General features: G+C 38.1%; 2 protein-coding genes across 2 annotated transcripts; both read left to right on the forward strand.

Moving 5' to 3' along the window:
* Nucleotides 1-25,228: 25,228 nt before the first annotated feature.
* On the forward strand, nucleotides 25,229-39,962 carry LOC111909195 (chromatin structure-remodeling complex protein SYD). The gene is made up of 36 exons (XM_023904979.3): nucleotides 25,229-25,516; nucleotides 25,823-25,942; nucleotides 26,835-26,896; nucleotides 26,980-27,095; nucleotides 27,204-27,356; nucleotides 27,555-27,757; nucleotides 28,445-28,614; nucleotides 28,719-28,783; nucleotides 29,158-29,571; nucleotides 29,647-29,831; nucleotides 29,925-30,022; nucleotides 30,117-30,302; nucleotides 30,437-30,617; nucleotides 30,700-30,876; nucleotides 30,964-31,007; nucleotides 31,173-31,229; nucleotides 31,343-31,439; nucleotides 31,518-31,690; nucleotides 31,762-31,975; nucleotides 32,357-32,482; nucleotides 32,572-32,661; nucleotides 32,758-32,874; nucleotides 33,368-33,448; nucleotides 33,556-33,663; nucleotides 33,752-33,921; nucleotides 34,001-34,079; nucleotides 34,175-34,249; nucleotides 34,354-34,451; nucleotides 34,550-34,657; nucleotides 35,592-35,649; nucleotides 35,762-35,989; nucleotides 36,079-38,559; nucleotides 38,671-38,796; nucleotides 38,907-39,071; nucleotides 39,179-39,331; nucleotides 39,475-39,962. The coding sequence occupies exons 2-36, from the start codon at nucleotides 25,835-25,837 to the stop codon at nucleotides 39,772-39,774; spliced, it is 7,266 nt and encodes a 2,421-aa protein (XP_023760747.1). The 5' UTR covers nucleotides 25,229-25,516; nucleotides 25,823-25,834; the 3' UTR covers nucleotides 39,775-39,962.
* Nucleotides 39,963-45,750: 5,788 nt separating this feature from the next.
* Nucleotides 45,751-46,173, forward strand: LOC111909178 (probable disease resistance protein At4g14610). The gene has a single exon (XM_023904962.1). It carries the CDS (start codon nucleotides 45,751-45,753, stop codon nucleotides 46,171-46,173), a length of 423 nt encoding a protein of 140 aa, XP_023760730.1.
* Nucleotides 46,174-72,089: the final 25,916 nt, after the last annotated feature.

Consider the following 72,089-nt stretch of genomic DNA (forward strand, 5'->3'; position numbering starts at 1 on the left):
GGAGTTAGTTTGATGCCAGTTCCCATTGGAACACGTAATTTTGTGCTATTCGTCAATCCAAACTTTTCGAGAAAATTCTTCGTATACTTTTCTTGATTTATGAATATTCCTTCTCTGTTTTGACGAATGTTTAAACCAAGAAAATAATTAATTTTTCCCATCATGCTCATTTCGAACTTACTTTTCATCAGATCTTCGAATTCTTAAGACAAAGCAGGGTCAGTTGAGCCAAAAATAATATCATCAACATAAATTTGAACAAGCATTAGATGATTCCTAACTTTCTTACGAAATAATGTGGGGTCAACTGATCCTTGTTTAAATTTAGATTGCTTCAAAAATGAAGTAAGAGTAGCATACCAGACTCGTGGTGCTTGTTTCGAACCATAAACTGCCTTATCTAAGATATAAACATAATCAGGATGTTCTTTGTTTACAAAACCTGGAGGTTGTTCCACATAAACTGTTTCTTCGAGTTCTCCATTCAGAAATGCACACTTCACATCCATTTAATACACATCAAAATCTTTGTGAGCTGCATAAGCCAAAAATATACGAACCGCCTCGAGTCTTGCGACAGGGGAAAAAGTTTCTTCGTAATCAATTCCTTCTTGTTGAGAGTACCCTTTAACAACAAGTCTCGCTTTGTTTTGAACAATGTTTCCATCTTTGTCGGTTTTATTTTTGAAAATCCATTTTAATCCGACAATCGAAACATCATTTGGCTTAGGAATTAATCTCCAAACTTTATTTCGTTCAAATTCAGACAATTCAGATTGCATCGCAACAACCCAATCTGAGTGTTCCATTGCAATCTTAACTGTTTTTGGTTCAATTTTAGAGATAAAAACATTGAACATGCAAAATTATTGATGAACATTTAATACCTCATTCTTCGCACAAATTTGAGCTCTTATTAAAACTCCTTCTTGAGGATTACCAATTATTTGCTCCTTCGGATGATCTTTTTGTTGGATTAATGTCTAAGTCCATAACTATAATTGGTAAGACTTGACCCGACCCGGCATGGTCCATTTGGGTTGCATGGCATCGGGATAATTGGATAGACAAAATGAGGAAAAAGGATACTAGTGATTTTATATTAATATATTATAAGTTCTAATATATTAATATATAATCATATTATTTAGTTAGTATTGATCAAGAATTAATTTATAATTAATTAAGTGATCAAAAGGAACTAATTAAATATGGACTCTTAGATATATATGTGTGATAGGCCAAGTTCATTTAAGTTGGGCTAAGCTTTCATGGATAGTCCATGGAGTGTTTAACCCATGGATCATAAGAAATGAAAGGTCATGGGTATTAGGGTTTAACCCTAATCTCCACACTATATAAAGAGGTCCTTGGTTGGTGAAATTGGCACTAGTGTGGGTACACTAAGAGGGCTAGCCGATTTCACTAGAGAGAATCAAAGTATCCTTATTCTCAAGGTTATTCTAAGAGTTCATGGTGTTGTGTGAACCATTTGAGGTGTCACACTTGGGGCACTAGGCACTCAAGCTTCATGAAGACAAGATTACAACAAAGAGGTATGTATTCTAACTTGTTACATTACTATGTATCAATATTTTGGTATGCTAGTTAGGATAATACCTTGGATATTCATAATTGCATGTATAATAGAGAAAACATAGATCCAAGGTATTTAGAGTTGCATGTACACTTAGGAGTGTTAGAATGCTCAAAACCCAACACTTTTGTCCATTTGTCCATTGTTGGATAAGCTGGATCGAAGTCCAAAGGTGCGTCTTCATACAATTCATCATTTTCAGATCCTGCAATTGAAAAAACATCATTAATATCATGATAAATTTCATTATTTTGATTTAACTCCCTCTTAATATTATTATTTAATTGCTCCCCCTCAACATCATCATTTTCTCTCTCATTCTCCCCCTCGAAAGAATGCTCCCCCTCCATCAGAGTGTTCGAATCCAAGTGCTCCCCGTTCACTGGATCATTATGCATACTTTTGCCCAATGCTTGAGGAGATGATGTTGAATCATCAGTTAGCTTCGAAATTTCAGGGATATGATTATCAGGAGCGTTGATTTCTGCATTTTCAGCATAATCTGAATTTCCAAAAATCAAATCATAATCAATATCCAATGATTGTATAGATTCAGATTCATCAGGAATTTCTTGCAAAATAGGATGATTTTCAAAATGTTTTTCAGATTGCTTAATATAATAATCATCAAATGTAAGATTGAATGTTTCTTCCACTTTTCGAGTTCTTTTGTTGAGCACTCGATAGGCAACTAAATTATGCGAATATCCAAGGAAAATCCCTTCATCAGCTTTCGCTTGAAATTTTGAAAGATTGTCCTTAAGATTCATAATAAAGCACCTGCATCCGAAAACATGGAAAAATTTTACATTAGGTTTTCTGTTATTGATTATTTCATATGGAGTAATGTTAAAACGACGATGGATGAAAGATCTATTCTTAGTAAAACATGCAGTGGATATTGCTTCAGCCCAAAGATATTGTGGAAGATTCGCATAGGCCAACATAGTTCTTGCAGCTTCGTATAGAGATCGATTTCTTCGCTCAACAATACCATGTGGTTGTGGTGTATATGGAGATGAAAAATTATGCGAAATGCCTTTATCCACCAAGAATGAATCAAGAACATTGTTCTTGAGCTCAGTTCCATGATCACACTTTATCCTTCGAACCGTCTTCTTCAACATCTTTTCCATTCGCTTGATAAAGTCAATCATAATTTGTGCAACTTCGGATTTAAGCCTGAGAAAATAAACCCACGTGAATTTTGAAAAATCATCAACAATAACTAAGATATATTGTTTATTGTTGAGGGTTGCAACTGTCGAAGGACCACATAAATCAATATGTAAAAGCTCTAGTGGTTCAACAATCTTTGAATCAATTGTGAGGGAATGACATTGTTTATGTTACTTGCCAACTTCACAAGCTGCACATAAAGAATCATTATCATATTTAAGTACAGGTAAACCTCTTACCGAATCTCGCACAACAAGTTTATTGATATTTCGAAAGCTTAGATGTGAAAGTCTTTGATGCCAAAGTCAGCTTAGATCTGATGTAGCTTTCGAAAGAAGACAAACAACAAGTTTACCCACAATAGGATTGATGTCCAAAGTAAACATATCACCCTTCCGTTTGGATTTCAGAAAATTCTTCCAACAGTTAAAACACCAAGAACACAACTAAATTCTTCCAACAGCTTTCACCAGAAAAGTTGGACTCCATTCATGGACTGTGTTGGACAACTTAAACATTTTAGTTTTTAAAACTGTATTAGGTGCAAGTAGTTCAAGTTCTTAGGTCTAAAATGGCTACTTACACATCTCCAGAAGATTTTTCTACAATTTATGGTGATTTTTACAAAACTGTCTATCATTCAAGAACCAATCCGGACCAGTCTATGATTATGGACTTTTTCACACATGTTGGAGATCACTAAAAATCATGGGAAAATTTATGAACAAACTAGACTCAATTTCCAAACTCTCAGAATTTACGGATTTTGATTGGACCTTTGATGATTTTTCTACAAATTTTCTAAGAACAGTAATAGAAAACGTTAACAATAGAAAAATGCTATCAATTTCATTTCACATTGTAACATGTTGAGCAATGTGTATATCTTCATGTGATGATATGTTATTACCATATATGTCATTTTGTCTTGTTATATAGACATACATCAGAAAAAAATGGATTTTTACTATATTAAGTATGGTGAAATAATAATTTGTCATAAACAAAGTTTACGTCCATCACATACAAACATTCGGTAATCTATGACAAGTAAAGTACTAATTGAAATACATGTGGTTGATATTACATATTTATTACCTTAGCTCGAAAGTAGGAATCTTATACAAGGGATTACTACCAATGCAAATAATTGTACTTAGTTATGATAAGTATAAGTAAGTCTATTATGCACCACAAATAAGTATGCTAGACTATAGTAGATCTAGTTAGGTTGCATATACATTACAAACATTACGATAAACTATAATAGGTATAGTTTATGTTACATTACATTTTGAGCTCATTACAAGAGGTTTTCGTTACATATAAATGGGGTACGAATACAAAGTACCAGGTTTTCACGTTAAGCAAGGTACGGCCATATGGTACCAGGTTATACATTAAGCGAGGTACGGCCATACATCACCGGGTTTTCACAAAAGGGGTACAAATACAAAGTACCGGGTTTTCATAAAATGGTTTTTATGATATTAAAACTACGTTATTAGGTTGCAAATACATTACAAACAATAAGATAGACTATAATAGGTATAGTTTATGTTTCATCTACACTACAAACTTATTACAAGAAGGGATTTCACTATCACCACCACTTTTGATAAGCTATAATATGCATAGTTCATGTTCACTACCATTATCGCTATTTGATGAACTATGATATGTATAGTTTATGCTCACCATCACCATCACATTTGATACACTATAATATGCATAGTTCATGTTCACTACCACTATCACTATTCGATGAACTATGATATGTATAGTTTATGTTCACAGCCACTACTACTATTTCATACACTACACTAGGATTTGGTTTCGGCCTTTGGTTTTAAGACTAGATTCTATCTAGAATTGTTAGTTTTCAGCTATAATTTCTAAGTGTATATGCTAGAGTTATATAAAATTTAGTCGTGATCGACTTAGAATTGGTGGGTCCGCTTTATTTCATGTTCCTTGTTTGGTTGTGGGACTAGGGCAGACCCATTACATTCGACAGTTTATTTAAATTTAATTTTATATAACTTATATACACTTGGAGATTATGGAAGGAAATTATTGGGAATTCTAGGATGCACAATTTCATAACACGGAAACTTACAAATCAATTTTCAAGGAAAATATTGGATTTTTCTGGAATCCCTTTTACTGCTTTTACAAGGAAAATAGTTTATTTATCAATTAAAACTCTTATGAACTCACCAACCTTTGTGTTGACACTTTTTCAAACAACTTGTATTCTCAGGAAATCACTAAACAGGTAATCAACTGCTTTCGAGGACGGGACGCTAAGGCGTTAAATTCAAAACTTATTTTGTCATCATGATGTAATTGATTTTGAAACATGTAAACTTACTCTGTGATGTAACTCTTTCAATTATATCGATGATAGTTGTGTTTGCTTTCTTCACTATTATACTCGTTGTTATGATACTATACATGAAGTCATCAACCCCTGAACGTTTCCGCCGTTCTGGTTTGGGGGTGTGACAGATTGGTATCAGAGTATTGTTTTAGTGAACTAATTATATCGAACCATATAAGATATACAAACTATAAATACACTGGGACTGAAAGTCTCTGATCTAACATTTTCCAAATAACTATACTTTTAGAATCAAATAGTTTCTCATTAAAAAGTATGAGCACATGCATACACACTAGGGTCAGTATCATGGTGGGATGGGACAAAAGTGGTGATTGTTGAACAGTACGAGTAGGCTTGGGGATGTATAGTTAGGTCTAGGAATGACATAGCCTGATCAACTATGTCTCACCCAGAAGTGATTAGCAAATGCCCATAGATGGTCGTGGTGTTGCAACAAGTCAAAAAAAAAACTTACCAACTCTATCTACAAAGAAACATCGAGAACATAAGACAAACATTTAAAATACTATAGGAGTATTTTGTGGAACTATAACTAACTTATGTGAAAACTAAAGACCCCTATCAGTAGGTCTAAAATGACTAAGTGCATACGTTAAGGTTATACATAATCAAATATATTATAGACTCAGAATCTATGACTATTGCTCTACTTCCTGTTCCTTGTTTGGTTGTGGATTTAGAGTAGAGTCATTTATTCGAAGGTCTATTTTATCTCATATTATGTATAATTGGTATGCACTATGTGATTATAGATGTGACTAATGAGGATCACCCCCTATAAGTAGTTGTAGGATTAGACGTCTAATAACCATCTCATCTACCCCTATTCTCGCACTAACAACATGACAAGAGCTCAACTACCAGGAGACCCCTATTTACCTAACCGGGAAAATGGTGATTAGAATGGAGAAAATCCTGAAGAGGATCCTGAAGAAATAACGGAGGAAGACCCCAAAGATAGTTAAAAGAGGAATGAGAGGAAGAGAAACCAAAGTAAAACAAAGAAAAGAATAAATAGGAGAAGATTTTGACAAGGAGTCGAGGTCTACAATATACCCTCCAGACTCCACGTCTCGACGAGATTTCCATGGTCCGACACCTCGATAAGTCGTAGATTTAAAGATATGGAATCTGAGGCAAGGAATCACCCTCCCTACAGTATGGAAAGAGGTTTCTACAACCTCAATAAAGGACGATTAGTAGACAAGGCCCTCTTTGTCATAGTATATCGCATCGCTCACCGAAGGATACAAACACGAGCACCAGACAACTGAATCAGAAAGGGTACCACTATCACCGAGATCACCGCAAGGCGCCTTTGTCACCTAGATAGAGGACATGACAGGCCAGGAACCACATCAAGGGCTGTAGATAGAAGTAACCACAACTTGAGCCAAGAATCACAGAGTAATGGGAACGTCAAACAAGCATTAGATAAAATGCGTGATGAAAGCAGAACATCAAATAACAGAAGTCAGGGTGGAGGTTAGGGCAATGCGGACTTTCATGATCCACAAAGCATCACCAGCCACAAGTAGGGTGTACGCCACTGATATATCGGTATAGAATTGGACTACTAGCATGCGTCTAACGACTACCCTTATATATGTATAGAGTCATTCGAATCCTTCAAAATCTAGAGACTATACTATTCAAGGGAATCGTGGCACTGTCAAAATTTTTCCTTACATTAATGTGATGTAGACCTATTATAAGGTCAAGTTTTCCCGAACCCTATACACTAAATTTTATTAAAGAAATTGGCACGTATTAAAATTCATTGGGAATTTTCCGCGTATTCCATAACTCAGCATTACAAACAACTTGCTTATAGTAACCCTAAGATTACTTAATGTATACCTCAAAGTTAGGTGTAATTAAGAAATGATCGGCTTAGAAATGGTGAGTCTGCCTTGGGTCCTGTTCCTTGTTTGGTTGTGGACCTAGGGCAGAATCGTTAAGTTCGACGGCCTATTGGACCTTAATTACACACAACTGGTATATGCCAAGCGATTTTTGGAGTGGAACAGGCATGGAACAAATCACTAGATTTCATTCGAGACACTATCACTAAATTCATAAGTTAATTTAGATGAACTTTCGTTATGAATTGCATACAAGATACTTTTAAGTCGGAATATAATACGGAAAAACTTAGTACAATAACATCCGACTTGTCACTACTATTAGAGACTTACCGTCTGTTCGTCTTTTCAAACTTATGACAGAGCTATGCCGCCAAAGAAAAAGTCCTGACCTTCCAGTAGCGCAACACCACCACCACATCCACCACCACCTCCACAGTTTGATCCTGCAATGTTCCAAGCTGCCGTAACCGCAGCCGTAGCTGCGACAATGTCGCAAATTGGTACGAATGGTACCGGTGGTGCTGGATCTGGTGCCACAAACTCTAACCATGGGGACAGTATGGGGTGTATGAGGGAATTTTCCTATAAGGACTTCATCAATAGAAAACCGGATCCTTTCAATGGAAGCGGGGGCGTTATCACTTTGATACAATGGTTCGAGAAGACAGAATCAGTCTTCGAGGTCTGTGCATTTCCCGAAGCAAGCAAGGTCAAATTTGCAGCTTTCACTTTCTCTGACCGAGCCCTTACTTGGTGGAAAAGCCACGTTAAGTCACTGACGCTTGCAGTGGCTAACTCGTTAAGCTGGGAAGACTTAAAGACGCTGATGCTAAAAGAGTAGTGCCCAAGGGACGAAGTACAAAAACTAGAGCAAGACTTGTGGAATCTCAAGATGACAGGCTCGGACCTTGCAACTTGCACTGACCGATTCTATGATCTAGCACTCCTTTGTCCCGCAATGGTCACTCCTGAGGAAAAGAAGGTGGAACGATACCTCTGGGGATTGTCTCCCCAAATTTAAGATAGCGTGTTGGCTTCAAGACCAACTACCTTTGGCAGTGCCAAGGAATTGGCACAACAACTCATCGACCATAGGGCCAGCCATGGCATTATGACAACCATCCCTAAGCTAGATGGCCAAGGAAACAATAAAAGAAAGTCTTGGGACAACGAGAAGAATCGATCGGCCCAAGACCTCACCAATAAGCAACATATCGTCGTTGTTCATGTTGTCACCACCCATGCCACTCCCACATCCATAAATCGATACACTCGAACCCTTCCGAAATGTAACAAGTGTAGCTTCCATGACACTGGGGCTTACAGGGAATTGCATTGCATGAATTGCAACAGAAAGGGACACACTGCCTGTTTCTGTAAGGCACCGGTACGACCCATCAACCAGTTCCCCGCGGTAGAGCAAGCCCAACTTGTTACGAGTATAGTGAAACAGGACACTTTAAGAGAGACAGTCCAAGGATAAGGAATGTTGGTAACGGTGGAAGGGTACTTATGATCACTGCAGGAGAAACTTCCCCAGAAACCACCCATGAATAATGGTACGCGCTCCTGACCACCACATGTAGGATTTAAATTTTACTAACTAGGGTCAATTTAGGGTCTATCAACCATAAATCTCGCGAACACGATGAACCTGAATAAGTCTTTGTAGTGACAAAAAAACATGGTTTGGCATGCGGAATTAAAGCTTGCACAATTGAACATGGTGATTTGGGTGTTTAAGAGATATATTGAATGTATATGGTGTTACAAAAAATGACTAGATCTAGACTACATAAATAACACACACTTACACACTCACTTTTACATCTCTCAAGCACACATCTACAAGTGGACAAACCCACCTTATATAGAGGTGTTTACATGTTTCTCTCTCACTCTCTATCTCTCATGTATCAAAAGGCTGATACTCCACATGTAAGTGGGTCTACACAAGTCAAACATTTACAAAGTCATGAATGAATAACTTTACACCCCAACATTCTCCCCCTCAAAGTTAGGAATGAATGACCCACTTCAAATCTTCCAAAATCAAGCACTACGCGGTTCGAGCCTCAAAGGTGACACATGTCGAAATGATCTTCAATCTTCAATTCTTCCATGACTCTTCAATTTGGGCTCTAGGATGTGAGACCATACAAACTAAGCAGCAACGAATGATTAATTCCAAATAATCACCCAAAAGTTGCGCATAAAAACACACCCCAAAAATCTTCAATAATTCCAAACCCATTTCGAATACATCACTTCCGAACTTCCAATTGCATCATCTCGTGAGCTTTAAAACTTCAAGATCACTTCGGTCTTCAAATCCGCGTAATATGAAAAATTCAAGTTCGAATTTCCATATAAAACTTCTCCCCCTTTTTATAATCGAAATTTGATTATAAAACTCCAAAGGAAAAAGAACGTGCTCTATTTGGAATTTTTCATGTCAAAACTCCCCCTTAACATGTGGCATAAACATTGTGCTTCAATCCGAAAAATCCAAAAAATATTAAATTTTTAGCTTCGTTCACGGATCGCCTTTGACAAAATTTCTCAAAAATGGGTGGAAATCGTCAATTTCAAAATTCTGCAGTGACTCGTTGCGCCAAAAATAGCCAAATATGCGAAACACACCCCCATTTGCGAAACTGGGTAAAATGTGTAAATTCGCACAAACTGCAGGGACCAGATTTGAAAATTCTGCAATTTCAGCATTTTATGACCCCATTTGCGAAGTTGGGTATAGACTGTCAAAAATGCGAAACTATAAGTACTCGTATTGACAATTTCTGCATGTTCTTCAAATTTGCGAAGTTGGACAACTTGTGTTATTTCTTGAAAAGAGCAGGGACCAAATGCGTGTGTTTCTTCCCCAATTCGCATTTTACTGTAAAAGCTTTCACATGCTTCACATATTCATTCTTACACCCTTCGCATCCCTTCGCATGTTTCACTCACCAAATGCGAATCATTAATAAGATGAATTCGCATTTTGACTCCAAAACAAAACTCCAAATGCGAATGAAACTTCCCAGTAATCATATGCGAACTCATCAAGATCAAATGCAATCTTTGATTTTATTTGCGATTCCAAGTAAGTTCTTTAACCAAATAAACAAATATGCAAACTGTCTTTGATCTCATATGCGAACTCGTCTTTGATAAAAAAAATTATTATTTGCATTTTATCGATCAAACGTGTGAACTGTATTCAATATGCGAAATCGATTTTAATCAGCCCTCTTCCCAAATCATCGATCACTGTGGAACCATTCGCACATCAAGCCTTCGTTATTAAGAACAATCGATTGATTCCAATCATGCGAACATTATTCCTCAATTCCAAAATCGACTCCAAGATCTTTTATCAGTTCATCCTTAATCAATCGATATCCCAAAATCAAAACAAATTCAACTTTGTGATTCAAAATGTTGGCAAACTTTCGTTTTTGAATCAACGTCTCAGCAATGAACTCAAAATCGAAAATCAATTCATTGATTCCAAAATCAAATTCTTCATACATCAACCTGTTAGTTCCTGGACATTTGTACCCTCGACCATCGTCTTCAACTTTTCGTGAATTCCGATTCCAAGAACCTTCGTTCTTTCTCAATCGATTTTTCAAGAACACTAATCTAGCGAACTAGCGACTAACACCAAAATCCTTTTTCTCAAATCGATTTTTGGATTAAACTCACTAATTCAACAAATTCACCCTGTTCGTTCATCAGTTCTTGAAACATCTCGACTGATAAACTCAATAATCAAAATCGATATCGATCAAAATCAACAATTTCCGAGTTTAATCAAATTCTTCAAATCAAGAATCATTAACTTGTCGTTCTGATTTAACGAATAACTTGATCATTATCGATTTTTGTATTCAAACATATCGATTCACAAGTTCATCACAAAAAATCGAAACTCATCAATTATAAGAACAGATAAAATGAAAACGAAGATCAAGAACAAGATTAACAGTAATGTTGATTGCGACTTCCGAGCTTCAAATATATGTTGATAAACATATACAAATCAACAGATTTTGATGAATAAATGGGATCGATTATGAGAATTGTATCGGATCTATTCATTTGGGCTTAAACAAGATTATGAACAGTAAGTTGCATTTTGATTGGGCTTTCATTCGAGCAGTATGAATAGTAACTTAAATATTGATTTTGGGCTTTAAAATCGGATCATATGAACAGTAATGAATTAGCGATTCAAGAAATTTGATCTGAATTTTGATCTTAAAACTCAATTCAAACAAACACTTGTAATTTGAGAATCAATTAGAACAAAAGAATATGAGATTGGATCGGGCTTTGATCAACAAAAAATTATTGGATCACAACAAATGGGTTTTTCAACAAAAAATTAGATCCAACGAGTCAAATGATCATGAATCAAGAACGCAATGCACGAATTCAATGAAATTAAGAGAGATCATAGAGAGAGACTCACCAAAATTGTTCAAGTTGCGACAAAAATTGCCAAACCGAGAATCGTTCTTCAAAAATCACCTTGATCTTGAAGACCCGCTCTGATACCAATTGTAGTGACAAAAAACATGGTTTGGCATGCGGAATTAAAGCTTGCACAATTGAACATGGTGATTTGGGTGTTTAAGAGATATATTGAATGTATATGGTGTTACAAAAAAGGACTAGATCTAGACTACATAAATAACACACACTTACACACTCACTTTTACATCTCTCAAGCACACCTCTACAAGTGGACAAACCCACCTTATATAGAGGTGTTTACATGTCTCTCTTTCACTCTCTATCTCTCATGTATCAAAAGGCTAATACTCCACATGCAAGTGGGTCTACACAAGTCAAACATTTACAAAGTCATGAATGAATAACTTTGCACCCCAATAGTCTTATCACGTATATATAAAAACATAGGGTTTTTACTTTTGAATCTACGATGGCTAGTATAAATGTTATGGCCATATATCATTAAGATTATATGGACTTAGAATGTATAATTCCGCCTTACTTCATGTTCCTTGTTTGGTTGTAGGTTTAAGGCGGAGTCACTCATTCGACTCCCTTGCAATCTTAATGATATACGACTAGTTTACACCAAGCGATTATAAACAAACTGGTAGGACTTGTGCTACAAATTTTGTCATAAAAATTAGCCGGAGCACTCGTCCGACTAGTACTCACTAACTACAGCATTAAACATTCATAGTAGTAATTACGAGAATAAAACTGAGAGTATGAAGCGTACCTAGAATACACTATCATTCCAGAACAATCACTCCTCTAAATCGACTTAGCTCTAATTACACTAAGAAATTCCAAGGTCTACACTTAACATAAGATGGATTGGTCCCTGCCATATTAATTTCTTGTACTCCGAAAAGTACACACCTCTTTCCCCAAAATTCTTGAAGTCCCAGTCAAAACACTAATTTCGGGACGAAATTCCTTCTAACGGGGGGATGATGTGGCAATCGTCAAATTCCGGTCAAGTCAAAGTCAAATGAAGTCAACAAGTCAATCTGGTCAACTCAATTAACCTGTGTATATTAGGGTTTACATTATGTGATCACTGGACAATTCACTATTCTAATGAGAAAACATCATTTGGAAATTTCGTATGTTTGAATTTCCTTAGCCTTAATAGTGCGAGACAATCAACCAAAGCGATAAAACACTATTGCACACTCATCGGGAGTGTGTAGGACACTAAAACATGGCTTAACGGAGTTTACGGACCTTGCGTTGCGAAGCCGAACACTTAAAAAAAAAAGAAGGTCATAAATGGAACCTCTCTAAATCTCTTTCACTCTACCTCTCTCTATTTGAAATCTCTCTCAAAAGTACCCGTAACTTTTTGAAAACATTCGGGTCATCCTGACCCTTAACCGGGTCAAAAACCACTAAAAAAGAGGAGATATCTTGGAAAATAGCCCCTTAGGGCCGAAGCCTCTCTATAGGGGCCAAGTCCTCCTAGAGCAGAGGCCACAAGAACCGAGACCGAGGCCCCCTTGAGTAGCCACAGCCACCGAGCCAAAGCCTCTGAGCCGCAGCCATCTAGCCGCAGCCACCAAACCCGAAACCAAGCCCCGCATCTGAGCCTCGCCTTCGGACCGTAGTCCCTTTCTCTTCGGACCGCAGTCCCCTTCCCCTCGGACCGCAACCAGCAACCAAGCCACTCCGGTGCTTAGGCTGCTGAGACCGAACCCTTGCCCATACTTTGGATTTTTCCATCCTTTTACCCGGTTTTCGACCACGACTCCGTTTTAAGCCCATGTTTAATTATTTTAATATGGGATTTTCACCCAAACTTATATTTTGACATATAAGGTTCCAAATATTCATAAATTCAACATATTTTTAAGGAAATCCTTATTTAAAAATAAAATACATTAAACAAGATTTTGTGGTGGAGTGTTGACTCTTCCATAAGGTTTGACACAAGCAACCACCCCCATACCCACTCCATGACCAGCCATTGTCCTCCCCACCATCCCTAGTCACTTCATAGTCCTTTTCCACTCATTTTTCAGCCATAATCACGTCCAAAGAGCTGAAAGACTCCCTCCCTCCCTCTCTCTCTCTCTCTCTCTCTCTCTCTCTCTCTCTCTTTCTTCATTTCACTCACTTCACTCATCTCCACTAAAGATCAACACACCTTTTTTCTCTCTAATTATCTCACCCAAATTCGAGATTTCCAGGGCATTTTCAACCTTTCCTCCTGTATTTGGTAAGTATCATCACCCTCCTTATGGTTATTACATTTCCTTTTATTCAAATCATTGATTCCTTACACAAACTCCATCAATAAGGTGTTAGACTCTCGAATCTTCAAGCAATCCTCCAAGTGTTCTTGAGTTGAACACTTCTCTCATTCAACATCCATCCATTGAAATCACACAAGGTGAGTTCATACCCCTATATTTTCATGCTTTCTTAAGTTTTAGGGGGGGGGGGGGGGGAATAAAAGTTAAAACACCAAGAACACAACTAAATTCTTCCAACAGCTTTCACCAGAAAAGTTGGACTCGATTCACGGACTGTTTTGGACAACTTAAACATTTTAGTTTTCAAAATTGTATTAGGTGCAAGTAGTTCAAGTTCTTAGCTCTAAAATGGCTACTTGCACATCTCCAGAAGATTTTTCTACAATTTATGGTGATTTTTACAAAACTGTCTATCATTCAAGAACCAATCCGGACCAGTATGTGATTATGGACTTTTTTACACATGTTGGAAATCACTAAAAATCATGGGAAAATTTATGAAAAAACTAGACTCAATTTCCAAACTCTCAGAATTTACGAATTTTGATTTGGACCTTTGATGATTTTTCTACAAATTTTCTAAGAACAGTAACAGAAAACGTTAACAACAGAAAAATGCTATCAATTTCATTTCACCTTGTAACATGTTGAGCAATGTGTATATCTTCATGTGATGATATGTTATTACCATATATGTCATTTTGTCTTGTTATATAGACATACATCAGAAAACAAATGGATTTTTACTATATTAAGTATGGTGAAATAATAAATTGTCATAAACAAAGTTTACGTCCATCACATACAAACATTCGGTAATCTATGACAAGTAAAGTACTAATTAAAATACATGTGGTTGATATTACATATTATTTACCTTAGCTCGAAAGTAAGAATCTTATACAAGGGGTTACTACCAATACAAATAATTATACTTAGTTATGATAAGTATAAGTAAGTCTATTATGCACCACAAATAAGTATGCTAGACTATAGTAGATCTAGTTAGGTTGCATATACATTACAAACATTACGATAAACTATAATAGGTATAGTTTATGTTACATTACATTTTGAGCTCATTACAAGAGGTTTTCATTACATATAAATGGGGTACGAATACAAAGTACCAGGTTTTCACGTTAAGCGAGGTACGACCATACGATACCAGGTTATACATTAAGCAAGGTACGACCATACATCACCGGGTTTTCACAAAAGGGGTACAAATACAAAGTACCGGGTTTTCATAAAATGGTTTTTATGATATTAAAACTACGTTATTAGGTTGCAAATACATTACATACAATAAGATAAACTATAATAGGTATAGTTTATGTTTCATCTACACTACAAACTTATTACAAGAAGGGATTTCACTATCACCACCACTTTTGATAAGCTATAATATGCATAGTTCATATTCACTACCACTATCGCTATTTGATGAACTGTGATATGTATAGTTTATGTTCACCATTACCATCACATTTGATAAACTATAATATGCATAGTTCATGTTCACTACCACTATCACTATTCGGTGAACTATGATATGTATAGTTTATGTTCACAGCCACTACTACTATTTCATACACTACACTAGGATTTGGTTTCGGTCTTTGGTTTTAAGTTTTCAGCTATAATTTCTAAGTGTATATGCTAGAGTTATATAGAATTTAGTCGTGATCGAGTTAGAATTGGTGGGTCCGCTTTATTCATGTTCCTTGTTTGGTTGTAGGCCTAGGGCAGACCCATTACATTTGACGGTTTATTTAACTTTAATTTTATATAACTTATATACACTTGGAGATTATGGAAGGAAATTATTGGGAATTCTAGGATGCACAATTTCATAACACAGAAACATTCAACTCACTTTTCAAGGAAAATATTGGATTTTTCTAGAATCCCTTTTACTGCTCTTACAAGGAAAACAATTTATTTCTCAATTAAAACTCTTATGAACTCACCAACCTTTGTGTTGACACTTTTTCAAACAACTTGTATTTTCAAGAAATCACTAAACAGGTAATCAACTGCTTTCGAGGATGGGACGTTAAGGCGTTAAATTCAAAACTTATTTTGTCATCATGATGTAATTGATTTTGAAACATGTAAACTTACTCTGTGATGTAACTCTTTCAATTATATCGATGATGGTTGTGTTTGCTTTCTTCACTATTATACTCGTTGTTATGATACTATACATGAAGTCATCAACCCCTGAACGTTTCCGCCGTTCTGATTTGCGGGTATGACAGATAACTGAGAACAATCAATACTTTCTTCTTCTTCAATTTCACTGATTTCGCTAAGAATATCTGAATTCTCATCGATATCAACAAAACTGTTTTGAAAATCAAGTTTCGAATGTTCAGTTCTTTTCAAAATTTTCACTCGTTCATCCTTTGTTAAACTTTCATTAACAATATAAACCAATTCGTCTGCATTTAGAAACTCATCTATCTTAACAATGCCATATGCAAACCTATTATCTGGTACTTTGTCAAAATCAGCTATTGTATGTTCACAATTGTATGTCATTACATCAACTTTATCTCTTTCGAATGCAAGAAAAGTTAGTAATTTACGATGTTGCTCTTTGCTAATGTCAGAAGAATGATGTAAAGCAGTTAATTTTGCATATAAATGCTTGGCAGAATTAAAATAAATGTTTTGTTGTTTCAACAACAACTTAACATCCTTGTCTAAAACTTCCCTAGCCTTATTGACATTTTGTAACTGCAATTCTAGATATTCTACCCTGGTACTTTTCGTGTCTAACAACTTTCGTGTCTCTAGCAATTGATTATTTAGTTTCTTGGCTTCGTTACTAGCAGACACAACAATAGCATCAAAGCAAGCAACAGTATCATCAAATGCAATTATTTCAGAATCATATGCATGTAAAGGAATATTAAAAGGTTCAAGAATTGAACGTACCTTGGTTGTCATTGAGGATTTGTCACTTGTCTTCGTAACAAAACAACGTCCAGTAATCTCTTCCTCGTCTTCTTCTTCAAAGCTTGCAAACATGGCACCATGATTTGGATGCCTCATCTCTTCATCATCAGAACCGGATGACCAGATTTGATAAGTGCCACTCTCTTCATCATCACTCTCCCTTCTTGCCACTAGAGACAAACTCTTCGCCTTTTCACGAATTTCTTCCAACTTCTCCACATAATATGCTTCGTCCTTGTTTTTGATCTTCTTCTCTTCCTTCTTACGAAGCATACAGTCAGCAGCAAGATGATTCGAACCGTTGCAGTAATGACAATCAATGCTAGAATCTCCTTTCAACTTCTTTTCACCTTTAAACTCCTTCATCTTTTCATCCCTTTTCTCAAAATTTTCAATCTTCTTCTTCTCTTCTTCACCAGTCTTCGAAGAGTTTCCTTTCTGCTCAATCTTTTTCCCCTTCAGATTGAACGGCTTTTAAAAAAACTTATTCACTCGATTATTCGAGTAAAAAGCTATTGCTTCATCATCAGAATTTAACAACAAGCCTTCCTCATCCGAACTCTCTTTCTCAACAAATTCCACTTCAGACACCTTCGAAACTAATGCCAATGGTCCTCCAAGACTCATCTTCGACTCTTCAGCTATTTCAGAAACTTCACTTTCATGTGTCTTTAGCTGATTGTAAACATCATTCAAAGATGAACTATCGAAGCTCTGCTGATTTTTGATCATCATACTTACACTTCGCCACTCCTTCCTTAATCCCATAACAAAAGTGAGATTATACTCCATTAAGGACCTTGTAATTCCATAGCGATTACACCTGTAGATCAACTCATTCAACCGATCGTAATAGACTCAATTGCTTCTGTATCCTTTTGTCTGAACTCTTTAAGTTCAACCAAACACTGCTTTACAAAATTGATCTTAGTCTTTTCACTTCCTTAATACTTTTCTTTAAGAGTATTCCAGATCTCCTTTGCTGTTTTACAACCACGAATATAGTTGTAAACAACAGGTGGCAAAACACCTCTCAACTCTCTCATGTATCTCTTTTCCTTGTTCTTCAGTCTTGTTTGTTAATCTTCAACTTCAGTACTAGTTCTAGACGAACCGATATTTTGAACATTTGCAGGTGGTTGAATTGATCCATTGATGCAAGTCCATAACTCTTCATCAATCCTATTGAGATAATTATGCATACGATCAGCCCACTGATCATAATATTCAGGAATTAACATAGGTATTTTGGTTGATGATCCAAGCAAATGAGAAAAAGAAGTCATTGAATTGATATTGAAATTCGCCATTGATGAACAAACGAAGCTTTTTGAAAATTTTGAATTAACAACAGGAATTTGAAAAATGACAATCGAAAATTATTCAGAAACTTCAGAAAATCACTCGATTCAACAATCCAAAAGCAGAATCTAATCACAATCTTAGATCTAAGTGAATTTTTCAATTTCAAAAAGCGCATAAACTTTTGAGTCAAAAAGTTGATTAAAAAACTTTTTGAACAAACTGAAAATCAGATCACAGAAATTGATTCATGCTCTGATACCAATTGATGGAGTTAAGAATCGAGTATGAAAATGAATCAGAGTAAATGTTTATGAATCAAATAGTAATTGAACACTCAATGTAAATAATATTTTCACTTCAGCTTTATTACGCTTCGGGAGTTTTACAAAGAGTAGACAAAAGAGTTCAAGTTATCTAACTCTAGTAAATGATCCTATTTATAGGATACACAAAGCGTACAAAAAATATACTAAGGCTAAAACAGTTAAGCTTCGAATAAAAAGGAGCCCTAGTAAAATACATTACAGATCATACGAAGTGTACAAGAGGCTTCGACTCATTACAACCAAACTACCCTTACAACTAATATGTGTTGTATGTTGTATTTTGGGGAACTCACTAAGCATTTATGCTTACAGTGTTTTGTGTTATGTGTTTCAGGTACCAGTGAGGATCGTGGGAAGGCGCCGACATGATCAGTACACATACATGAGGAGATTTTATACATTATGATCTTGGGCTGTATTTATGGATTGATATGAGAATAATAAGATTTTATAATATTAATGAATTAAAATATGTTTTAAAAATGCAAAAAATTGTTTTGAAATTTTCGGTGTTACACAATATTTACCTTTTGATTGGAATCTCATAAGACTTCCAATACTTTCTGAGTGATTCTAAACATAGTTTTACTTCAATTCTAGTAAAAACTATATTGTTAGAACTCAATACTCATAAACATATAATATTTCATAATATTATTCACTTTTTAAATTTACAAAACACGATTTCAGACTTGTATGTTACATCAAGCATATGGACTAGAGTGATTTAATGGGTTGTAGGGTAAGGCGTATGTAAGAGGTTTGGGCCCAATTTGGAAAATTAGGCCATAGATGGACTATAATTGGGCCTTTATGATATTGGACCATTAGAAATGCCAAATGTTTGGACTGGACTAAATGGTTGGGCCTTAGTATAAGGCAAATGTAAAGGTTTGGGCCTAATTTGGAAAATTAGGCCATATGTTGGACTTTGACTCATAGTTGACTTTTGGGCCTTTGGATTGGGCTTTGGGATTGAATCAAGCTAATATAGGGGTAAAGTAGTCTTTTACCCTAAGAATGGACTTATGGATATGTGTTGGAACCCAATTATTAATTGGGTGTTATTTTGATGTTGACAGATTCAGAATTTGTCAGCCAGCAACCACAATGTTATTCGCGGGACTTCAGCAGTGTGAGGTGAGTCTCCTTATTGTTTGTATGGGTCAAAGGCACCAATGTCGGCCCATTTGTTTGCTGCATGGTAGGAAGACTCGAGGGTTAGCCCTAGGCAATATGTATGAAAGACCAGGAGGCGGCTCCTGACACACTCTATGTTATTATGTATGATAGGAAGACTCGGGGGTTAGCACTATGCATTATGTATGAAAGACCAGGAGGTGGCTCCTAGCACACTGTATGCTAATTGGCTAAGTAGATTAGTATATATTCTAGTTGTCTTTGTGATGCTCGGATGGAAGACCATGAGGTGGCTCTTGGCACTTGTTTGTGAGACTGAGGGGGGTGGCCCCCCGACTTGGCACTAAAGACCACGTGGCGGCCCGTGGCATAATGCAAGACTATGTTTGGCACATAAAATCTTTATTGATTATGATATATGTAAGGCTCATGGTTATGTATGACAATATGTGATTTATGTGCTCTGTAACGCCCGTAGATCCGGGCTAGTCAATTTAGAGATAATAGGGGTCGAAAGTGACTTTTCGACAAAAGATTATTTAGAATAAATAATATTAACCAAGTTGCAGAATATGTCTCAAGGGTTCTGTATATATAAAGAACGCCGAAATCCGAGTTATAACGAATAAGTTATGGTCCGTCGAAGTTTTACGGCAAAACCGACACGACACCGGGAGACGTAAATAGTGAATTTATGAAAGAGGACTTTTTAGCCTTAGTGATCTAAAAAAAAGTTGTAGTATACGTTAAACCGAAAACATACAAAAAAAGAACGCCCAAATCTGACTTCGTATGAGGATGTTATTAATTTTCTAATATTTGGCATACCAGTGCACGACCTGAAACTCGAATTTTAGTTCGAGTGAGTTTTGACCTACGCGGCCTAAATGAGAGTTGAGGATCTCATTAATAGGAACTCAACGATAAAAAGACAGACGAAAACGAAGTCCATATGTAGAAGTTATGAATTTTACGCGGTTATTTAACAATATAATCTCCTACTGTTAAATTTAAGATCGATCGAGAATTAGCCAACATAGTCTAAATGAAAGTTGTAGATCTTTTTTTTACCTACATGTAGATATAAAGAACGTTAAAAAATTGAGCTCGTATGTGATAGTTATGATTTTTCTAAGTCGGGAGGGTGTTGTGCGAGTTTGGGTGACGTGGCGCGATCACAATCATTGCTTTCTCTCCAAGGAAAGCCATCAAATGATGACACATGGCACTGACTCGGTGAGTCAGTGGACCGATTTGGCGAGTCCATCAGGAATTCAACCTATAAATAAGAGTGTCGGGTTCCCTCATTTCCTCACCCCTCAACCATCTTCTTTCTCTCTCTATACTCTCTCTCTCTCTCTCTCTCTCTCTCTCTCTCTCTTTCTCTCTCCAAGCTCCCTAACCCCCCCTAAAGTCTAGGTAAACCCCCTAACACCCGAAGGAATCCCCGATGATCCCAGAGTTTAGAGAAAAGAGCCTTTCGGTTCGGAACGCTGCTCCAGCGAAGCCTGGTTTTGCGAAAAACCCGTTGTAAGTGAGCTACGCCTACCCTATCGTTAGTATATCTTATGTTTCAATATAGTAATGCTATTAGGACCTTATAACAAGTATTTGGGCTATTATTATGAGTTATATAAGTGTCGCTATAATATCTTTTTAACCACTCGGGGTATGGGGATCTGGTTTAAAGGGTTGCATAGGGTTGTTGGATTACAAAAGTGCTATATGACAAAATGGTCCTGCCCTCCGGTGTTTTATGTCTGACCTTGTCTGTACATAGTGGGTGAAGAGTATTGTTTAACGCTTATATAATAGTAATGATAGCTAGACTATTAATTAGTCTCGTCAAACATTAGACTAAACTCTAGTGGTAATGATACTAGGTTTTGTCCGAGGGAAATTGTTTTAACAATAATGAAGTGTTGTCCGAGTGCCGAGTCACCACCTTTTCAAGTGAGTGCATAGTTACTTTCATCTTACACATAGATATGAAGTATTTTATATAAACTATGTGCTATGTGTGCATATTATCTATATACTTGCTATCTATGCTGGATGAACGATTTTATACAAGTTATATATGATTTAAACTGTATATGTATTTATATCTACATAATATGTTGGGTAAAATATTGGTAGATGAAATATGAGTTGGATGATGAGTTGAAAGGTGATATAGACCATGAGTTAAGGGTGAGAGGTGGACGATGTGAGAAGCCTTGTTCCCAAATGCTGGCCCCGTCATCTAGTAGAGTATGGATGACAACCACAGACTATTCTAGACAGTCCAATGGAACACTAGCATGCTCGCAAACCTGTAGGTGTTGTGAACGATGTGTTCACTGGTGTACTCTAAAAACCCATTGACATGTATTGCGAGTGGACTATCGAAAACGATACTGTTAATAAACGAGATAAACCTCGACGACTATGGAGTTAACGCCTGTTGAGTAAACCCCGACGACTATAGAGTTAGTGCCTGTTGAGCAAACCTTGGTAACTATGGATTTAGTACCCATTGAGAAAACCCTGGCAACGATGGATTTCGTGCCGATTCCTTAGGATAATCCTTAGGAATAAATGAACGAGAAATAGCTGATTCTTAGGGTAGATCCTTAAGACCAAATAAGATAATGAGGATGGATAATTGAGTTGATTAATTGTTTGAAGATTAAAACATAATAATTATATTATTGTGGGTTGAAAACCCTATGTACTCACCAGGTTTCCCAACCTGACCCACTCAGTTTATTTATACCACAGGTGTTGATATAAAGTCACATTACGCTGAGAGATTAAGGAAATATAAGTCACTAGTGATAATGAATGTAAGTTCTGTTTATGCTTATGTTTTTGTATTGATGATAACATCCCAAATGTTTTAAATGAATAAAAATACTTTTCTTCGGAAATGATTTAACAACGTATTTATCATGTTTTACTGTGAACAAATTCCACAATATTTTTATTAAAAGAGGTACTCTGATTTTTATAAAGCATAAAAAAAATCGGTATTTTTTGACCGTGAAAATAGGGATGTCACATGCTCATATGCTAGACAATATCTGGTTGAAAGAGACCGAAGGGGTAGTCCAACACCTAGATATGCTAGGTTGTATGTTGATATGTATGGTATGTGGTATTTGGGGAATTCACTAAGCTTCGTGCTTACAGTTTTCAGTTTTGATTTCAGGTACTTCGTTTTTTTAAAGGAAAGGAGTCGGCTCGATCGCAGCGCATCACACCATGTTTTCCGCACATGAGATCTTTGGGATTACACTCTGATATAGTTTTATGATACTATGTTTTGATTATTGACACTTTGGTTTTGGCATGAGATATTATTATGAATGTTTTTATACTGTTGGTTTTATGTAATAATTTAATTAAAATGAAATTTCTGGTCTTGAATTTTGGGATGTTACAGTGGTGGCAACGTTGGTGGTGGTCATGAGTGATAGTAGTGGCGACGTCAGTGGTCGTGGTTGTGGCGGTGACAGTGGTGGTGGGTGATTGTAATGGTGATGGTGGTAGTGTTGCTAGTGGTGGTGATGGTGGTGGTGGTGCAATAGCGGTGGTGGTGGAGACGACATTGGTAATGGTGGCGGCGACGGTGATGGTGGTGACGACGTTGGTAATGGTGGTGGGTGAAAGCGACATTGGTGGCGGCGACGTTGGTAGTGGTGGGGGTGGGTGATGGTAGTGGCAGTGGTGACAACGTTCGTGTCGATGATAATGGTAGTGGTCGATAGCAGCAATGGCGGCGGTAGTGGTGGTGGTGGTCGGTGGCAACGACTGTGGTGGTAGTGGCGGCGATGACGGTGGTGATGGGTGGTAGGTGGCGGTGACAAACGGTTGTGGTAGTGGTGAGGGTGGTGATGGTAGTGGCGGCGGCGGCGGCGGTGGCAGTCGGTGATGGTAATGGTGGTGATGGTAGTGGTAGTGAGTCTTCTGATAAGTACAAGGGGTATTTTGTAATCTGCCACTTTTGTTGATGAGAAGGAATGTTTTCCATCCAACTTTGGAAGGAATTCACTTTCCTCCATATGGTGTAAAGTTTATTTCATTTAGAGTAAATTACATGATTCGTCCCTGATCAAAGTGTCAAATTGCACGTTTAGTCCCTATATTCAAAAATTAACTCGGACTGTCCCTCATATAATTAAAAGTTGCATGTTTCGTCCATCATAGATATAAAATGACTATATTGCCCTTTTCTATTTCTTTTTCGGTTTTTAAATATTTATTTACTATTTATAACTTAGAAAAACTAAAATATTGTGATTTATAGTTTGGTGGGGGCAACCACCTCTCACACTCCCCTATCCCTTCCCTTCCACCCCCTTCTTCACAAGATACCTTTCCCGACACCACCACCTTTCCGACACCACTCTCATCTCCGGTGGTTAAATCCTAGCCATCAAAGACTACTCCTTCCCTCTTTCTGAACACGCCATACACATAAAAACATACACCAAGCTAAATTTGATTTCCAATAAAACCCACCACCCTTTACCTCCATCATTCTTATATCTCCATCTCTCCCCTGTCCTCATTTTCAGCTCGGGGAACCACCTCAGGCAGCCACCACCCTTTACCTCCAGCAACCACCTGTAGTGAGCACAAAAGGAACCAAAATTAAAAAGAAACTCGCAATTAGTTCCACAAAACGAAATCGAAAATGGTTCGAGAAATTGAAATCGAAATCAAAATCCTACAAATGGTGGTCATCGTCGCTGTAGAGCCTCTTCGCCGAAATCCAGTGCTCATCTTATCCAACAATAACTTTTTAGTTTCAGTTTGAGAATCGAAACCCAGACTTAAGCTACATACAAATGAGATCAGAAAAATAAATTGAACACAATAACTTTAGATTCAAAGAATCAAAGAATAGGGGGGGGGGGAGGTGGTTTCCGACGGAGGTGAATATAGTGAAATGAAATATCAACTTTGAAATCTGCCCGTGACTTGATTTTTGAAATTCCATCTTCCAAAACCTGATTTTTAAAACACCGAATCCAAACCCAATGTATGGAATCCCAACTTCGAAATCTGCTGGTGACCGACTAAGTAAAACAATGAGGGGAAGAAGACCGGTGAGAGAAGAGAGGTAAGAAAGTTGCTTCGAAGTTGGGGTGTACTCCAGATTTACAGGTAGATCTTGGGGTGATGGTTTGGGTTTCAAGTTCACATAGATGGCATGACGGTTGCTCCGACAATAAGGGTTTTCGGTGGCGATTTATGTCCTCCGGTGCTCAATCAGTGTCGCTGGTGACGTTGATCGGAGTGTGGCGGTGCTCTTTAGGGTTCATAAATGGGGTTTTGGAATAAGGTGGAACAGATGAAATACACGTACCTGAGTTGAAGGTGGAGCGATGGGTGTGGGTCCCCATTTTTTTTTAAATATTTTTATATTAAAAGTAATAAACAAACTAAAAAGAAATCAAAAAAGAAATTTGGAAGGACACTATAGTCATTTTATGTTAGGTAGGGACAAAACGTGCAAGTTTTAAACATATCAGAGACGGTCCGAGTTAATTTTTGAAAATATGGTAGTTAAGTTGGCTTTAATAGTACAGGGATGTTTTCTGGTATAAGCCTAAAATGTGTGGAACAAAGTGTATCTTTTTTCTACACCAAATTCTTTATTTACATCCAAAAAAAACCCCGTAAGAACTTCAACCACCATCGCGTATCCACTCCCTGCCCTAACCTGTGTTCATTGCTAAATTCCCGAATTGGAAAATCGGAGTTCTGTGCGATATATATGCATTTGACCTAGAGGAAGTATGCGATGTGAAATCAAACGAACCAAGCATCGAAGAACAACCATATATATGCTTGTGGGAGAGATGAATTTTGGCAACTATACGTTTCAAAACAAAGTGAGCAACCGACTGGTTTAGTAGAACTCCGCGAGGATCGCGCACCCATTTTAGGTACATCAGGTAGTTCAATTAAATATACGCTTAATTGTGCCCTAAGACCCCCGTTTTAGCTGATGTTTGGGACTTTTATGGAAGTAGAAACCCCATTTTTGATACATTTGCTGTTATAGTATCTGCTTGAAATCCTTGACTGTAAAAATCTATCTTAATATGGCTTTTGTTAAAAGTATAACGTATTTGTTGTTGATATGTGTTGTTTTCTAATTTTGAGTTGGGATATTAAACCTTTCTCGGGGTTGTTTACTGCTGCACTGGAAAAGCTACATCGCCTACATGTAGTAACTGTCTTTTGCTAATATTGAATAGATACGAGTAAATATGGCAGCAACTCCCCAAAATGTTGAGATGGAAGCAGCAAAGTTCCTGCATAAGCTTATTCAGGAATCCACCGATGAGCCCACAAAATTGGCTACAAAACTACATGTGGTATGTCACATGCATGATTGTCTTCACATTTTTATCTTTCTGATTTTCATTTGAGTAATTTCTATGATAATGGTTTCTTAAATCATTAATGGATATACCCAACTCAATTGGCAGTATTGTCAATCTATTGTGCATGCATAACTGCCAAAATTTCCGTACTTGTTCAAAACTAATTAGTTGAAGATGGAAAGAACATTTTAGCAAAGCTCATGCCTACCACTTAGAAGTAAACCTGTTGAATATCCCAACTGTTTTAATATCCAAACTACAAGATGCATGATATGTAATGTTTTGCACTTTCACATTTCAGTAGTGTGCTTGGATCACTTTGTATGGTGATCCAAGTTTGAAATTCTTATGTACTACAGCTTACAGTGCTAAACAACAATTAGTCTGAGAACTTTATGCATGCTTTACTTGGCTTGAGGGATATTAGCTTAGTTGGTAGAGCTCTGATTTTGCAAGTTATTGTCAAAGGTTGTAGAGCCAGACTTCTGTTGTAGGGAATTATCATGTCAGCATTACAACACAAATATTATATGCTATTAAATTAGGTGCACTTAACATTACACTCCAGATTCATAACAATTAACAAGTAGTAGTATATTTTGTTATCTGAGTTTATATTTCTAAAAGGGAGGGTGATCTAGGAGACACAATAAATAATTATCTGATGTTTTGTTAAATAGAGACATAAATTTCTATGTGGGACCTAAGACCTACTGAGAATGATAACATCATCTCATCCTTTTTCCTCGTATCTATAAGAATGTCAAACACTTTTCCACCAAAACTTTTATCTTGACACAAGTTACTTATAAATGTTTTTTGTTGGTTATGTCTTGCTTTGTAACATTGTCTTGTCCTCTTATTTCTTTTCTTGGTTTCACAGATTTTGCAGCATATGAGATCCAGTGGAAAGGAAAATTCAATGCCATACCAAGTTATATCAAGGTAAGATCATCATCAACACCATTTCTAGATATTTTAAATCCCACTTTTTATTCTGTCTGATGCTCTATTTTGATCTTCTGAAGGGCTATGGAGACAGTTATAAATCGACATGGTCTTGACATTGAAGCTTTAATGTCACAAAGACAACCGTTGACCAGTGGGAGTCAACCTGGAGATTCATCCTTATCCCAAATTGCAGGTTTGCAAATCATCTTGTTCTAGTAGTTAATTTTGTATTGTTTTAGCCTCTTCTATTTTTCTTTGTAATGTTCTTCTACAATTTACAAGGATATAAATTAAATTGCAGGTCCTTCACAGCAAACTGCAGTGGAAAATGACTCCAAAAAACCTCTAACTACTGAAGACACAGCAAAAATTGCAACATTTTCAAGCAAACCATTACATGGTCCTAGCAGTGCTGGTCATGATATCTATCAAGGATCTGCAAATCAACTTAACTGTAAGTATTTGAATTTGAAGTTCTTCATGTAATCCTAAGTTTTGGTCAAATTTCTAGTGTATGCTTATAGTGTAGTATTAAGTTTTTCTCTTCCTAATGGCTTCTGTTCCTATTGCTTTGCATGGACTGAACCACACAAATAAGAATTAGAGTGTATAATTAGTGTAATATTAACCATAACCATGTCACTTTTTACAGCTATGAAGAGTCATGGATCGAATGCTGGTCTCTCTGGTTCATATGAATCATCAGAACCTGGGAACCCACTATCAATGCAGTTCAGCAATTCATATGATAACCAGACTGCTGCAATGTTGATGCATAAAACTCCAGCTGGAAAGGCATTGGATCATGAAGGAGGATTTTCAAATGTGATGGCAAATGCAAGCAAGACACTTCCAGTATGCTTTTTCTACCATTTTGGTTAAAATAAGACCTTCTGGATGATGATGAGTTAATGTGTTAGTCCTAGAGGGTGTTTGGGATTTCATTTTGTAGTTAAAAAGGTCTTTTACCCAAAAGGACTTATTGACTTATGAAGGTTTGAAAATGGGTTTTTAAAAAAGTGTTTGGATTAGCTTTTCTAGTTGCAAAAGTCAATAAGGTAAAAAGTGTTTGGCTTAATTTTGTCTTTTATCTACTTTGTAAACCTAATAAGTCATAAGTTGTTTCAAGAAGTTAGGAATTGTGACTTCTTGAAATCTCCTTTTCAAAGACTAAACAAATAGTTGTTTTAAAAGGCCTTTTTCTATACCCAAACACTTTTTTTTTAACTTATTGACTTTAGTCAATAAGTAAAAAGTCATTTTTAGATGAACAGCCAAACACCCTCCTAGTCTACCTGTTAGGATTTGATGATGACTGACCTTGTAATAATTTGACCACACATCATCTCTGCCCCCATATAAGTCAAAATCAACTGAATCAATAAAAGATTGGGAAGACACACTTAGAATAGAATAATTGTAGACAATCTGTCAGTTAGATTATTGACAACCAGTTTGTCAATGTGGTTTATGATGTTCTATGCTCTTAACATTAAAAAATATTCAGTTAGATATTGTGTTCTCATGACCTTTTTTTGACAGGGTGGCATCTCAAACAATGTTGCTGAAATGGGATTGCTTCGAAATGAAGCTTCAAGAGATACTGGAAAGTTACCAGTCGTACAGGCTTCTCCAGCTGGACCTTCCATGCCTTTTAAGGAACATCATTTGAAACAGCTCAGAGCTCAATGTCTTGTATTTTTAGCCTTCAGGTTGCTCTAATGAACACTCTTAATCCTTTCATTGTTCAATATCTGATTGTTTATTCTATTAATCTATTCCTACTTAACTTTAACCAACCACTTTTGACATACAGGAATAACTTAATGCCTAAAAAGTTGCATCTTGAGATTGCACTGGGGAACTTCTTTTCCAAGGAAGGTAACTGCTTTTTCCACCTTTAACAAATTAATCTTTCACTATCTGAAAGACTATCATTCAAAAAAGCATGTCTTGGCTGCTTTCTACAAATTTAAGATATGCAGGCATGCTATGATTCTCATGTGCCCTTTGATTTTTACAGTTTTTCAGTCCAAAATTGAAATATTTTTCAGTTTTTGTCCTTATTTCAAGGTTTCAGTGACCAAAGTCGATAGGAAGCCGTGAAATAAGGATCAAAGTTGAAAAAAAGGTTTCATTATTGGAGAAATCATAAAGAACATGGACTATATTCATAATTTACTATGTTATTTCTACTTCTTTGTTAAGTTATGAGATGCAATTGAAACATGTGCAAATAACAAGTGGTATTGCAGATACATCTAGCAAAGAACACATTGACCAAAAGGGAAAAGACCAATCTATTGGAGGCCAGAGCAGCAGTGGATTCATTTCAGAAATGAAAGAAGGCGAAAAACTCGACAAAATGATAGATAAAAATGAGCCACCTTATGGTCTCCCTGAACATGTGGAGGGAATGAGAAATACCATGATTCCAAGAAAAATTGAGCCAGAAATGCCAGTCTTTGAAACAAAGGAACTACAGACATCTGCAATCAAAGTAGCACAATCAGACCCTATCAACATTCCACTACATGCTGATACCCAAGGAAATCGACTTGGGCATAATAGTCATTTGCCAAGCTGGAAGCCTCATTCAGGAATGGAAGGTGAAAGGCACATGGTTGTGGTGAAGAATGCTAATGTTCTTGAAAAGGATGTAATACTTGGTACTATTCTTTTCATAAAAACTATAAAGATTCTACATTTTAAAGTTCTGTATTAAGAGACTTTGTTTATTGTAGCAGGAAACAATCGGGAAGGAGAAGATACTTCTGAACTAAGTACTTCACCAGCATCACCAAAGTATACTACATCTGAAAAATGGATTGCAGATTGCAAAAAGAGAAAAGTTGCTGCTGATAATAATTGGAAAGCTAAAAAGATGAAAACAGAGCAAAGGATCTCGGTTTGTGTTGAGAAGTTAAAGGTTTGCTAATATTTTAAGCTTTTCATGTTGTTGGCTAAATCTACTTGTATCTATATGTTTCTAGGTTCATTTTTTTTGACAATTGTTATGCAGGAAACAGTTAGTTCTTCTGAAGACATTTCTGCAAAAACCAAAAGTGTCATTGAGTTAAAAAAGCTTGAACTTTTGAATCTCCAGCGTCGACTGAGGAAGTAATTTCTTTTCTTTAGCATGTTTATGAGTTGTTATATTCTATCTTTAATGTTTTTAGTGATTTATATTAATTATATACTTGTTTTGTTGCAGTGATATACTGAATGATTTTTTTAGACCTATATCTAATGAGATGGATCGCTTGAAATCAATCAAGAAACATAGGATAGGAAGAAGATCAAAGCAACTCGAGAGGTATGAACAGAAGATGAAGGAAGAGAGACAAAAAAGAATTCGAGAAAGACAAAAGGATTTCTTTGGTGAACTGGAATCACACAAGTATGTATTGTATTTTGCTATTTATAATCAGATTCCAATTCCTTCCAAAAAAACATTCTGCCAACCAAACGCCCCTTAATCTTTTTCTCAACTTTTGTGAAGTTCTATAATGTGGTTCAATCACTGTTGTCTAGGGAAAGACTGGAAGATTTACATAAATATAGGAGAGAAAGGGCAAAGGGGTTTAACAAGTATGTAAGAGAGTTCCATAAAAGGAAAGAAAGACTTTATCGGGAGAAGATTGACAGAATCCAAAGGGAAAAGATCAATCTTTTAAAAATCAATGATGTGGAGGGTTATCTTCGGATGGTTAAGGTGAGCTCTGATATTATTAATACAATTCAACAAAGATCCGAATTCAAAAAAAAAAAACTTAAAATTAAAATTGCTTTTATAGGATGCAAAATCGGATCGAGTGAAGCAACTATTGAAAGAGACTGAGAAGTATCTCCAGAAGCTTGGATCAAAGCTGAAAGAGGCAAAAGTTATCAGCAGAGCCTTTGAAGCAGATAATGGTCTAAATGATAACAGTGAATTTACTATTGAGAATGAAGACGAAACAGATCAGGCCAAGGTATGTTCTATCTTTTGTTACTTTACACTCTTATAACCTTTGTTTGCCTTTTAATATGTTATTAACAAAATATTTTGGCTTCTACAGCATTACATGGAGAGCAATGAAAAGTACTATTTGATGGCTCATAGGTACTTCATTAACTTTTGTATTTCCTTTTTTTCCCTTTTGTAGCCCATCACTTTTTCTTGCATTAATGTAAAATAAGGCTAAATGCAAGAAATAGCAATGTTATTGCTCTTGGCTTTAATCAATTATTTTATTTTTTCAAACTCATCATCAGTTCCATGTTGCAGTGTCAAAGAACTTGTAGCAGAGCAGCCAGCAACTCTCATTGGTGGAAAATTGCGAGAGTAAGTAATAAGTTGCAAAAACAATCAACAGATTTTATTTGAGAAACTGAATTTTTTTGTAATCATACTCTTTTTCTTTTATCTTATATTTATATAATATTGTTTGTCTTTAGGTATCAGATGAATGGATTACGATGGTTACTGTCACTATACAACAACCATTTGAATGGAATTCTAGCAGATGAAATGGGCCTGGGGAAAACTGTTCAGGTAGTATAAGGCTCCTTTAAAATCATTTTTTTTGTTTACATTTTACCCTTTTATGAGTAAGATTTGTTGTTTGTGTAGGTTATATCTTTACTGTGTTACCTAATGGAAAATAAAAATGATAGAGGGCCATTCTTGGTGGTTGTACCTTCCTCTGTTCTACCTGGATGGGAGTCAGAAATTAACTTTTGGGCTCCAACCATTAACAAAATTGTCTATTCTGGACATCCTGAGGAGCGAAGGAAGTTATTCAAGTATGAGATTTAAATTTGAATTTTGTTTTTAAAATTTTTGTAAGTTCTTTTATATATTTGCATCACTGCAGGGAAAAGATAGTTCAGCAAAAGTTCAATGTTCTTTTGACAACCTATGAGTATCTCATGAACAAGCATGATAGGCCGAAACTGAGCAAGATACATTGGCATTATATTATAATTGATGAAGGGCATCGCATCAAAAATGCTTCTTGCAAGTTAAATGCTGAGTTGAAGCATTATAATAGCTCTCACAGATTGCTGTTGACTGGAACTCCTTTGCAGGTTTGAGTATGATTCTAGGCATCTTTTAGGGTTAAATACAAAAAAAGCAACCTACTTTCACTGATTTCTATTACATCATTATACTACGAAGAATTTACTAATTACAGCAGTGTAATCCAAGTAATTTTTACTGCTATAATTGGTAGATTTTTCAAAATAATGTCTAATAAGAAAAAAAAATGCTGTAATCGAGCAGACTTTGTAACAGAAATAAATGGAAGTACAACACTTTGTAACATAAATAAATGAAAGTAGGAGGCTATAATACAAAAAAATGGAAGTACATTGCAATATCTTGTATCTATCCCTAGAATTCATGAACAGTTCACATAATTGAACAATTCTTTGCACTAAATCTGTGTCACTTATCTAAATTTGCAGAACAATCTTGAGGAACTGTGGGCACTGCTTAACTTTCTGTTGCCAAATATTTTTAATTCGGCTGAGGATTTTTCTCAGTGGTTCAACAAACCTTTTGAAAGTAACGCAGATAACTCCCTTGAAGAAGTGAGCATTATATTATATTTAATCAATCTCTACACATTCTTGTTTCATTAATTCTTGCTTAACTTGAGTTTCTGCTTATTATTGCACAGGCTTTACTCTCTGAGGAGGAGAATCTATTAATCATAAATCGTCTTCACCAAGTTCTCAGACCATTTGTTCTTAGGAGACTGAAACACAAGGTCTGTTTTATCCCTACAGAAACAATATTAAAGGATGTTAATGTTGTATTCTTTTTGTGTAAATGATATATATTTTTTTAACTTTTGATTTGATAGGTTGAAAATGAGTTGCCTGAAAAGATAGAGAGACTTGTAAGATGCGAGTCTTCTGCATATCAGAAGATATTGATGCAGAGAGTAGAAGACAATATGGGTGCATTTGGTGCTACCAAGGTTCATTTTTTGCAATAACTTTGTTTTAGGTGTCGGCTTTTGCTGTCTGGAGCATGATATTCATCCTCATTTCAAAGCACAAATTAAATTTTCAATTTCTTTCGAGACTTAATGAATAATACTTGAGTTTTGAAGCAAGAATACTATACAAAATGTATTGTTTGCATGAATGCACCAAGGCATTGGAAAATAAATTTTGTAAAATGACCAAAATAGTCTTTATTGGTTTTTGTAATCTCTTTATTGTTTTATAAACATGATCACTTACCAGTTTTTATTTATGAAGCAAAATAAACACATTTACTAGAAATAAAATACTCAAATTTGTCATTGACACTAATCTGTTAACTTTCCATTCCAATTTCTTTGGATTCCTTTAGAACCCATGACCCAAACATGCAAACAGGGCATAAATCATTATAAAATTAAGCTGATTTCTGGTTAAAATTAGGTTTTTAAGGTATCATATCTCTAACTTTTATCTTTCCACCAGAGTCGATCAGTGCACAATTCTGTTGTTGAGCTGCGAAATATATGTAATCATCCTTACCTGAGCCAACTTCATACAGAACAGGTTGGTTTTCTCTTTCTTTCTTCTATTATCAATGCAAACTCATTGTGGGGTTCTTCATTTCTTCCCAGGAGTTGTTGATGATGAATGTTGTTTTGTTTCAATTTCAGGTCCATGATTTCATTCCCAAGCATTTTCTTCCTAATGTGATAAGATTTTGTGGGAAGCTTGAGATGTTAGATCGACTACTACCCAAGCTAAAAGCTACAGATCATCGGGTATAATAATATCAGTAATTTACCTTAATTTTCCCTTTGTAATTATCATTTTCTCTTTAGATGCTTATATTGGAAGTACAAAATGCAGGTTCTTCTGTTTTCAACAATGACTAGGCTGCTTGATGTGATGGAGGATTATTTATATTATAAACAGTACAAGTACCTTCGCCTAGATGGACATACAAGTGGTGGTGATCGTGGCTCCTTAATTGACCAGTTTAACAAACCTGGATCTCCATTTTTCATATTCCTTCTCAGGTAATCAACATTTTGTTGTATTCTATTTAAAAAAAAAAAATTCTATTTCTTATTCCATATATCCTTTTTTATTTCATAGTATACGTGCTGGAGGCGTTGGAGTGAATCTTCAAGCTGCTGATACAGTTATCATTTTCGACACGGATTGGAACCCACAGGCAATATATACTTAAAAAAAAAGAATTATTCTAATTTAATAGTAATTTGTATTTTCTCTTATGCTTAATGGTTTTATGTTCATGTGTGTGGTTAGGTTGATCTGCAAGCACAGGCTAGAGCTCACAGAATTGGTCAGAAGAAGGAGGTACTTGTTCTTCGGTTAGAAACGGTATGTTCACCTCACATTCACATCACTACTTGGGAATCTTTTAGGTTAACATGTCTGCTTTTAAAGTACATTTCAACTCATTAAAAATGTGTTGATCATGTAAGGTTAAATCTGTTGAAGAACAAGTTAGAGCTTCAGCTGAGCATAAACTTGGAGTTGCTAATCAGAGCATTACTGCTGGCTTCTTTGACAATAACACAAGGTAGTTTTTGTTACTTTTATCGAGTATACATGTAGTTATACACACACAATCACACACATGACCTGTACATGTTATTTATGTGGTTGATTGGATCATAGTGCTGAAGACCGAAGAGAATACTTGGAGGCCCTGCTGCGTGAATGTAAGAAAGAGGAAGCTGCTCCTGTTTTGAATGATGATGGTCTGAATGATCTTATAGCCAGGAGGTTAGCATATTACATTAATATTCTCAAGATTGACACCATAATATAGAACACAGTAAAATCAAACTAACCAAACTAATAACAGGATGAACAACCAAACAGATCAATCACCTTGGCTGGAATATGTAAATTATCAACAAACCAGATAGAATATTAGCAGTAGCAATCCTCTCTTTTTTGTTTGTAACCATCATATTAGTAGATGTGAAACAGAAGGGAAATCTGTAGATGAGGAAAATGATTGTGAAAATTCTATGATGAAGTTTGGTTATAGAGAAGAATAAAAGACCTAATTGTTTTTCTAAAATGAAATCATATATAGGCAAATATGAGCATCTATAAACTCTAATAGAGTAACTTTCATAAATACAATAAATACAATCAATACAATAAAGGAAATACTATCTTGATATTCTTCAATAATACAATAAATAATTACAATGAAGGAAACAAAATCTTCTTGATATTCTTCACATACCAAAATAGTTGATCAAAATATTGTGATGACATACCATAATTATTAAGAGAAAAAGGGAAAAGAAACAAAGTGAGGAAGTGAATTATTTGATAGGACAAGATGCAAAAGGCTTATCCTAACTGAAATTCATAACATAAAGCTTTGTCGAAAGGGTATCCTTACTCATAACCTGCTAATTATATAAATTATGTGTATTCGTGATGTGGAAATGTGGTAAAAAATTGACCATTTACTTTGTTGAGCACTATGGTAAAAATCTTTTTGCATGCATTAACATAAGCATCCAAATGAAAACCGGTTCTTACTAAACCATTATGATTGACAACTTTTTGAAATGCCATTTATTGTATGTGTGGCCAACTGATGTTAGTTAAATACTCAAGTAAGTTTGATTTTCAGAAATTTCAATCTTAAATATGCTGTGGTATTTATTCATACTTGTAATTTTGATGATGGCAGTGAGTCTGAAATTGACGTATTTGAGGAACTCGATAAAAAAAGGCAGGAAGAAGAGATGGTATACCCTTTTTACATTGAATGCTCTTCAATCTATTTTCCTTTAACCTAGAAAAAGGCATCCTGCATTTGTCTGTTCAGTTTGATAAATAATAATATGTAAAATTGTGCAGGCTCTGTGGAAACAGGTGGTATCAGAACAAGGGGGGACAAGTGATGAAGTCACACCTCCCCTTCCTTCTAGACTTGTAACAGAAGATGAAATGAAATCATTCTGTGAAGCTATGAAGGCAATTGAAGTTCCAAAACCAGTTGTTATACCTGGCTATGGAGGTAAAAGGAAGAGTGAGCTTGGGAACTTGGACACACATAATTATGGAAGAGGAAAACGAGCAAGGGAGGTTTGTTCTCCTCAACTTATATATATATATATTTTGATGCATTTTGTTGTTTGAATCCCTGTTATAATTTTTGTTGTTACTTTACATAGGTGCGATCTTATGAGGAGCAATGGACAGAAGATGAATTTGAGAAAATGTGTCAAGTTGAAGCACCAGAGTCACCAAACACCACCAAGGAAGAAGGGGACTTGGCTGTTGGTGTCACAGCTAGCGAATCTGGCATGGTTATTGGTGCAGAAGGCACAGGGTTGCCAAACATACAACACCCAATGCAACCTCCTCCACCTGCAGCTTTCTCAGTTCAACAAATCGGGGCAAGTCCACCAATAAAACGTGGTCGTGGAAGGCCGCCTAAAAAGAAACTCCCCGGAATTGGAGTTCCACCTCCAATGGCGGCTCTTCAGGTTTCTCCATTACCTGTTCCTCCACCTCTTCATCCGATTGGTTTACAGATTGCTGCTCCTCCTCCTCCTGCTCCTAGTGTTGCTACCCCTTCTGTTCCCAAGTCAACCCCCTCTGATGGTGGTCAGCCAACTGTTACTTTGCCTTCTGCTACCCTGTCTGTGCCACCTGGTTTTCAGCCACCAGCCAGTCATCCTCCTGGCTTTCAGCCAACAGTCGCTCCTCCTCCTGGTTATAAACCACTCACCTCCCCCCCTCCGGGCTATCAACCAATCACCACCACCCCTCCTGGTTATCAACCGATAGCCACACCCACAGCCACTCCTCCACCCCCCGGATTCCAACCTAAAATCAGTCCATCTCCTCAGGCCACCACCATCACTCCTTTATCTACCTCTACCCTCCCTCCTACTTCTGAACCAACAACCACCATGACTCCTCCCAACCAGAATATCCCACCGAGTAATCCCACTCCTAGCACTCTTTCAACCCCTACATTACCCGTTTCAATCCCAGTGTTCTCTCCATCCTCTCATGACTCAGAGTCTGCTGTATCTCCATCAGTGACACCTGGGAGTGGTAGGGGTAGGGGTAGAGGTAGGGGTCGGGGTCGGGGTAGACCACGAGGTAGAGGTAGAGGCCGTGGTCAAATAATTGGAAGTAGTGGAGTTGATGAGGCTGAGGCTGAGCCACAGCCACAGCCACAGCCACAACCCCAGCCCCAACATACAGTTACAAAGCAACATCATGTGGTATTAGCTATGCCAGGTCTTCGGACATCTTCTCTAATCAACATGTCAGAAACACTTCCCTCCACCACCAATGAGCCTCTAGTTTCCACCTCAACTGCTGTCAGTAACACTCCAGCAGCAGCTCCAGGGACTGTTAGTATACCTGCTGTAACAGTAACACCACCCCCTTCTGAAAACTTGAAATCTGATATACCGATACCAGAACCATCTGTCCCTGTTGAATCTGTACCTACATCTTCTACTTTGCCGGAAGTCAGTCAGGCTGTGCCGGATACTGATGTGGGGGCTACACCACCACCACCGCCAGTTTCTGTTGATTCTCAGGTCACCGAGCTTCAAACTACGAGTGCTCAGGCAGCCGCTCCAGTTACCACTGAGCCTGAAACAGCAACCCCAGTTGCCACCGGGGTTGAAGAATTGAGTTCTCCAGCATCCACCACGACACCACCACCGCCACCGGTGTCTGTTGTTGCTCAGGCCTCTGAGCTTGGAACTTTGAGTTCTCCGGCAGCCACCTTAGTTAGTACTCCGGAACCCACCGCACTTGTCACCGCCCCAGTTGGTACTCCGGCAGCCACCCCACTTGTCACCACTCCAGTTAGTACTCCGGCAGCCGCCCCACTTGTTGGTACTCCGGCAGCCACCCCACTTGTCACCACCTCAGTTGGTACTCTGGCGGCCACTCCAGTTGGTATTCCATCAGCCACCACAGTTAGTACTCCGGCAGCCACTCCACTTGTTGATACTCCGGTAGCCGCCCCAGCTAGTACTCCGGAAGCCACCTCACTTGTCACCACCTCAGTTGGTACTCCGGCGGCCACCCCAGTTGGTATTCCATCAGCCACCCCAGTTAGTACTCCGGCAGCCACTCCACTTGTTGCTACTCCGGTAGCCACCCCAGCTAGTACTCCGGTAGCCACCCCACTTGTTGATACTCCGGTAGCCACCCCAACTGAATCTCCTTCTGAATCTGCACCGAAACAAGGTAGAGGAAGAGGAAGGAAGGTTCAAAGTAGACCAGAGGCACCTCGTCGCAGGGAAAGGAGGAAACTGGACACAGTAGAAGCTCAGGAGCAAAAACCTAATGAACCACCACAGAAAAGGACACGAGCCTCTTCTAGTAGAAAAACTGTTGCTACAAGAAGTATGTTAAGAAATGAAGCTCAGAAGATGATGGACATGGATGATGATGATCAGTCCACCCAAGCTGCTTCTAAGTTAGCTGAAACACCACTCAAAGATTCCCCAGATGTGAAACAACAGTCAAGCAATGTAGCTGATACCATAAATCTCCATGGGGAGAAGATCGAGAAACAAAAAGACATTTCAGAGGCAACTGAATCACAATCAATGACTGATGATGCTGTTGAAAATACCAAGTCCAAGGAAGATTCGGATTCCAAAAAACTAATGGAGGTAATCTCTCTCTCTCTCTCTCTCTCTCATGCCATTTTTGGGTCTAACAACCGTTATGTGTTTTAGGGTTGCTCTCACTTGTGTAGCTAATATCATTAACGATTCGTGCAGGTTGAAAGTGAGTCAAAATCAGAGACTCAGTCTAAACCCTCTGAAGAAGTTGAAATTAATCAGCCTCAAAAAGATGAGGGCTTGAAGGCAGAAACAGAGTGCAGTGCTTCACAAGATGGTGGCAAGGTTAATAGAATGCATTTAATAATACATATATATATATATATATATATATATATATATGTAATAGTAATATCTATCTGGTCTTACTGGTTTGATGATTTATGGATTTACAGAATGAAGAGAAAGATCCTGTAATCAAGGATGGAGACACTGATTCTGCTGCTGTTGAAGAAAGTGTTACTGATTCTGTGCAGAAGTCACCATCTCTTGATCTGCAGATTGAAACTGAGGCCACTGCATCTAAAGATGTGGAGGATACCAACAAGACATCACCACAGGTTCATGTCAAAAGCACTTCATTTATTTAGTTTTTAAGGCTCATCACGTACAGAAAGAAATTCCCAAAAGATTATGTTTAAATCATACCTATAATATGTTCTTTCAGGGTAAAGGGGATGATGGCATTGAAATTGAAAGAAATAATAATGATACAGATGTTAAACCCACTGAAAAGGTTGATGATGCTTCCCAGAAAGAAAGTGAATCCAGTGTGATTAAGGAGGATGTGTCTGAAGCTGAAGCACTTCCTGTGATTACAGTAAGCCAAAATTTCCTTGTTGAGTTTCTCAGTTTATGTTTCTTGTTTGGTTGTCTCATTTGAATGATGTTTAAAAAAAATGAAAGAATTCAATGTTTTTTTTTTTTTTAATTGGGTTTCTTCTACCTATGTGTATTGTGTAGGAGGGGGATAAAGAAGAAGAGCAAGAGAAATCTTGTGAAAAGATGGAGGATGAACAACATCCTCCCATGGTGGTGGAGACGGAAGCCAAACCTTGTGAAGATGATGACAATGATAACAAGAAGCAGGAGGGAGATGATGCTCAAATTGAAACACCAAGTGAATCAGAGAAAGAGAAAGAGAAACAAGAAGAAGGTTCCACTGAAAGTGGTCTGAATAAATTGGGGACAACACAGGAAGCAGATGAACAAAATGATCCAACTATTAAAACACAACAAGAACAAGACCAAAATGATGACTAGTAGACTAAGGCTAAACTATTATTATTGTTATTATTATTATTCTATGAACAAAAAGATCAAAGTGTTTGTTAGGTGTGTGTAATTATAATTATAGCTGTTTAGCTTGCTTGTATTATTGTACCAGTCTCATTTTGGCATATGATTTTATCAAGGTTAAATATTTATATCAACATGATAATTAATATCCACCACGTCATAAATTAGTTTTCTATTTACGTAATTGGATCCTTTATTTCGTTATAACTTATAAATTTATAATACAAATTCTTAATCATCAGTTTCTCAAATGAACCCTTTGCTAAAGGTGTTACGAATCCTTTGTTGATCATCAAAATATGGGACATGTATGTGAAACGTCATTTCTATTTGTATTTGTAAAATATTTCTAAACCTTTTCCTCTCTTCATCATGATAGGGTATGAAGATTTAGTTAGCATTGAAAACAATGTCAACCTTATCCATATGTTGAAATAAAAAAATGTGGTCGCTATCTCTACAACAAAAATCGACAATGCTTAAGGTTTATTCCCCTTTAAAGATAGATCCCTCCGACATAAGGATCCTAACAATAGCCAACGTTAAAGGGTCAAAGAATACTAAGAAACAATGCAATGTAGGATCCATTATTGCCAATTGCCATGAAACAAATATTTCATATTAATACAACAAAGCTTTTAATTTTTATATGTTTTTAAACTAAAAACATTACAAACCAACTGTCTGTAACACCCATGTGTCGATTATTACAATTTTCAGAAACTTTCCTTTCTGCATCGCCTATGGATGTAACGTCTTCATGTTGCATCCCAAACAATAACATAATTTGATTGTCAGTTGAAAGTATAAATATGTTATTATATAGAAACAAAACAGAAAAAGTCAGTAAGTGTCAGAATTAAAGCTGTGAAAGTAAAATAATCATGATTACCATTTGTTCAACTGATGCATATATGCATTTGGTGAAGTTGGGCTTCTAATACTTGATTAACAGGGAATCAAGAAATTCTAATAGTCCCAAGCTTTGTTGGCCAATGTGTCCCATGAGTAATTCATGCCTGAAGTTGTAAAGGTCGATTAGTATTCGAAACAACAACTTCATGCACAAGTAAATCATAAAGACACATTGGCTTCCATAGCCTGGGTCTATAAGAATATCTTGATACCTTGTCAATAAAGTATAAAAAATAACACTTCACCACATCAAAGTTTGCCTCTCCAAATTGCTCTTCTTGAAGGCTCAACATTCAAACTTGCAATAGTGGAAACAATTATAAGAGAAAAACTAAGGAAATATCGTGATTTTAAGAGAAACAAATTTTGTTTGATGGTCTCCATAGATGAAGATGAATGAAATGAAGTATATATATAGAGAGAGTAGAAGCAACGACTTTTCCACAATTGTTGTCATTATCAAACTAAATGATTAAAAAAATAAACCTTCTATCTTTCTTCCTTGCCACTTAACCAAGTTTTTTCTATAAAACATTCAATATTGTAAAGGAAATTTCGTAGAAAACAATGGTAAATTGAACCTAAGATTGGTTTGGTTCGATTTTATACTATATTGTTTATACCAATTTGTGTTAGGAAACTATTATATGGAAATGGTTCACCATGAGTGGAACCAACTACCAAACAACACCAACTACAGTTGACATTTTGATACAACCAATTTGTCTCACCTTTGTTTATACTTGTCCAAAAGTTTGATTTTTAAAATAAATAGATGAGGCAAGGAACTCTATATTTCTAACTATTAAATGTAAAACATATTATAATATTATCGAAATAAACATGTTGCATTCTGTAATATTCGATTTCAAAATAAAAAACCATTAAACTTTTGATAGATAAACAACTATTACCACTAAGATATGAATTAACGCAAGTTTTAAAGCTTTAAAGCAACATAAATGTTTAACAATTGTAGGAAAACTCAAAATGATAGAATATCTATTAATGTATTTTTTCTTTTATATATATATATATATATATATATATATATATATATATATATATATATATATATATATATATATATATATATATATATATATATATATATATATATATATATATATATAGGTGGGTTCAATTGAGAAAATAAAAAAGGTTGAGAATGGGGGAATCATTCTCAGCCACTCATTTATTCTAAGCATAAAAAAACACGGTTACAAACTTGTAAATATGATAATAACCTTCAATATCAAATACACAATTGTAATCGATCGTTCATCATCCAAATTTCTCCTCCAACCTTCAACAATCATCCAAATTTCTTCAATTAAACCATCATCAACATCATCCGGTGCTAATCAATCATTGATCTTCGTCAATAACATGTTTATCAACACGATTCAACAGTTAACAACAAAAATTCATTTTTGGTTCTTTTAATCCAACCTTCAATTCTGCTTGAATACGATCAGATCTTCAACATCTACGATTAATTATACCCCCAGCGTCATTAGATCAACATCATCGATAATCAACAAAAAATCCACTTCATATAATTCATTCAACATCGATTATCAAATAAAACTTCAAAATTGAGGTTAGAAAAAGATCAAATCGTTTTTTTTTTTTGAAAAATTTCATATAATTCTCTATCAATCTACTATTTTCTAAGATTTAAATAGTCAAAGTATCATGTTTTTAACATTTTAAAAAAAGTTAAATTGTATGCACTCCAACTGTTTGATGAAATGCATAAACTAAATTACCACGTTATATTCATATAGAATATGTTTTCTCACCTGAATCAGTATATGATTATTAAAACAAAAAAACAAATATGCAAGTATGTATGTTATTCATATGTGAATAACATATAAAAATTATATATATTTGTGAAAATACCTTGTAATATTCATATGTGAATATACTGTGTAATATTCATAAGTGAATATATCATCTAATAGGGGTGAGCAAAAACCGCACCGCAACAAAAATTAACCGCAAAAACCGCATAAACCGCAACCGCAATAAAAACCGACGGTGATATTTTCTTTTTTTCAAAAACCGCAAACTTGCGGTGCGGTGCGGTTATTGGTTTTCAAAAACCGCAAAAAAAAAACCACACCGCACCGTATATATTATATACAAATTTTTTTTATTAATTATTAATATATTAAATATTAAAAATAAGACAGGTTTCATGGATGAAAGATGGATAAATACCAGAAGACAGAAGTATTTTATGTTTAACTTTGAAAAATGGTAAAATTAGACAATTTTAAGATATTTATTATTACTTACTATTGGTTTGATGTTTTTAAGATATTAGTTGTTTGTGATTTAAGTTAATTTTCTTATACCTTAAGGTTTTTATATTATTACAAGTAATGTGTTTGAACTTTTAAAACCGTTTGAGCTCTAAACTGTGATTAAAAACCACACAAAATAACGACACCAAATCCATGCGGTTAATAACCGCAACACAAAAAAAACAACACCGCACTGCAAAAATAACCGCCTAACCGCACCGCAAAAATAACTGCACCATGCGGTTTTGAAAATGGATTAACCGCATTTGCGGTTAGTGGTGAGGTTTTAGCTAATAACCGCACCGAACCGCACCGCGCTCACCCCTATCATCTAATATTCACAAGTGAATATACTACGTAATATTCACATGTGACATACCATGTAATACTACGTAATATTCAGATATGAAAATATTATCTAATATTCATAAGTGAATATACCATCTAATATTCACAAGTGAATAAACTATGTAATATTCACAAGTGAATGCATCGTCTAATATTTAAATATGAATATACTATGTTTATTATATGCTATATTCATATATGAATGATACTTAAATTGTAAAAAAAATTAATCATAGTTTTTATTCATAAGTGAATAACGAATGTACTGTAGTAAAAACTTGATTCATTTTTATTCATTTATGAATAACGATAGCAGAAAATATTAGTTTTTTTTTTTTTTAATTTTATCTTAAAACTATATCAATATGGATGTCTATTTGTAGTGAATAAAAAATCATGATATTTGGTATATTTAAAAATCATTTTTCGATAAAAATAGCTTCTTAAAAATTAAAAAAAACGAAAAAACTATGTTTTTGTATATATTAAGGTAATGCTTAGCATAATTTAAGGAAACATGTTTTGCTGGAAAACACATGTCTATTCCTTTCCCATTTCCGCTGGTACGATGGAGGTTTTTGCGGCAAAAATAAATGAATGGCTGAGAATGATTCCCCTATTCTCAATCTTTTTTTTCTCAATTGAACCCTCCTCTCTCTCTCTCTCTCTATATATATATATATATATGTATATATATATATATATATATATATATATATATATATATATATGCTAGGTTATTTTGTTTCTTACATCTATTGTGTGTCGTAAGTACAATTCTTGACCAATAGATGAATACAATCAATGGTTATGATCTGAGGGTCTACGATATTACAATAAGGTAACATGTACCATATAATCACTCAAATTTAATTAAAAGAGTAGTTTAGACAATTACCTATATTTAAAAAAAGAAAAATTTGAAACTAAAGGGATAATTCTGATTTTTTTTTAAATTAATTCAATTTCAGTTCTAATTTAATTTGTAATTATAACCAACTATAACTTGTTTTATTCTGTCAAAATGCGATTCTATTAGAATGAAAGTTTGTTATAATGACATTCTGTTAGAATAACAGTTTATGACATCCTTTAAGAATACATAAATAAGAAGAAAACATGAATAAGTACATTATGAAACAATATACAAAATCTATTCTTGAACCAATAATATATCAAAGAATTATATTCTATGATTGTGATACAAAACGAACATTCTTGAATAATAACAACATTCTGAAAGAATAACAAGTATAATTCTTAAAAACAACAACATTTTTAAACTGTGAGTATGATCAATCATTGATTCATTCTTCACGTCATTCCTATAAGGTCTTCAAGCGAGTCCTTTACAAATGCAACAAAAACATCAAAATCCACCAAAAAACACTAATTCATTCTGAAAGAATAATATTGTTAAGATTTATTTTATACATTCCGGTGGAATACATTCTACTATAAGACACTCTTGTTCTCCACATTTTCTTTCTTTTCCACATGAATGAAAAACTCTTCAAAACCTAAAAAGAAAAAAAAACCATTAAAATCTAACAAAAAAATTAATCCATTCTAAAATAATATTGTTGATAAGATTTGTTTTATAAATTTTGGCAGAATACATAAAATACATTCTGCTAGAATACAAACATTCTGAAAGAATGAATTTATATAAATAAATTCTGACAGAATATACACAAATCCATTCACACCTCATACTCAACTTTCACATCATAATACACTAATTTCTTCTAAAAAACAACACCAATTGTGGTTTTTTTATACAATGCAAGAGAGAAGAAGTAAAAAATAAACACTAATGGTATCTTACTAAGAATTACAAGTTTAATAATGCATAGATTCTTTAAAATCTTGATATATATTCTGGTAGAATACATAGAATATGCCAGAATACATGGGTGTGTTTGCAATATTTTCTTGGAAATTTCATCCTTACCACAGACACAACTGGTCAAATATTTCATAAGCATGCTGATTGTAAAAATTATTAGAAAGTGTGTTTTAAATATGGAATTAGTCAATTACCGAGAATTTGGCTTGAAACATCTCTTATGCATTCTATCGAACACCTTCTGTGCATTATATATTTGTCATAGCTTTACCTTCAAATATAATGCCAAACACCTTCAACAAGTTGTAGTAAACACCAAACACCTTCACAACACCAGAAATTGCATCAAAAGCATGAGAAAGATTCATGAAATCAGTGCAAAGGGAGAAAAACAAATTACAATTTCTATAAAAAAAGTAGGAAAAAACCTTGATCAATCACTTGTGCAATTCCTCTCTAAATTCTTTTAATATCGTGATCTGGGTTCAAGTCTGTAGGGACTTGAATTTGAGCATGATTCAAACTCAGATTGCCAAGATACTTCATTTAAAAGTGGAAGCAGGAGACACGACTCACAGTTTAGCCAACATAATTCTTCGAAGACTGAAGATGAGGGTGGAAGCTACCAGAACGAATATCCTTTTAGTCCTTGATGATGTCTGGGAAAAGATCGACTTAGATGTTGTGGGAATTCCTTCAAGGGATTCCTGCTGCAAGATCCTCTTAACCACTCGATCTTTCGATGTCTGTAGGGACATGTTTGTTGATTTTCCTTTTCAGTTAAGCCTCATGAGTAAAGATGATGCTTGGAAACTTTTCGTTCAAAGTATTGGATCTGTAGGGAAAGAGCACGTCGGTGGCAACCATAGCAATGAGGAAGGAGGAGGACGTCGATTACTTTTTGTTATGGTGGTTTTTGTAGGGTTTAAAAACTGATTGCAATTTTATAAGGATTTGATTTGATTTTAAATTTGGAATTTATTTAATATACATGCAATATTACTAATTTACCCTTATTGATTTATTTAAAAATTTAATTTGTGCTAAATTCTGATTGGTCTATATGTGCACACAATACTTGTTGAAAACATTTGAACCAAACTCTCTCTCTCTCTCTCTCTCTCTCTGTATATATTGGATTATTTGTTACCTACAGTTATTGTGTTACAATGTTACTATTGCAATTCTTACTAGAATTTCATATTTGTACATCTATTTCTTCATGTTAGTTAAAAAATGTTTGTATAATAATTAAACAAATATGTATATTCTGTAAAAAATGTGTAATTTTTTAAATACCTAAAAATAAAATTACATTCTGTAACGTCCCGTTTTCACAACAAAAAATTTTCATTTTTATTAAGGTAAAACTCACCAATTTATAAATCTATTATTAAGAAAACCGTTTATTTCAAATTACATTTATTTAAAATCAGAATTTAAAAGAAAACGCGAAATCCTCAATGCTGCTGATGCGTGTGTACAGTCTCGCCTTCGCCTTCCCATTGACACCAATGATACCTGAAACAATAAACAACTGGATAAGCATAAGCTTAGCGAGTTTCCCCCAAAATACCATCACATAACATAATAACAAACAACATGCGTACAGAACCTTTAACCTGACTGGAACCGCACTGGCCTACAACCCATCTGAACCGTTCTCTGGGCCTTCGGTCTGACTGGTACGCCTCTCAGGCCTGCAATTTATCTGGGACGCCCTAGGTCTTTTGGCCTTTAGTCTATATTGGTCCGCCTCAACCCAAACCGATCCTCCCAAGCCTCCATGCCTTCGGCTTACAACTGGCCCGCACTGGGTATCTTGGCCTACATTACAAAGCAGGACCGCCTCAACCCAAACCAAACACAACATGTATACATGAAAACAATCATCATCAAGTAGGCATATAATACAGGCAAACAACAATCATACAACTCACTACCACCTACTAGTCCTTTCACAACGTACAGTCCTGCTACCAGCTAACCTCCATAGAATACGTAACCATAAGTAACCAGAAGTGAGATAACCACCCGAATAGATGACCCTACTCTCAAGCCACATCCAAACAAGGAAAAGGCAAGAAATACTAGATCAAGAGTTCTCAAGCTACCTTACATGACTACATACAGTCCCTAAGGGCACTCCACAAATGATAACCAACAAGCACATATAACGTATAGTTCTATCGATTACTATAGCACAACAACATACTCGATATCGAGATTCAGATCTAACACATCACTACATCATAACAACATACTAAATACCAACAATCTAAGGAATGCATAATTGTATGTACTCAGAGGTGAGATAGACACCCAGATGGATAATCCTACTTTCGAGCCACATCCAAACAAGGAAAAGGCAAGCCTAGATCAAGAGTCCTCAGTCTACCCTACATGATTACATACAGTCCCTAAGGCATCCTTCTACTAACATACAACCAAAACTAGTGGGCTGACATTGGTGCCTTCGACCCACGGTATAGTGAGGTAAAACTCACCTCGATATGCACGTAGGTACCCACAGCAGCAACGGAGAACTCTACCAACTTCAACTCACTACCAATCACCTACAGGGAGATACTTTAGTCAATACCCGATCACAGGTCATAGTCACTTGCAACAGTGACTACCTCAAACGAAGTGAAGATTAGGGTTTCACATAAAATGACGATTAGGGTTAAGTAAGAACACTTAACCCATTAAGAACCTAATCACCTAAGGGTAGGACTGATTAAGGTTTGACTTAGTCATTATCGGATATGATAATAATAATCCAATCAATAGCCCAATTACGCGTCCGATCATTGTACAAAATAGAGCTCCCCGATTCTAGGGTTTTTTTTCACATAAAATGATAACTAGGGTTAGTGTTCCACACTTAACCCCTTAAGGACTTAATCCATTTAGTCCAATATTGCATTAAGTGAATTGTAGGGCATTATTAAGTATTATTTAAAGTTTAATTAACAGTTTTAACGCGGGTCCCGACCAACTCCAAAACTAGGATTTTCTTGACAGTAGGGTTTTCTAAACCCTAATTAGGCTTTCTAACCCCAAACTCGTGCCACTCGGACTAAAGATAACTGTTTAGGTAATTTAATGTTTAATAAGTAGGGCACCACCCAATGCCACCTTAGAATACAGCCACCAAGATGGTGATAGACGGCGACATAAGGTGGCAACCACCACCTCACGGTGGTGGTGGTAGTTTTTTTTTACAGCCTTACACCATTAAAACACACACATACACACACATACACACCATATCATACACACACAACCACCCACACACGGTGGTTGGTGGTGGCAGAAAAGGCAGCAAGGGCGGCAGCCACCATGGTTGGCGGCCAGTGGTTCTTTTTGATTTTCGGCCAACTAAAACGTACATTCACCTCCCGAATCACAAAAGTGGCATACACACACACATGGGGCATGAGCACCCACGGAAACACACACAATTGTAATTGACGACTTATCCAAGTGGGTGACTGTTGGATTAAGGTGTCTAAAGGCTTAACTAAATTGGTATAATCTTAGTGAATAAAAGTAAAATCATTTTTGGGTTGCCATTATAACCAGAAATAAACAGAATTGATTGTAACAGCCCGAAATCTCAGGTATTATTAATATTATGTTTTGGGGTGATTTAAGAGGGGGCTCGGCAAGTTGGAGCCTAGACTCGCCGAGTAGGATCGCAGACTTGGTCGCGGGATCGCGACTGGACTCGACGAGTCCAGATATGGACTCGGCGAGTCGACGCTGTTTAGCGAAAACCCTAACCGTTCAGGTTTGGGACGTATAAAGGAGACTTATTGGCCGTCATTATTCATTTTAGCCTTCTGAGAAGAACCCTAAATCGATTGGGTGCATCTGGAGCAAGGATCATAGGCCATTATTGATTATAGAAGAGTGATTGTGCAAGGAAGAGAAGAGATTGACTAAGGGAGCAGCAAGGGGGTCACATTCTGAGGATTGGGGACACAGAGAATACATCATCCAGGTAAGAATTCGTGTATGCTCTGCTATATTGATGAATTTATGGATTTAGGGTTTATGGAACCCTTGTGTGATTAGATTGACTGTGACCCTAGTTCCCTAAACGAGTGTAAACCTGTATTGAGACCCTTGGAGGTCCAGAATGTCCCATGTCTATGCATTTCGGGAATTGATGAAGGTTTTGGATTGGAATCCTTATGCCTTAGGTCAAAATGTAAATTATGAATCACATGGTGTATCATGAGCACTGAAATGAGGACTTCACGTGGTAGATCATTCTAGGAAGGCCAGACCTAGGAATGGTCGAAGCAGTTCTGACCTTAGGATGCAGTTTGAGCGGTTGCATGGCATGGACTCGCCGAGTTCGATGAGCAGACTCGGCGAGTAGCTTGAAGATTTACTGGGACTCGTCGAGTTGTTCTTCAGACTCGGCGAGTTGAGTCGGGGTGGCCCCGCGATTCTTCCAGGAGTAACTCGTCGGGTCAAGGAGGATACTCGACGAGTAGATAGGGAATCCCAGAGAGTTGGAGGACGTCTAGACTCGCCGAGTCGCCATGGTACTCGCCGAGTCCAGTCGAGTTGACCGTTGACCGTTGACCAGAGTTGACCTAAGTCTGACTTCTTAGGGATAGTCACACTTAGAAGGTATATGTGTTAATGAGATATGTGATGTTATAGGGAGGTTGTAGCTCGTCGGATTGTGCACGAGTGATTTCAGGATTTGCTAGCTTTCAGCATTCACGAGGTGAGTCTTCTCACTATACTGCACCCGGAAGGGTTTGACTGTGTGACCGGAAGGTCAGGTATGATATGTAATATGTATGCTATATGTGGTAAGATTTTTGTTATATGTGCTATGTATGTTATGTGGGCCGGAAGGCAATATGTTATGGGCCGGAAGGCGAATATGTTATGGGCCGGAAGGCGTAGTGTTGATGACCGAAAGGTCAGGGCCTGGAAAGGCGTATGTGCGTAAGTTGTATATTGGGGAACTCACTAAGCATTTATGCTTACAGATGTTATGTATGTGTTTCAGGTACTAGCGAGGACCGTGGGAAGGCGCCGGCGTGATCAATACACACTGAAGAATGCTTTTATGATCTTGGGATTTTGAATATTTGTAATTGACAGAATACTTAAACTATTTATGCCTTGTTTTGAATGAAAATAATTATATTTTTAAAAATGAAAAATTTGTTTGAAAATTTGCGTTGTTACAATTGGTATCAGAGCCTAGGTTTGAGGGATTCGGGTGCACCTTCGGGGGTAACTGAACTCAAACCGAGGATTTGAGGAAACTTTTTTAATAAAGGCATAAACTTTTGTAAATGGTTTTGTGGTAAGCAAGAAAGAAGCAGTGTGTACGATCAGTCAGCGCCCGAACGGTAAAGATCCCCAAAATACCTTACAATATTATATGATATGAATTGTTATGCATGCTAGAAGACTAGGTAATCATGATAGGACTAGAGTGGCCTGATTTGTGATGCCTTAGTCTAGGGAAGTTTGCCTATATGAGATGCTTTGCTAGTATGCGGGTAGATAGTGCATATCCGAAGTAGAGTGCTCACTATCCGGAGTTTGGGGAGGAAGACTTGGGGTGGACACTGATGCGGTGTGGTCGGTAGTATTGGGCCCGTACTACCGAGGACACCGGGTCAGTGGGAGGCCCAAGTAAGAATCCCTGGATATCGGAGACTGAGTAGGGTTGCGTTATCGAGTGCGATTACACTCGCTGGAGTCCCTGATAGTTTATGTTGTATTTCAGAGACATCATGGTTAGACCACGCCACGGAGCGAGTTCGAGCAGTGTGAGTGACGAGGAGATTCGTCAGATGATTCACGAGGAAGTAGCGGCGGCGATCCGGGATGAGATCCCGGAGATGTTTGGGTCTATTAAGACCACCCTGATGGAGACGTTCGATGAGCGGTACGCCGCATTGACTGAGGCTGCAACCGCTGCAGCTACCGCAGCTGTGGCCGCTGCTAGGCCACAGGGGGGGTGACTCGTTGCTGTTCCGAGAGTTCAGCAACACGAAGCCACCAGAGTTCGATGGGACGCAGGATCCGATTGCTGCGATGAGGTGGATCGCAGATATAGAGGGGTGCTTCTACACTTGTTCATGCCCGGAGCACCTGAGGGTACGGTTCGCTTTGAACCAGCTCCGTCTGGGAGCGAAGGATTGGTGGAAGTTCGTGACGGCGAACTTCACTTTGGCAGAAACTGCGGCAGTGACATGGGAGGGGTTCACTGCCATGTTCAGGGATGAGTACGTTCCCCCGGTGGAGCGGGAACGATTGGTTCAGGAGTTCTTAACCCTCAAGCAGGGTACTGACTCGGTGGCGGCAATCACGCGGAAGTTTCATGAGAGGGCGATGTTTTGCCTCGAACTGGTGGCCACAGAGCAGGCTCGGATGAGCCGGTACTTGGGTGTTCTGAGGAGGGAGATCCGGGAGTTTGTGTCAAACTCCACTTACCACACTTTTACTGAGCTTCAGGCGAATGCCAGGAAGCGTGAGATCGAGTTGGAGACTCAGGCCAGGGAGGAGGCCGAGTCTCAGCAGACAGACCGGCGGCCGGCTCAGTCTCAGCCGGCAGCCAAGCGGATCAAGTTCGCCGATTCGAGGACGGGAGGTTCGAAGAACCGCACTTGCGGAAAGTGCGGCAAGGGTCACGATGGGGCGTGTCGAGCCGGTGCTTGCTACAAGTGTGGCAAGGAGGGGCACATTGCTAGGGAGTGTCCCAAGGGGTTTATGGTTTGCTTTCATTGCAACCAGACCGGCCATCGGAAGGCCGAGTGCCCTCAGCTTCGTCAGGGATCTGCGCCTACTGCCAGGACTACTGAGACTCGACCGGTGAAGGTCGAGGCCCCGAGGGCTCGTGGGAGAGCCTTTCAGCTGACTGCGGAGGAGGTTCGCGCTGCGCCCGATGTTGTGGCAGGTATGTTGTAATTCATGTATTTATTTTTGATGTCGAGATGTTATGCTTATGTTATTATATGCGTAGGTACTTTCCTTGTGAACTCTGTGCCTGCCTTAGTGTTATTTGACTCGGGTGCGAGTAGGTCCTTTGTATCTTTAGCCTTTAGTCAGCATATCAGCGTTGATCGTGAGTCTTTGAGTCGGCCTTTGAGAGTTTCTATAGCTGACGAGAAATCGATTTATGCCACGGAGGTTCTTCGGGGATGTGTGCTAGAGATTTTCGGGGTTGGGTTTCCGATTGACCTGATTCCTATTGCGATGGGTGACGTCTGTGTCATCGTGGGCATGGACTGGTTGAGCCGATTCGGCGCTGTCATCGACTGTGAGCGTCAGTTGGTGACTATACGAGACCTTAGTGGGGGAGTTCTTTCGGTGTACGGCGAGGGTACCCGTTCGGGATCAGCTTTTTGTTCGGCCGCTAGGGCGAGGCAGTGTCTACAGCAGGGCTGTAAGGGTTTTGTGGCGTATGTGACGGATACGCGGGAGGTTTCCGAGAGACCGAAATCAGTTGAGGAGGTTCCTGTGGTGCGCGAGTTTTCAGATGTTTTCCCCGAGGAGTTGCCGGGAGTACCTCCTGTGAGGCAAGTAGAGTTTGGTATTGACCTGGTTCCGGGGGCAGCGCCTATTGCTAAGGTGCCTTATCGTCTTGCACCTCCAGAGATGCAAGAGTTGTCCTCGCAGCTCCAGGAGTTGCTGGGGAAGGGATTCATTCGGCCGAGCAGCTCGCCGTGGGGAGCACCTATTCTGTTCGTCAAGAAGAAGGATGGTTCACACCGGATGTGTATTGATTACCGGGAGTTGAACAAGTTGACGGTCAAGAACCGTTACCCGTTACCGAGGATCGATGATTTATTCGATCAGTTGCAGGGAGCGTCTTGGTTTTCCAAGATCGATCTGAGGTCAGGGTACCATCAGGTGAGAGTACGGGATGGGGATGTCCAGAAGACAGCGTTTAGGACGCGATATGGGCATTATGAGTTCGTGGTGATGCCTTTCGGGCTCACCAATGCCCCGGCTGTGTTCATGGATCTCATGAATAGAGTATGCAGACCGATGTTGGATCGGTCAGTGATTGTATTTAGCGACGACATTCTGGTGTATTCTAGATCCAGAGAGCAGCATGAGGAGCATTTGAGGGAGGTCCTCGAGGTATTGAGGTCGGAGAAGCTTTATGCAAAGTTCTCCAAATGTGACTTCTGGCTGCGGGAGGTCCAATTTCTAGGACATGTTGTCAATCAGAAGGGGATATTGGTCGATCCGGCCAAGGTTGAGGCGGTGATGAGTTGGGAGGTGCCGAAGTCACCTTCTGAGATCAGGAGCTTCCTTGGGTTGGCAGGGTATTATCGGAGATTCATCAAGGATTTCTCCAAGATCGCAGTGCCACTCACCAGATTGACTCGGAAGGGTGTTGCATTCTCATGGGGGCCCGAGCAGCAGACCTCCTTTGAGACACTTCGCCAAAGGTTGTGCGAAGCCCCGGTATTGGCTCTCCCGGAAGGGATGGAAGATTTTGTAGTATATTGTGACGCTTCGATTTTGGGACTGGGTGCAGTGTTGATGCAGAGGGGTCATGTGATAGCGTATGCGTCGAGGCAGCTGAAGCCTCATGAGGCGAGATACCCCACGCATGATTTAGAGTTGGGAGCAGTAGTGTTCGCTCTCAAGATTTGGCGTCACTACCTGTATGGGGTTCGATGTACGATCTATACGGACCATAAGAGCTTGAAGTATTTGATGGATCAGCCTAACCTAAATATGCGTCAGAGGAGGTGGCTGGATGTGGTCAAGGATTATGATTGTGAGATCCTGTACCACCCAGGTAAGGCTAATGTGGTAGCCGACGCGTTGAGCCGCAAGGCGGAGAGCACTCCATTGCGAGAGGTATGCTTGAGACTGACTGTGATGACTCCTGTATTGGATGCTATTCGTGGGGCACAGGCCGAAGCGGTGCGACCAGAAATGCAGAAGAAAGAGCGGGTTGTGGGGTTAATTTCAGAGTTCGTTCAGGATGGTCGAGGGCTTATGACGTTTCAGGGCCGGATTTGGGTACCATTCGTGGGCGGTACACGTATTACTTTGATGGAAGAGGCTCATAGATCGAAATTCTCGATCCATCCCGGTGCTACGAAGATGTATTTGGACTTGAGGAAAGAGTATTGGTGGCCCTGTATGAAGAGGGACGTCGCATGGTTCGTTGAGAGGTGCTTGACCTGCCGTAGGGTTAAGGCCGAGCACCAGAGACCGCATGGCAAATTGCAGCCATTAGAGATTCCCGAGTGGAAGTGGGAACAGATCACTATGGATTTCATCACCAAATTGCCGAAGACTGCCAGGGGAGTTGATGCAATTTGGGTGATTGTGGATAGGTTGACGAAGAGTGCACACTTCCTTGCCATCAGTGAGAGTTCTTCAGCGGAGAAGTTGGCGGAGACATATGTGAGAGAGGTGGTATCTCGGCATGGGGTACCGATTTCGATTGTTTCAGACCGTGATGTGCGTTTCACTTCCAGGTTCTGGAAGAAATTTCATGAGGAGCTGGGTACTAAATTGCATTTTAGTACTGCATACCATCCCCAGACAGACGGTCAGAGCGAGCGGACGATTCAGACGCTGGAGGACATGCTTCGAGCATGTGTATTAGACTTCGGGGGTAGCTGGGATGCGTATTTACCCTTAGCAGAGTTTTCCTACAACAACAGCCATCATTCGAGCATTGGTATGCCACCTTTTGAGCTGTTGTATGGTAGGAGGTGTCGGACCCCCATTTGCTGGGGAGAGGTGGGACAGAGAGTGATGGGTAGCACAGAGATCGTGCTTCAGACGACAGAACAGATTCAACAAGTTAGACAGAGGTTATTGACCGCCCAGAGCCGACAGAAGAGTTATGCAGACAGGCGCCGATCCGAGCTTGAGTTTCAAGTCGGCGACTTCGTTCTCCTGAAGGTCTCTCCTTGGAAAGGAGTGATTCGATTCAGGAAGAGGGGCAAGTTGGGGCCCCGGTATATTGGGCCATTTCGTGTGATTGCAAGGGTAGGTCGGGTAGCCTATCGGTTGGAGTTGCCAGCGGAGTTGGGACAGATCCACGACACGTTTCATGTGTCGCAATTGAGGAAATGCATAGCCGATGAGTCGGCAGTGGTTCCATTGGAGGATATCCAGGTGGATACGAGCCTGAATTACGCTGAGAGACCAGTGGCCATCAGGGATCGGAAGATCAAGGTTCTGAGGAACAAGGAGGTACCTCTGGTGTTGGTTCAATGGCAACACCGTAAGGGATCGGAAATGACTTGGGAGCCGGAACGTGAGATGCGGGAGCAGCATCCGGAACTATTTGCAGAGTGAGACTTCGAGGGCGAAGTCTAATCCTAGTGGGGGAGAGTTGTAACAGCCCGAAATCTCAGGTATTATTAATATTATGTTTTGGGGTGATTTAAGAGGGGACTCGGCGAGTTGGAGCCTAGACTCGCCGAGTAGGATCGCAGACTTGGTCGCGGGATCGCGACTGGACTCGACGAGTCCAGATATGGACTCGGCGAGTCGACGTTGTTTAGCGAAAACCCTAACCGTTCAGGTTTGGGACATATAAAGGAGACTTATTGGCCGTCATTATTCATTTTAGCCTTCTGAGAAGAACCCTAAATCGATTGGGTGCATCTGGAGCAAGGATCATAGGCCATTATTGATTATAGAAGAGTGATTGTGCAAGGAAGAGAAGAGATTGGCTAAGGGAGCAGCAAGGGGGTCACATTCTGAGGATTGGGGACACAGAGAATACATCATCCAGGTAAGAATTCGTGTATGCTCTGCTATATTGATGAATTTATGGATTTAGGGTTTATAGAACCCTTGTGTGATTAGATTGACTGTGACCCTAGTTCCCTAAACGAGTGTAAACCTGTATTGAGACCCTTGGAGGTCCAGAATGTCCCATGTCTATGCATTTCGGGAATTGATGAAGGTTTTGGATTGGAATCCTTATGCCTTAGGTCAAAATGTAAATTATGAATCACATGGTGTATCATGAGCACTGAAATGAGGACTTCACGTGGTAGATCATTCTAGGAAGGCCAGACCTAGGAATGGTCGAAGCAGTTCTGACCTTAGGATGCAGTTTGAGCGGTTGCATGGCATGGACTCGCCGAGTTCGATGAGCAGACTCGGCGAGTAGCTTGAAGATTTACTGGGACTCGTCGAGTTGTTCTTCAGACTCGGCGAGTTGAGTCGGGGTGGCCCCGCGATTCTTCCAGGAGTAACTCGTCGGGTCAAGGAGGATACTTGACGAGTAGATAGGGAATCACAGAGAGTTGGAGGACGTCTAGACTCGCCGAGTCGCCATGGTACTCGCCGAGTCCGGTCGAGTTGACCGTTGACCGTTGACCAGAGTTGACCTAAGTCTAACTTCTTAGGGATAGTCACACTTAGAAGGTATATGTGTTAATGAGATATGTGATGTTATAGGGAGGTTGTAGCTCGTCGGATTGTGCACGAGTGATTTCAGGATTTGCTAGCTTTCAGCATTCACGAGGTGAGTCTTCTCACTATATTGCACCCGGAAGGGTTTGACTGTGTGACCGGAAGGTCAGGTATGATATGTAATATGTATGCTATATGTGGTAAAATATTTGTAATATGTATGCTATATGTGGTAAGATATTTGGTAAGATACTTGAGAAAAAGCCATAGACTTCTAGGTTCCATGTACCCATAATATGATTACGCATCCGTTGCGTGATTATTCTTATTTGTAACCTAGATAACCCATCAGGGTTAGTGCCTTATTTGAAGATTTTTAAAAAGAGGGTTTTATCTATAATATTTTACATAATTTAGTAGGGCATATAACCCATTTGTTCATTGCACATCTACCCACTTCGTTTTTTTGGTCATAACTTTTTTTCCTTGAAAAAAAATGTGAAAAAACCAAAGTTCTTCAAATTTAATTCTCTACAAAGTGAGCATAATCATGAAAATTTGAAAAAAAAAACATTTATTTTTTTTAATAAAAAAACCCAGAAAATAAATTCTCCAAAAATCATAAAAATTTAAGAGATACTTCTACTCAATATATTAAAGTCTTTGTAAAAATAATTTTTCAAAAATAAGTTTTTGAAGTATTTATTTTTAATTTTAAGAAATATTAATTTTTTAAAAAAATGTTGAACATAATATGATCCAAAATGTGATGATTCAAAAAAAAAAACTTTTGATTCAACTTATTTATGATCTTTAATTTGTTAATGATCTAAAAATATTTAGACTCATATATTTTTTAATGCTTGATTATATCTTTTATGATTTAAAATTAAATGATTAAAAAATATATAATGATCCACAATTTTTTTTGAACAAAAACTTTATTTAATTAAATATATTATTGATCCAAAATCATATTATTCAAAAATGATTTGATTTAAAATACTGTGATTCAAAATTTTATGATCCAAAAATAACATGATTCAAAAAGAAGTATGAATGGAAAATATTATGATACTTAATATTCTTCTTATTTAAAATTTTATAAATGTTAAACATTAAAAACTCAATCCGATATTTATTTTAAAAAATAAAAAAAACCAAAAATAAAAACGAAAATAAACAAAACCACTAGTATCTTCAAGTATGTCGTAAAGATATTAAAAAATAAAAAAAATGAAAAAAACTAAAAAAACAAAGAAAAACTAAAAAAAAAACGAAAAAAACGTTAAAACCTAGCATATATCTGTTTAAAAGTTTTTTTTTTTTTTTTTTTTTGATATTTTTAAAATTAAAAAAACAAAAATAAATGAAAACAAATAATAAAACCCATATATATATATATATATATATATATATATATATATATATATATATATATATATATATATATATATATATATATATATATATATATATGGCCCGGTTCCGGTGAGTACTCAAAAAATGGTGAAAACTGCGAGGACAATTCTTCACCACTGATTTCGTAAAGGGCACAAATGTCAAACCCAATAGTCATGATGCGTTCGCATGTATATATATATATATAGGTTCAAATGTTTTTACTATCTATTGTGTGCTTGTAGAATTGATTCTGAACCAATCATTTTAGTTATTTTAAGAAAGTAATTAATGCATATTAAATGCTGAAGTTCTAATTAATGCTCGTTATATCTTTAACATCTAATATGTATTAATTACTTTCTTAAAATAACTAAAATGATTGGTCCAGAATCAATCCTACATGCACACAATAGATAGTTAGAACAATATAACCTATATATATACATATATATATATATATATATATATATATATATATATATATATATATATATATATATATATATATATATATATATGGGAAAAGTGAATATGTGACTTTCATGTATGTAATATTAGGTATATAACTATCTAATTGACTTCATTTTGATTAAAAAAACAAAAATTTCTTTCACTGTTAGCTTCTTCCTATTGCTTTTGATGTAACACCGTAAAAATTAAAACAATTTTTCGCATTTTCAAAACACATTTTCCAAACACATTTATTAATAAAATGTCATTGTATCATAACTTTGTTTCACAAAACATTCCCCAAGATCGAAATACATAAAATCCCATGTGTGTGTACGAATCATGCCGACGCCTTCCCGCGTTCATCACTGGTACCTGAAACACATAACACATAACACATAACACCGTAAGCATAAAGCTTAGTGAGTTCCCAATATACCACTCTAACACATATTAGCCACTCGAGGCTATAACTCTGTTTGAAATTCTGTTCAATGTGTCTCAGTGGGATCCTCCACTCCCAACTCTCTGTGGGCCCTCTGGCCCTAACTCTGTGGACCCAAAGGTCCTAACTCTATGGACCCACTGGTCCTAACTCTGTAAACTCTGAATCATGCATATCACATATCACAATAATCATAACACATAAATAACATGCAAATACACTGGCACTTAACTCTGAAATACACTGTCACATACTCTGTTTACCACTTTAAGTAAAGTATAGTGAGAAGACTCACCTCTGGTAACTCGGTAAATCTCTGACTTGGTAAACGCTGGTCTAGCCTCCGTCTATTCACATGAAATAAATACCCTATTTAATATAACTCTCAAAGGCTAGACTATGTCCTCTTATGACACTCTCAGAAGGGTAAAAGACCATTTTACCCCTATCATAACTTAAAAGGGCCCACTATAGACCTTACCCTAAATGTCAACCAAAAGTCAACTTTCCAGGTTACGCTGCGCGTACCAGATGTTTACGCTGATCGTACCCGGCTGCCTCTCAAAATCGGGGAACGCCACCCAGTACGCGACGCGTACTAGGATTACGCCCGACGTACTCCCCTACTTCAGCCCTTTAGCTCTTGAGGTATTAAACAGTTAAGACCCACGTCCAACTTCTAGATCTGACCACTTCTAAGCCTCTTAATCCATAAAGTTGATGACTTTAAGCCTTTGCATGGCTGAACAAGTCACCAACTCCCATAATATTCCATTCTCTAACTCTAGAAGGCTTATTACTCAAGCATGACCTCATATCAACAACCAAGATGGAAACTTTATGGATCTAAACCACCAATACCACTGAAAAGGGACAGATCTCGGACCATGGAGCACCTTACACTCATAAAGTCTCCACCTTTGGGGTTTTTTGATGGGTTTTAGCCATAAGAACTTTCCTATGTGCGCATGCAAAACCCTAATGCTTGGATCTAGGCTTTCTAATTAAACATACTTTGAATCCAAGACTTCTAATGACTATTTAGGTTAAATAACAACACTGAAACAGATCTAGAATCATACCTTTGAATTCCTTGTTGATCTTGTTGTCTTGGAGCTTCTAGAGTCACAATTGTCACTCCTCTAATGGCTTACAAACACCAAACAACAAGAATGATGATTTGGGAGAGAGAAGAGGGGAGGAATTCGGCCAGAGTCTCTCTACTTTAGGTGGAGTATTGAATTCCCTCAGCCATAGAGTCTATTTATACTTGTAGACTCCTTAAGGGTTACAGCTTAAACCCTAGTTGGATAATCTTCTCTTAAGGCTATCCAAATCCTTTCCTTAGATAAGCAATGGACGATTTGAGCTATCCTTTAGCTTCCAAAATCCGTCCCATCTATATCTATATGGATTTACAGTCTAAAGTTTAACTATCAAACAATTGACAGTTTATACCCTCTTATTTAATTAATCTCTTTAAGTCACCAAATTAATTCCAATTAATTCTATGATTTACATTAATCAAAATAACAATATATTATTCTTTATATTATTCTCATAATATACTAATAATATTTACTCTCTCTTAATAAATCATCCTATCAAGTTGCTATGGTGAAGGCAACCCAAATGGACCATGCACAACCGGGTCAAATACTTGCCTAATATAGTTGTAGCCTTAGACACTATTCCAACATTTTTAACCCTAGAAATGACACATGCAACAACAAACCAAAAGAAGAGGAAAGTTTTGAACTTTATACCTCTAAGTGTTGCCCCTTTCTCTGTAGATATCAGATCTAAACTTGCACTTCAAGCTTTAGCCTCCAAAAGCTCCTTTCCTTCTTCTTCACTAAGTCACCAATGCACAATTAGCTCCAACAACACTCACACACACTAAGAATGATGGGAGGCTCTCTCTTAGGGTTTCACTCACTGGTATGGAGGTTGAGAAATGAACCTTAGCACTCTTTAAATAGTGCACAAGTCAGAATAGGGTTTTGCACCTGGGCCGGGTACGCCCGACATAACTCTGGGTACGCCCAGCGTACCTTGGCGACTCTGCGTCCAAAATAAGTGCATGAGTATGCCCAGCGTACTCATTTGCCATATATTTCCTCTAAAGGGTCAAAATTGACAACAAGAGAAAAGAAGGAGGATTGAATAGCTGTACCTGAATTTTGGGATGTTACAATTCTCCCCCACTAGAACCAGACTTCGCCCTCGAAGTCTCATACTGAAAACAACTCCGGATGTTGCTCCCACATTTCTGACTCTGTCTCCTAAGTCAGCTCGGAACCCCTCTGATGTTGCCACTGAACCTGAACCAGGGGCACCTCCTTGTTCCTCAAAACCTTGATCCTTCGATCCACAATCGCGATTAGCCGTTCAACATAATTCAGGCTCGCATCTACCTGAATATCCTCCAGTGGCACCACTGCCGACTCGTCGGCTACACAATTTCTCAGCTGGGACACATGGAAGGTGTCGTGAATCTGGCTCAACTCCACAGGTAGCTCCAAACGATATGCTACCCTGCCCACCCTCGCGATCACTCTAAACGGACCAATATACCGGGGCCCTAGCTTGCCTCTCTTCCTGAACCGGATCACTCCTTTCCAAGGAGATACCTTCAGGAGCACAAAATCTCCAACCTGAAACTCAAGCTCGGACCGACGCCTATCTGCATAACTCTTCTGGCGACTCTGAGCGGTCAACAACCTCTGTCTGAACTGCTGTATCTGCTCTGTCGTCTGAACCACTATCTCTGTACTACCCATCACACGTTGCCCTACCTCTCCCCAGCAAATGGGAGTCCGACACCTCCTCCCATAGAACAGCTCAAAGGGTGGCGTACCGATGCTCAAATGATGGTTGTTGTTATAGGAAAACTCTGCCAAGGGTAAATAAGTGTCCCAACTCCCCCCGAAGTCCAATACACATGCCCGAAGCATGTCCTCGAGCGTCTGAATCATCCGCTCGCTCTGCCCGTCAGTTTGTGGGTGGCATGCGGTACCAAAATGCAGCCTCGTACCCAATTCCTCATGAAATTCCTTCCAAAATCTGGAAGTGAAACGCACATCTCGATCTGAGACGATCGAGATCGGTACTCCATGCCGCGATACCACCTCTCTCACGTACAACTCTGCCAACCTCTCAGCGGAAGAGCTCTCACTGATAGCAAGGAAGTGAGCGCTCTTCGTCAACCTGTCCACAATCACCCAAATTGCATCGACGCCCCTAGCAGTCCTTGACAATTTGGTGATAAAATCCATGGTAATCTGTTCCCACTTTCACTCGGGAACCTCCAATGGCTGCAACTTACCATGCGGTCTCTAGTGCTCGGCCTTAACCCTACGACAGGTTAAGCACCTCTCAACAAACCACGTTGCATCCCTCTTCATATAGGGCCACCAATACTCTCTCTTTAGGTCCAAATACATCTTAGTGGCTCCGGGGTGGATCGAAAACCTCGATCTATGCGCCTCCTCCATCAAGATGGTACGCGTTTCTCCGACAAACGGTACCCAAATCCGACCCTCAAAGGTCATAAGCCCTCGGCTATCGGTGACGAACTCCGATACCTGCCCGATAACCCGCTCTCTCTTACGGTTCTTTGGTCTCACGGCCTCAGCCTGGGCCCCTCGAATGGTGTCAAACACTGGAGTCATCACTGTTAATCTCATGCAAATGTCTCGTATCGGGGTGCTCTCTGCCCTACGACTCAGGGCATCGGCTACCACATTAGCCTTACCCGGGTGGTACAGGATCTCGCAGTCATAATCCTTTACCACATCCAACCATCTCCTCTGGTGCATATTCAGGTTGGGATGATCCATCAAGTACTTCAAGATCTTGTGGTCCGTGTATATGGTACACCGAACCCCATACAGATAGTGACGCCAGATCTTGAGGGTGAACACACTGCCCCCAACTCTAGATCGTGGGTGGGATACCTCGTCTCATGAGGCTTCAGCTGCCTCGATGCGTATGCTATCACATGCCCTCTTTGCATCAGCACCGCTCCCAGCCCCGATATCGATGCGTCACAATACACCACAAAGTCCTCCATCCCCTCCGGAAGGGCTAACACTGGGGCTTCGCACAGTCTCTAGCGAAGTGTCTCGAAGGAGGCCTGCTGCTCTGGGCCCCATGAAAAAGCAACACCCTTCCGGGTCAACCTGGTGAGTGGCACGGCAATCTTGGAGAAATCTCTGATAAATCTCCGGTAATAGCCTGCCAACCCTAAGAAACTCCTGATCTCGGTGGGGGACCTCGGCACCGCCCAACTCATCACTGCCTCAATCTTGGCCGGGTCGACCAATATCCTATTCTGGTTAACGAGGTGCCCCAGGAACTGGACCTCTCGTAACCATAAATCACACTTGGAGAATTTAGCATAAAGCCTCTCCGATCTCAAAACCCCGAGGATCTCCCTCAAATGCTCCTCATGCTGCTCTTTGGATCTTGAATACACCAATATATCGTCGATGAACACGATAACCGAGCGATCCAACATCAGCCTGCACACTCTGTTTATGAGATCCTTGAACGCTGCCGGTGCATTGGTGAGCCCGAAAGGCATCACCATGAACTCGTAGTGCCCGTAATGAGTCCTGAATGCTGTCTTCTGGATATCCTCATCTCGTACTCTCATCTGATGATATCCAGACCTCAAATCAATCTTGGAAAACCAAGACGCTCCCTACAACTGATCGAACAAATCGTCGATCCTCGGTAAGGGGTAACGATTCTTAACCGTCAACTTGTTCAACTCCTGATAGTCAATGCACATCTGGTGTGAACCATCCTTTTTCTTGACAAAAAGGATAGGTGCTCCCCACGGCGAACTACTCGGCCGAATAAACCCCTTCCCCAGTAACTCCTGAAGCTGCGATGATAGCTCCTGCATCTTTGGAGGCGCAAGGCGATAGGGTGCCTTGGCGATAGGCGCAGCCCCCGGAACCAAATCGATACGGAACTCTACCTGCCTCTCGGGAGGCACACCCGACAACTCCTCCGGGAACTCTCGCACTATCGGAACCTCATCAACTGACATCGGTCTCTCTGAATCAACCCTCACATCCAACACATACGCCACAAACCCACTACAGCCCTGCTGTAGACTTTGCCTCGCTCTAGCGGCCGAACAAACTGCCGACCCCGAACATGTACCCTCGCCGTACACAGTAAGAACTCCCCCACTAGGGTCTTGTATGGTCACCAGCTGTCGCTCGCAGTCGATAACTGCTCAGAATCTACTCAACCAGTCCATGCCTACGATGATACATACATCTCCCATCGCAATAGGAACTAAATCAATTGGGAATTCAACACCGAAAATCTTGAGTACACACCCTCGGATCACCTCTGTGGCATACACCGCCCTCTCGTCAGCTATGGAAACTCTCAGAGGTCGACTCAACGCCTCACGACTAACACTGATGTGCTGACTAAAAGCCAAAGATACAAAAGACCGACTCGCACCCGAGTCAAATAACACCAAGGAAGGTACATAACTCACAAGAAAAGTACCTACATATAACATAATATAAGAACAATATCTCAGCATCAAAATATATACATGAAAGAATACATACCAGCCACGACATCGGGCGCTGCGCGGACCTCCTCTGCGGTCAACTGGAAGGCTCTCCCTCGCGCCTTCGGTGCCTCGGCCTTCACTAGCCGACTATCCGTAGCTCTCACTGCAGCAGGGGCAGACCCCTGAGATGCTCCCTGTGCTGACCCTCGCAACTGTGGACACTCTGCCTTCCGGTGTCCGGTCTGGTTGCAGTGAAAGCAAACTGCAAACCCCTTGGGGCAATCCTTGGCCATATGCCCCTCCTTGCCATATTTGTAGCAAGACCGTGCTCTGCACACCCCCTCATGGCTCTTGCCGCACTTGCCACAAGTGCAACCCCTCTGGCTCCCAGGTCTCGAATTGGCGGGCTTGGCCCGCTTGGCTGCCGGCTGTGACTGTGTCGGTCGCCGATCTCTCCTTTGAGACTCACCTCCTCCCTAGCCTGAGTCTCCGACTCTATCTCCCTCTTCTGGGCATTTTCCTGAAGCTCGGAAAATGTCTGGTATGTCGAGTCCGCCACGAACTCTCGTATATCCCTCCCCAAAATGCTCAGATATCAGCTCATACGTGCCTGCTCGGAGGACACGTGCTCTGGGCAGAACATCGCCCGCTCATGGAACATCCTCGTAATCACTGTGACAGACTCAATACCCAGGTTGAGGGTCAGAAACTCTTGGGCCAAATTCTCCCTCTCCACCTGGGGAACGTACTCATCTCGGAACATAGCAGTGAACCTCTCCCAGGTCACTACAGCAAGCTTAACAGGCGTATAGTGCGCCGTCACAAACTTCCACCAGTCCTTCGCTCCCAAGCGAAGCTGGTTCAGCGCAAACCGGACTCTCAAATGCTATGGAGATGAGCAAGTAAAGAAACACCCCTCTATGTCTGAAATCCACCTCATCTCCGCAATCGGGTCTTGGGTCCCATCAAACTCCGGTGGTTTTGTGTTGCTGAACTCTCGGAACAGCAACGCATCACCACCCTGCGGCCTAGTCGCAGCTATAGCTACAGTGGTCGCAGCAGCAACAGCCTCAGAAAGAGCAGTGTATCTCTCATCAAAAGTCTCTATCAGTGTGGTCTTGATAGACCCGAACATCTCTGGTATCTCTGCCCTGATGGCCGCAGCCACCTCCTCATGGATGATCCTATGGATCTCCTCATCACTCATACCGCTGCTCTCTGGTGTGTGGCATGTCCCAACCATGATCTCTCTCTCTCTCTCTCTGAAATACAACATAAAAATATCAGGGACTCACTCGAGTATACTCACACTCGAATACTCCACCCTACTTGTTCCTTGGTACTCTAAGGATTCTTACTTGGATTGTGCATTGACCTGGTGTCTTTAGTAGTACGGGCCCAATACTACCATCCACACCGCATCAACATTCACCCCAAGTCCTCCTCCCAGAGTCCCAAATCCCAAGTACTCTACTCTCTCTAATCATATGATACTCGCTAGCAGATCTCTCATAAGCTCCTCGCTGCTGTCTAAACACTCTCAAGCATCCCAGCAGCAAGACTCCTAGACTAAGGCATCACATATCAGGCCACTCTAGTCCTAATAAGAATACCTAGTCTACTCTAGCATGCATAATATAACTCATCATATAACATATTATATCATATCTCATAACACTTATTGTAATGGTATTTTGGGAAATCACCGTTTGGGCGCTGTCTGTTCGTACACATGGCTCTGCTCTGTTTGTCTCGAAAGCTCTTTTTACCCTTTTGAAAATTATTTTATTATCGAAATTTCCTCAAATCCTCAGTTTGAGTTCAGATACGCCTGAAGGTGCACCTGAATCCCTCAAACCAAGGCTCTGATACCAACTTGTAACACCGTAAAAATTAAAACAATTTTTCGCATTTTCAAAACCCGTTTTCCAAACACATTTATTAATAAAATGTCATTGTATCATATCTTTGTTTCACAAAACATTCACCAAGATCGAAATACATAAAATCCCATGTGTGTGTACGAATCATGCCGGCGCCTTCCCGCGTTCATCACTGGTACCTGAAACACATAACACATAATACATAACACCGTAAGCATAAAGCTTAGTGAGTTTCCCAATATACCAATCTAACACATATTAGCCACTCAAGGCTATAACTCTGTTTGAAATTCTGTTCAATGTGTCTCAGTGGGATCCTCCACTCCCAACTCTCTGTGGGCCCTCTGGCCCTAACTCTGTGGACCCAAAGGTCCTAACTCTATGGACCCACTGGTCCTAACTCTGTAAACTCTGAATCATGCATATCACATATCACAATAATCATAACACATAAATAACATGCAAATACACTGGCACTTAACTCTGAAATACACTGTCACATACTCTGTTTACCACTTTAAGTAAAGTATAGTGAGAAGACTCACCTCTGGTAACTCGGTAAATCTCTGACTTGGTAAACGCTGGTCTAGCCTCCGTCTATTCACATGAAATAAATACCCTATTTAATATAACTCTCAAAGGCTAGACTATGTCCTCTTATGACACTCTCAGAAGGGTAAAAGACCATTTTACCCCTATCATAACTCAAAAGGCCCCACTATAGACCATACCCTAAAAGTCAACCAAAAGTCAACTTTCCGGGTTACGTTGCGCATACCAGATGTGTATGCTGAGCGTACCCGACTGCCTCTCAGAATCGGGGAACGCCACCCAGTACGCGGCGCATACTGGGATTACGCCTGGCGTACTCCCCTACTTCAGCCCTTTAGCTCTTGAGGTCTTAAACAGTTAAGACCCACGTCCAACTTCTAGATCTGACCACTTCTAAGCCTCTTAATCCATAAAGTTGATGACTTTAAGCCTTTGCATGGCTGAACAAGTCACCAACTCCCATAATATTCCATTCTCTAACTCTAGAAGGCTTATTACTCAAGCATGACCTCATATCAACAACCAAGATGGAAACTTTATGGATCTAAACCACTAATACCACTGAAAAGGGACAGATCTCGGACCATGGAGCACCTTACACTCATAAAGTCTCCACCTTTGGGGTTTTTAACCCTAGAAATGAAACATGCAACAACAAACCAAAAGAAGAGGAAAGTTTTGAACTTTATACCTCTAAGTGTAGCCCCTTTTCTCTGTAGATCTCAGATCCAAACTTACACTTCAAGCTTTAGCCTCCAAAAGCTCCTTTCCTTCTTCTTCACTAAGTCACCAATGCACAATTAGCTCCAACAACAGTCACACGCACTAAGAACGATGGGAGGCTCTCTCTTAGGGTTTCACTCACTGGTATGGAGGCTGAGAAATGAACCTTAGCACCCTTTAAATAGTGCACAAGTCAGAATAGGGTTTTGCACCTGGGCTGGGTACACCCGGCGTAACTCTGGGTACGCCCAGCGTACCTTGGCGACTCCGCGTCCAAAATAAGGGCATGAGTATGCGTAACGTACTCCTGAGTACGCCCAACGTACTCATTTGCCACATATTTCCTCTAAAGGGCTAAACTTGACAACAAGAGAAAAGAAGGAGGATTGAATAGCTGTACCTGAATCTTGGGATGTTACATTTGAACTCATATTATTTTTTATTTTTGAATTCATCCCCAACATCTATGTATTTCGAATGTGATTTTTATTAGATCTCTAAAAAAAGCTTCATAACTTCCTCTGACACCTACCTTATGTATACTTGCATTGTTTTTTTTTTTTTTTTTAGTGGATTACGGGAAGAGGTTTATTGGGTTTTTAATGAACAATTTCTATCTTTCACTATAGCTTTCTATAATAGATTTCAATATACCGAACTACATGTAGTTGGTAAATATTCTTATACACGGTTTGTGGTGCAAAATTAAACTTATAAAACTTCATAAAAAATATATACAAAACGTAACATAAGCTCTAATAGAGGATACAAGAGATATGGTAGAAATATTTGATTGAATTTTGTTAAAATTATGTTGTTTTTGATGGTTCTATACCTAATATTAGGTACATAACAATTTCTATCTTTCACTATGCCACAACTAGCAAATTAGGGTTAAGATTTTGATTCTTGTACAAGACAATTTCCTCCATGTAACCCTGCAACATTTCATTTAGTGAAATTCAAACTTCAATGCTATTTAAGTTCTACGTTTGTACATTGTGATTCAAGCTGAAACAACCTCATGCAAGTCCAAAACTCGATCCAATAATGTGACATCCCCAAATTCATGGTCATTTTAAAAATTTTATTTATGCTTATTTTAAAATCAGAGTAACCTTTTAAAGAAAAACGTTGCAGAATTTATTCCCAGAAAAACATGATAAATGTGTTATTAAAGCATTTCCTAAGAAATGTATTTTATTCATTTTAAAACTTTTGGGATGTCATCATCAATATAGAAACATAAGCATAAACAGACCATACATTCATTTACATTAGTGATCTACACTTCCTTAATCTCTCGGTGTAATGTAGCTTCATATCGACACCTGTGATACAAATAAACTGAGTGGGTCAGGTTGGGAAACCTGGTGAGCACATATGGTTTTCAACCCACAATAATATAATTATTATGTTTAAACATCAAACAATCAACCCAATTACCCATCCTCATTATCTTCTTTACTCTTAAGTGTCCACCCTAAGAATCATCTATCATGCATTCGTTCATTCTGAAGTCCATTGCTTCTAGGGTTTATATGACTGGCACTAAGTCCATAACTGCCAATGCTCGTTCGTAGAGCACTGATTTGATAGTTGCTAAAGTTCATTCATTGGGTACTAAATCCATAGCTACCAGTGTTTATCTAATAGGTACTGAGTCCATAGCTACTAACGTTTATCTAACAGGTACTAAGTCCATAGCTACCAACGTTTATCCGCGTTTATCCAATAGACACTAAGTCCATAGCTGCCAATGATATTTATTAGGCACTAAGTCTATAGCAGCCAATGTTCACTCATATCATCTTTCATCTCTCATCATTCATCTACCCATGTTTTACCCAACATATTTGTAGATATAAAATACATATACAGTTTAAATTATTTAAAACATGTATAAAATCGTTCATCCAACATAGATAGCAATATACAGGTTATATGCACACGTAGCACGTAATTTATATAAAATACTTCATATCTATGTGTAAGATGAAAGTAACTATGCACTCACCTGTAAAAGTGATGATTCCAAACTTGGGCAACGCTTCACTTCTAACGATTCTATTTTCCTTTGACGAAACCTAGCATTATTATTGTTAAGTTTTAGTCTAATATTTATTGCGACTAATTATTAGTCTAGATTTATCATTAACTCAGAGTCTACTTCATGATCTATCAAGTAAGGAACAACCAGGTATGATCATATCGGAGGTAGGGTCCGTTTGGTATACGAAGTATACTGTTTGGAAATCCCACTTTAAAAACCTCACTAAATCACAACCTAGACATCATCCCTGTAAGTAGATTAATCAGTATAATGACTTTGAATCATTGGCAAGTTTTATTTATAGGTTCATAAGCTATATTTAAAGTAGGGTAGCATAACTTACTTAGCTAGGAGCCGGGCTCTGCAAGGGCAGAACTTCGTCGCTGAATCTTTCTAAGAAAGATTCTTGCAGCGCTTCAGCACCCACCTTACTATACTAAAAACTACAGAAAGAGAAGTCGAATCACGAGGGACCGAAATGCTCGGGGGATAAGAAGAGAACGACTCTTGAATAAAGAGAATGATGCAAGAAATATGAGAGGCTAGAGGCTCTTATTTATAGTAATTGAATTTTCAAAAACTACCCTCTTAATTTACTTAAATGACTAAACACCCCTTTATAATACTATTTTAAATAGATTTAATGATATTTGTACTAAACTAATGTCGAAAATACTCAACACTAGTCTTATAACGACCGCATCGTTAATACCTTTCTAATGATATATACATATGTACATATATATATATATATATATATATATATATATATATATATATATATATATATATATATATGTATGTATAAGTATATTTGGTTTATACTTTACTAGGTGTGAGACCCATGTATTACATGGGTTTATTTTAAAAAAAATTAAATATGAAATTTTAACAATTTGAAAAGTTTGAATTTATATAAAAAATGAGAAATTTTTTGAATTATTAAAATTAATGAGGCTTTAATGTATTGAATACATTACATATATAAATCATTTTTAATAAATACCTTATATATATATATATATATATATATATATATATATATATATATATATATATATATATGTCATGTGTCCAAATGAAAGAGAAGAGGACATGTGGTAAAAAACCTTCATTTATTAGAGTAGACTAGGTGTGAGACCCGTGTATTACACGGGTTGATTTAAAAAAAAACTTAAACATTAAATTAAAATGTAAATAGAAAATATTTTTTAAGTACAAGAAACGAATAAATATATTTATTGCAATTTAATATCATATATATGATATTTAATACTTTACATATATAAGTATATGACTTTAATTTTAAAAATTGAAACAAACCAAAAATTGACAAGTGGATAATATTTATTTCAAAAATACCACAAAATGACAAGTGTCAAAACTCATGAGAGATTGACATGTGGCAAAAAAACTTTCATTTATTAAGGAGGATTTTAATACGTAAATGTGCTATTGAAAATTATAACTCGTTCATACGAACTCCATTTTTGATGTTCTTTATATCCACGCGTAGCTATCGACGATATCTACAACTTTCATTTAGACTCTGTTGGCTAGTTTTGAATTTATATTTTTGTCCCTATTTTTTTATAAAATTAAATGATTTTGCTAAAATCATAAATCTCTCGTACGGAATCCGTTTTTGACATTTTTTTTCTCAAAATTCTTATTTTAAGGAGTACTATGATTTTTTTTGGTCGCATTAGCTAAAAGTCAACAATTCTCTTCATAGCTTTTTACGTCGTACATTCGTTGTGCGCAGCTGAATTTTATATCTTATAAAAATCATATATAATTCATACGGAATCGGATTTCGACGAAATTTATATTTTTGGGATCGGGACGACGTATACTTCCTATATATATATATATATATATATATATATATATATATATATATATATATATATTGGCGCACTTATTTTTACGATTTACGGACGATTCGACTGATTTTTCCTATTTTATTATATCATGAAACATATGATATTCAAATAATTCTTCTTTATTACGTCAAATAGGTTACAATTCTTAACTCCAACGATTACTTTGGTTAAGATTATTTATCCTAGATAATACAAAAAAAAAATCATTTTTAACGCTTAATATGTCTTAATTTACTAGCCTGAATTTGTGTGTTACAAATAAGCCAAGTCCAATCAATTTTGGGCCTTAGCCCAATAATTCTCAGTCCAAAACCCTTGTTGGACCAAGACTTCTTCATTGGGCCCTATTGGGCCGATAACTTATTCACTTAGTCTTAATGGGTTGAAAACTTCTATTGGACTTTACATTGGGCCGGAAACTCCTTATTTGGACTGAAAACTTACTAGTAGGTTGAAAAACTCCCATTGGGCCAAGTCAAAACCGCACACCATTTTCCTTTGGGTCACC

This window comes from Lactuca sativa, chromosome 8 (assembly GCF_002870075.4).
Source record: "Lactuca sativa cultivar Salinas chromosome 8, Lsat_Salinas_v11, whole genome shotgun sequence".
Taxonomy (NCBI): Eukaryota; Viridiplantae; Streptophyta; class Magnoliopsida; order Asterales; family Asteraceae; genus Lactuca; species Lactuca sativa.

What these genes read in the sequence shown, in the direction of transcription:
- LOC111909195 (XM_023904979.3), top strand. Translation starts at nt 25,835, where the DNA reads ATGGCAGCAACTCCCCAAAATGTTGAGATGGAAGCAGCAAAGTTCCTG. An exon ending in CCATACCAAGTTATATCAAG is followed by an intron (nt 26,897 to 26,979) that starts GTAAGATCATCA and finishes GATCTTCTGAAG; the next exon opens with GGCTATGGAGACAGTTATAA. An exon ending in GCCAACTTCATACAGAACAG is followed by an intron (nt 33,449 to 33,555) that starts GTTGGTTTTCTC and finishes TTTCAATTTCAG; the next exon opens with GTCCATGATTTCATTCCCAA.
- LOC111909178 (XM_023904962.1), top strand. Translation starts at nt 45,751, where the DNA reads ATGATTCAAACTCAGATTGCCAAGATACTTCATTTAAAAGTGGAAGCA.